General features: G+C 46.0%; 2 protein-coding genes across 2 annotated transcripts; one reads left to right on the top strand and one right to left on the bottom strand.

The window, feature by feature from the left end:
• The first annotated feature begins 31544 nt into the window (after positions 1-31544).
• CXCR3 (C-X-C motif chemokine receptor 3) lies at positions 31545-34850 on the top strand. Its single transcript, XM_059050468.2, has 2 exons — positions 31545-31613; positions 33302-34850. Exons 1-2 carry the CDS (start codon positions 31602-31604, stop codon positions 34388-34390), a joined length of 1101 nt encoding a protein of 366 aa, XP_058906451.1. The 5' UTR covers positions 31545-31601; the 3' UTR covers positions 34391-34850.
• Positions 34851-37237: 2387 nt separating this feature from the next.
• Positions 37238-60204, bottom strand: GCNA (germ cell nuclear acidic peptidase). The gene is made up of 10 exons (XM_059050452.2): positions 60158-60204; positions 52500-52546; positions 52062-52098; positions 48889-48971; positions 46152-46538; positions 44933-45008; positions 40820-40964; positions 39486-39624; positions 38278-38482; positions 37238-37974 (listed from the first exon to the last, which is right to left on the bottom strand). The coding sequence occupies exons 1-10, from the start codon at positions 60202-60204 to the stop codon at positions 37725-37727; spliced, it is 1416 nt and encodes a 471-aa protein (XP_058906435.1). The 3' UTR covers positions 37238-37724.
• Positions 60205-60948: the final 744 nt, after the last annotated feature.

Below are 60948 nucleotides of genomic sequence, written 5' to 3' on the forward strand. Positions count from 1 at the left end.
TCACCAAAACTCTGTCTCTGAGATTCGATTCAGCACTGGTGCACAGAGGCCAAGTTTTCAGCATCAGGGCTAGGGTTGGCACACTGTAATTGAGAGCCAGATCTACTGGACAGGGCTGAGTCCTGGGGACCTATGGACTCAGGAAGTCTTTAGTCACCCGGCCTGCTGGTGGATGGGGCTACGTTCTCGCCCAGCTGGCTGCTTGGCCTGAGGCATCCCAGTAGTTGTGCCTAAAGGTTGATGGGCAGGTCTGGGCACTGGTGCTAATAAGCTAGAGGGAGGATTCCAAAGTGGTGCTTGCTGGCACCCAGTGTCCACGTGGCAGAATGAGCTCCCCAAAATGGCTGCCTCCAGTGTCTATGTCCCAGGGTGAGCTACAGTTGTTCCCTGCCTCTCTGGGAGTCTCTCCAAGATCATCAGGTGGGTCTGAACCAGGCTCCTTTCAAATAACTGCTTCAGCCCTGGTTCCTGGAGTGTGTGAGATTTTGTGTGCATCCTTTAAGAGTGGAATCTCTATTTCCCACAGTCCCCTGGCTCTCCCAAAAGTAATCCATGCTGGCCTTCAAAGCCAAATGTTCTGGGGGATCATCCCTGTGAAGGACCCCTGGGCTAGGGAGCCTGATGTGGGGCTCAGACCCCTCACTCCTTGGGAAGAACCTCTGCAAGTGTAATTATCCTCCCATTTGTGTATTGCCTACCTGGGGGATATGAGTCTTACCCATCTCGTTGTGGTTCCTTCTTTATATTTTGATTGTGCCAGATATTTTCTTCTAGTCTTCCAGTCTTTCTCATCAATAGTTTCTCTGTAAATAGTGTAATTTTCGTGTGCCCATGGGAAAAGGTGAGCTCAGGGTCTTCCTACTCTGCCATCTTGGCCACTCCTCCCTGACATCAGGATATTCATATATATATATATATATATATATATATATATATATATATATATAATTTTTTAAATTTATTTTTTATTTATTTTTGGCTGCACTGGTCTTTGTTGCTGCGTGTGGGCTTTCTCTAGTTGAGGCAAGCAGGGGCTACTCTTTGTTGCAGTGCATGGGCTTCTCACTGCCATGGCTTCTCTTGTTGTGGAGCATGGGCTCTAGGGGCGCAGGCTTCAGTAGTTGTGGCACGTGGGCTCAGTAGTTGTGGCTCACTGGCTTTAGAGCACAGGCTCAGTAGTTGTGGCGCACGGGCTTAGTTGCTCCGCAGCATGTGGGATCTTCCCGGACCAGGGCTCGAACCCATGTCCCCTGCATTGGCAGGCAGATTCTTAACCACTGTACCACCAGGGAAGTCCCCATCAGGATATTCTTGATGTCAGTTTGTCCCACAACTGGTGATGTTCACTTTGACTGTTCAGGGCTCTGCTCCAAATGACTCCATTGCTATATTAACATGTCCCTTTTTTGTAGTAAACAATTTATTTCTGTGTCATTACTTTGATAGTATGAATATTCAGTTGCCTCATAATATCCTCTTACTACCTTTTAAATTTACTTCAGTGCATTTTTTGAATGTACAAAAAAGTGTATATTATATATGCAAATTGTTGAGTCTTAAGGTAAGTATACATCTCTGAAACCATCACCTCAGTCTATGCCATTAACCTACACATCACCTCCAAAATTTTCCTCCTTCCATGTTATTTATTACTGCATTTTTTTGTGATAAGAACTCTTAACCTAAGATCTACCATTTTACCAAATATGGAAACAACACAAATTTCCACTTTCATGCATTGGATCAATAAATTGTGGCATATTCATATGAAGAAATATTATTTCATCAGCAAAAATGTACAGATTTCCACTACACAGAATAGGCATGAATCTTACAAATTTAACAGAGTGAAAGAAGCAAGAAACAACACAGATATATTTAATACTTCCATTCATATAACTGTAAATAACTGGCAACATTTACTCATACCATTTAAAGACACATATATAGGATATTAAACCTTGAGGAAAAGGAAAGAAAGGGTGGTCACAAAAGTAGGAGTGTGGATATTTTCTTCGGAGAAGGAATGGGACTAAGATAAGACAGGGAAACTTCAGGAGCCTTGGCGGAAGCTGACAGTATCCTCTTCTGTGACTTGGGGGTGTACACTCAATAACCATTTATTAAACTACGCATATATATTATGACCTTTTCTCTATCTATGTTACCTTTCACTAAAAACGGAGAAAAAATAATGCTAAGGGAAATAACATCCCAGTATAATCATATTGTAATTATGTTCTAACCAGAAGTAGAACCAAAATTATTTCCTTTATTTATAACCTATCTCATTGAGATTAGTAATCTTATTTCATTTATATTAATAGTATTATTTTCAAGAACTCACAGATTTTACTAAAAATAATGATGCTTACATACTTATAATATCAATCTCAATTTTTAATAAATATTCCATATTTGGGTAGTACATTTTCATTCAGAATTTAATTGTGAATTTGTGCTGAAACCCACAGAAGTGTTGCACTTTGGTTACAATTTCTCAGAGATTTCTCCCCTCCCCATCCACTTCCTCTCAGAGGTGGAGCACCAAGAGCCTGAGAAAAAGAAACAAAGGCAAAAAAAAACAGGGCAATGTGCCTGCGTTGTAATACACATATTTGACCAGCAGATGGCGGTAGTGTTTTAAGGCTGTTTGTAGGGAAGGGCCAGACGCCATGCCTTTGGAGTTCTGTTCTTCGTGATTAGCCAATTAACCCCTGGGACTGAGGGAGTTATTTGTACCAATAAAGGTGGTGGTTTTGATGGGCTGCATCTCCTTTGCCTGTTTGACGCTTCTATCTTAACACCAACCTTCACCCCTGCTCCCCCAGCAGCAACTCTTTTCTTCCTCTTTCTCCTCAGACAGAAACTGAGACCACTGATGTGCTAGACTAGGCGTGCTCCACACACGCGCGCGCGCACGCACACACACACACACACACACACACACACACACACACACACACAGGCAGAGAAGCAGCAGGCGGTTGTGCGCAGCCCTTCAAGCCCTTCCCCTGTTCTTTGTGGGAAGCAAAGCTAAAAGAATTTTCCTGAAATGTTAGCTTCCACCCCACAGTGAGTGTCCCTGCTTTTGTTTCTAGTCTTGTGTTCCCCCAAGCGAAGGCTCCACACTGGTTTGTGGCATTGATAGGGTCAATAGGAAGAATGTAATTTTTTAAAAAATCTCACTGATTGAAAAATGAAACAAAAATTATTCTCTGGGACCAGCCCTCTGCCTAAAGATAAATAGCATTTCCATTACAAATGCTGCCCCATCCTCTAACCTCATTGTTTAGAATTCCAGCTATCATAATTCACCTCCCTTACTTAAAGATGGGCCTGCAGCAGAAATTAAGGAAGCATTTATGTTGAAACTTTAAATATTTAAAGGATCTTCTCAGATTCTGTTTTTTTTTTTTTTTTTTTTTTTTTGGCCCAGCTGTGCAGCATGCGGGATCTTAGTTTCCCGACCAGGGATTGAACCCACACCCCCCACAGTGGAAGTGCAGGGTCTTAACCACTAGACCACCAGAGAAGTCCCCTTCTCAGATTCTTGTTGGGAATTTTTCATCTAAGCTACATTTGCTTTATTGCTAATTCTATTATACCATTAGAAGACATTTTGAAAAAAAAATTATTTTGACCATAATTCTAGAACTCAAATGCCTCAACTGATCTCTCCCCCCATGGTTCCTGCCCCAGGATCATAGAAGTACAGAGTGGTAGAGTTAGAAGATCTCATGGATACGGGCTTCCCTGGTGGCGCAGTGGTTGAGAATCCGCCTGCCGATGCAGGAGACACGGGTTCGTGCCCTGGTCCGGGAAGATCCCACATGCCGCGGAGCAACTAAGCCCGTGAGCCATGGCCGCCAGGCCTGCGCGTCCGGAGCCTGTGCTCCGCAACGGGAGAGGCCACAACAGTGAGAGGCCCGCATACCACAAAAAAAAAAAAAAAAAAAGAAGATCTCATGGATAAATCTAATAGGTCTACTCCTGAGCAGTGTACAAATGAGGAATCTGAGAGTAGAGGGACAGTGCCACGTGAAGGCCACCAGACAGTTCAACTGTACCTCTTCAGTCCCTGCTTTTTCCTTTATCAGAACAGAAACACCTCCATCTCCTCACACTCAGACCTCTTGTGGACGTATGTCGAAGTTGGTGCAGTTTCTTCCCAACTTCCCGACTAGTTCGAAGCACTGAAATCTGTCCCATTTGCTGTCAGTTACAGTTAGAGGCTTGTTAACTCACATGAGCATTCCAGGTGAAGAAGTGACTATCCCCTTCACTGTGTCCACAGGATCTGTGGTGTGCTGGGGTCACCATGGATTGTTGACCTAACAGGCTTAACAGAAGTCAGAGTAAGGTAGGGCAAGCACTGGATGAGGAATCAGGAGACCTGGCTTCCTCCTAACCTGCTGAAAAGCACTTCCCCTTTCTGAATCCTGTTTCTCCATCTGTGAAAAGAGGAAGATGGCCTAGAACAGTGGTTCTCAACCTGGGGTCCAAGAACTTCCTGAACTTGTGTGCAGAATTATGGGAGACAATGTATACAGTCTTCTTGGGAGAGTGTACAGAGCTTTCATCAGATTCTCAAACAAGTCCTGCTATGGACTGAATTGTGTTGCCCCAAAATTCCTATCTTGAAGCCTTAACCCTCAGTGTGACTGAATTTGGAGATGGAGCCTTGAGAGGGTAATTAAGTTTAAATGATGTTATAAGATTGGGACCCTAATCCCACAGGACTGATATCTTTATAAGAGGAAGAGATACTAGAGATCTCTCTCTCTCTCTTTCTCCCTACACACACAAAGGAAATGTCATATGAGGAAACAGTGAGAAGGTGGCCATCTGCAATATAAGAAGAGAGCTCTCAGCAGGAATTGAATTTGCTGGCATCTTGATCTTGGACTTCTAGTATCCAGAACCATGATAAACTAAATGTCTGTTGTTTAGGCCACCCAGCCTGTGGTATTTTTTTTTGGCAACTCAAACAGACTAACACAGGTCTCATAACCCAAAAAAGATTCAGAGCCACTGGACCCACTGGTCCCCAGAAACCCATCCTGGACATTTGTTTTTAGATATTTTGAAGACTTCTTGAGTTTCTGCTCAGAACTGTGCATCTTTTTTTATTGCAACATACTTCATTTTCTAATAGTTGCATAACACAGGTTTAGATCTGTGTAAACCCAGAGACCAGAGTTTAAATCCTGATTCCACCACCTACTAGCTGTCTGACCTCGGACAAGTTATCACATGTTTGTGCCTCATATATAAAATATGGATAAGGTTAGTATCTACCTCACATGGCTGTTGTGAGAATCAAATGAGATAATGTATATAGAGGGTCTGGCACATAGTAAAGTTTCAACAGATATTAGCTCTTGTGGTTGTCTTTGTTGAACATTTAAGTTGCTATCAGGGTTTTTTGCCCTTATATTTATATATAAATATATATATATTATATATTATATATATTTATATATAAATATATATATATTTATATATTATATTATATATATTTATATATTGCTGTGAACAAACTTCCTTATACATAGAGAAATTTTTTTCTTTAAATGATTTCCTCAGGCTAAATTCCTGAGAGTGTTGTAACAGGGTCAATAGTTAGGGGTTTTTTTTCCTTATCATTTAGATATTTTTAAATCTTGTTCTTATTGAAAGATCTCATTTACACTTATTTAGGTGTAAATCTTTTGGAAATACACAGAAAAGCAAAATAAATCAGTTATTTATTTGTAACATTTCTAGAAGTTCTTTATATTTAGTATAGAACTTTTATGAGTCCTTTTTCAACTCAGAGTACTCTGTGTTGCTGGTTTTGCACGCCTATGCAATTCTTTGGTGGGACAGCATTTATAAAGAGCTACCGAGATCCCATCTGAACCCTTTCAATGGAGACGCTTTCTAAGGGGGTTTCATGTATGTACAAGCAATGACAACTACATCATAAAACTGCCAGATGGCCAAAAGACATCACTGACTATCAAAAGTATGCTGATTTCAGAGACATGAAAATGTAAAAAAAAAAAAAAAAAAAAAGCCTGTGTTAGAATCAATGAAATATGCTTACTCACCACTACTTTGAAGCTCATCTTCTTCAGATAATTTTCTTAAACTACATTTCCCAACATCCCTTGCAAGGCTGTGATCTGGTTCTCACCAATAAGGTACATCCATTGAAGGCTTTGATTTGGAAGTGACATGAGAAAACAGCTGGGCAGAGGTCATCGGTTTCCCTGGCATGGATGGCAACAGAGGCAGTGTTTCTGAGGTTAATCAGACAAATTAAGCAGCAATGTTTCTGAGAGCTTTGCCTAGAGCTTCTTCTATAGCCCTTCTAACAATTCTGCAGGGGATAAATTCCTTTCTACCCCAACTAGTTAGAGTTGCCCACGAAATCTTTTCTTTCCTTCTTCCTCGTTAACAAACGCTGATTTTGTTGGGGGCAGCAATATGTTCCAGCTAAAAAGCTACATTTCCCAGGCTTCCTCAAAGAGGGATAAGCACATGACTGAATTCTGGCCAATGAGACATAAGTGGAAGTTGGTTCATAGAGGTTTTGGGAAAATTCCTCAGGAAGCAGGGTGATCTCAGTATGTCCCACAAGGTAATGTCCCGCAGCTGGAAGCTGGAGTCGTGTGTGTCAGCTCCTCAAAGCTAGAGGGTTTTGGTTTTTTTGTTTTTTTGTTTTTTTGGCTGCGTTGGGTCTTCGTGGCTGCGTTGGGTCTTCTTTGCTGTGTGCGGGCTTTCCCTAGTTGCAGCAAGCGGAGGCTACTCCTCATTGCGGTGCATGTGCTTCTCATTGCCGTGGCTTCTCCTGTTGTGGAGCACAGGCTCTAGGTTTGCGGGCTTCAGTAGTTGTGGCTCACGGGCTCAGTAGTTGCGGCTCGCGGGCTCCAGAGTGCAGGCTCAGTAGTTGTGGCGCACGGGCGTAGCTGCTCTGCAGCATGTGGGATCTCCCCGGACCAGGGCTCGAACCCATGTCCCCTGCATTGTCAGGCAGTTTCCCAACCACTGTGCCACCAGGAAAGTCCCCAAAGCTAGAGTTTTATTTTATCATTGTTGTTAAGTGTAAGCCGAGGGTACATATTCATTTTGCAAAATAAAAATCACACCCAGAAATGCATTTGGATTATGATAAAGAAACAAAGATATGAAACCTAGACCTCCATTGTATACTGATAACTCCCACAGGATGGAGAATGCTCTTTCAGCTCTGTACACAGCATGTACATAGTGTCATTTTACCTGAACCCCATTCAACATGCATAAGGAGTCACTAGGTACAAATTGGCCAGATGCTTCTGTAGATAATGTTAGTGCAGGAACTATTTGACAAGCCAGAACCAGAATCTATCACTTTGCCTTCATTTCAGGTAGAATTTTTATTACATGACCAAAGATTTGGATTTTATTTTGTATTTGCAAGGTTTGCCACTGAATAATAATTAATGTCCATCTTATGATAAGCTCATACTTATAACTCAACAGATGTTAATTTTCTTCTTGTTTGCCCTACATTCCTTTTCTTACCCTCAGAAGTTGATTTTGTTTTTCATCATGGTCTTATTTCTTAGTGTTTTAAACTGGAATGATCCTAGTTCATGAAGCTTTAAATTATTATTATAAATTCCTTTGCAGATTGAGTGCTCTTTGTTCAACATTTGTTTCGATGTACCACTGCCTAGTCCACACTGGAATATCATTCTTTGACATTATACTCTGCTGAACCTAGCAGTGAAACCTGAGTATCATCTTTCTTACCTAAAAGTACCTAAAAGATTATACAAATATATTTTATGGCAAAGAAACATGGGTGGGGGAGTTAAATCAATTGACCGACCAATCTCCTTTTGCCCTTACCTTCTCTTCCTCTCTGCTGCCTTGAAGGCAGGTGTGAAAGCTGAAGCTCAGGCAGCCATCTTGTGAAGGCTAAATGACCATTCTAACTTTGAGCAGAAATACAAAAGGAGTCTGAATTTCTGAAAACATCATGAAGTACCATTTCAGCACTTGATTGCCCATCTTCAGACTTTAGCTTAAATGGAAAAAAAATTTTAACTTAATTTGCTTAGGCCACTGTTTTTGGAGTCCCAGTTACTGGAGCTAAATTCAGATTCTAATTGATTTAGAATTTGGTACCTTAAAGTGCAAGCTGCAAGTTACAGAATCTAAAGTTTTAGAATTGGCTGACTAGAAAGGGTTGGGCTTGGAGCCATAATGGTAAAGCTATGGCAGGCTGAAAAGTTGTCACTCTTAGGTATGTGATGGTGAAACATTTGGTCAAATTATTGTCTGTGGTACTTTAGAAAGTGGGTTCTGTGCCAACCAAAACTGTAGGTTAAGGCAGTTAGGTTATTTTTAAACTTGTATGTGCTTTTTAATCTTTCTTCATAGAAAGGTTTATCATCCAAGAGGATACAAGGAAGAGAGGCAGAGACAGAGACAGAGATGAAGGGAAGATACCCTCACCCACACAGCTGCCCACTATTGCCCTTGCACAGCCATCTCAGGTACTGGGCCCCACTTCAACAAGACTGGAAGACTTTCCCAGATAAGCAAAAGCTGAGGGAGTTCTTTACTGCTAGATCTGCTCCATGAGATGGGCTAAAGGAAGTCCTTCAAACTGAAACAAAGGGATGGTAAACAGCAATATGAAGCCATGTCAAAATATGATTCTCTGGTAAAGGCAAATACATGCACCAAACACTTTGGTAATTTGGGTGCATAAAATTAAATGACAAAACCATAAAAATAATAATAAACCTATATACATGGGTGTACAATATATAAAGATATATGTTATTAATGCCATAAAGAGGGGGTGGAGCTGTGAAGGAGTACAGTTTTTTTATATAATCGAAGTTGTTTTTATCCATTTAAAATAGAATGTTGGGCTTCCCTGGTGGCGCAGTGGTTGAGAGTCCGCCTGCCGATGCAGGGGTCACGGGATCGTGCCCTGGTCCAGGAAGATCCCACATGCTGCGGAGCAGCTGGGCCCCTGAGCCATGGCCGCTGAGCCTGCGTGTCCGGAGCCTGTGCTCCGCAACGGGAGAGGCCACGACAGTGAGAGGCCCGTGTACCACAAAACAAAAACAAAAACAAAAACAAACAAACAAAAAAAACACCAAAAAACATATTATGAAGCTGCAGTAATCAAAACTGTGTGGCACTGCCATATTGACCAATAGACCAATGGTATAGAATAGAGAGCTCAGAAATAAACCCTCACTTATCGTCAAACGATCTTTGAAGATTACTCAGTGAGGAATGGACAGTATCTTCAGCAAACAGTGCTGGGTAAATTGGATATCCACATGCAAAAAAAATGAAGTTGGACTCTTACCTTATACCATATACAAAAATTAACTAAAAATAAATCAAAGGCCTAAATGTAAGACCTAAAAATATAAAACTCCTAGAAGAAAACATAGGGGGAAAGTTTCATGACATTGGACTTGGCAACAATTTCTTGGCTATGACACCAAAAGCACAGGCAACAAAACTAAACATAGACAAATGGGAGTACACCCAAGTTAGAAAGCTTTGTGCATCAAAGGACACAATCAAAAGTGAAAAGGCAGGAATTCCCTGGCAGTCCAGTGGTTAGGACTCAGTGCTCTCACTGCCAGGGCCCTGGGTTCAATCCCTGGTCGAAGAACTAAGATCCCACAAGCTGTGTGGCACAGCCCCCCAGAAAGTGAAAAGTCGACCTACTGAGTGGGAGAAAATATTTACAAATCATACATCGGAAAAGTAATAAATATCCAGAATATATTAAAAACTCCTACAATTCAACAACAAAAAAGTGAAATAACCCAATTTTTAAATGGGCAAAGAATTTGAATCGATGTTTCTCCAAAGATGATATACAAATGACCATCAAGCATATGAAAAGATGCTCAGTGTCACTAACCATTAGGGAAATGCAAATCAAAACCACAATGAGATATCACCTCATTAGGATGGCTACCATTAAAAAAAAAAGAATATAACTAGTGTTGGAGGATGTGAAGAGAATGGAACCCTTGTGAACTGTTGTCAGGAATGCAAAATGGTGCAACCACTATGAAAAGCAGTATGGTGTTTCCTCAAAAAATTAAAAATAGAACTACCATATGATCCAGCAATCCCACTTCTGGGCATATGTCTAAAAGATTTGAACGCAGAGTCTCAAAAAGATATTTGCACACCAATGTTCATGGTTGCACTATTCACAATAGCTATGAGTTGGAAGTAACCCAAGTGTCCGTTGATGAATGAATGAATATTAAAAACTGTGGTAAATACATACAGTGGAACATTATTCAGCTTCTAAAAAGAAGCAAATCTTATTATATGCTACAACATGGATGAACTTTGGGGACATTGTGCTAAGTGAAATAAGCCAGTAACAAAAAGACAAATACTGCATGATTCCACTTATATGAGGTATATAAAGTAGTCAAATTCATAGAAACAGAAAGTAGAATGGTGGCTACCAGAGGCTGTGGAAAAGGGGAAAAAGGGGGCTGCTGTTTAAAGTATATAGTGTTTCAGATTTGCAAGGTGAAAATTTCTGGAGATGTTTCACAACACTGTGAATATATTTAACACTACTGAACTGTACACTTAAGAACTGATGGTAAATCTTACGTTTTATGTTACGTGCTTTTTACCATAATACAAAAATGACCTAACAAAGAAAATCCCAGACTGCATTATGGAGCCTGGCTTGGATGGACACAGAGACTGAAGACAGGGATTCCAGTGAGGGGGCTGTGACAATTGTCCACAGAAAAGATGTTAAGGGTTTGGACCAGGACAAATTAAATGGAATGGAGAAGAGATGAGGTTTTCAAGAGGTGGTTAGGAAGTAACACTGCCAGTAGTTTAGCAAGGGAGGAAAAAGTCAGAGGGGGCTGAGATTTTGAACTGGGTGACTGAGAGAATCATGACACCATTAACAAAAATAGGGGATTCAGGAAAAAGGAAGTGATTTGAGGGAGAAGAATTTTGTTTCAAACACATTGAATTTGAGGTGTGTTTGGCATAGCAAAGTATAGATGTTCGGTAGGCAATTGGAAGCACAAGTCTGGAACTCTGGAGAGTTCCCTCCAGAGAGGTGGGAGCTGGAGGTATTCATTGGAGAGTTTTCTGCTCAGAGATGGTGATTGAAGCCAAGGGTCAGCTACAGCCCACAGACCAAATCAAACCCACAACCTGTTTTTGTACAGCTTGTGAACTAAAAACAATTTTTACATTTTAAATGTTTATGTAAGTACCTACATAATCGCTTTGATTTTTCCCTTTGGCCCACTAAGCTGAAAATATTTATTCTCTGACCTTTAAGAAAAAGTTTGCCAGGGCTTTCCTGGTGGCGCAGTGGTTAAGAATCCGCCTGCTGGGCTTCCCTGGTGGCGCAGTGGTTGAGAGTCCGCCTGCCGATGCAGGGGACACGGGTTCGTGCCCCGGTCCGGGAAGATCCCACACGCCGCGGAGCGGCTGGGCCCGTGAGCCATGGCCGCTGAGCCTGTGCTCCGCAACGGGAGAGGCCACAACAGCGAGAGGCCCGCGTACCACAAAAAAAAAAAAAAAAAAAAAAAGGAATCCGCCTGCCAACGCAGGGGACACGGGTTCGAGCCCTGGTCCGGGAAGATCCTACATGCCACGGAGCAACTAAGCCCGTGTGCCATAACTACTGAAGCCCGCATGCCTAGAGCCCATGCTCCGCGACAAGAGAAGCCACCGCAATGAGAAGCCTGCGCACCACAATGAAGAGTAGCTCCCACTCGCCACAACTAGAGAAAGCCCGCGCGCAGCAAGAAAGACTCAACACAGCCAAACATAAATAAATAATTTTTTTAAAAAGAAAAGAAAAAGTTTGCCAATGGCCGGTTGAAATCATAAGAGTTCAGGTGCTCACCAAGAGAGTAGTGTCAAGGGAAGAGCATCATGGGTAAGGAATAGAATAAACAGAGGGAAATCCATAATAAAGCAGCTATGAAGATCAATGAAGGAGAGTGCTTCAGAAAAAGACAGCTAGGCCAGAGTGTCAAGTGCTGTATGGAGAGTGACAACTGCCATCTGAGTTTGGCAGCTAGGAGACTATTAGTGGTCATTAGGTTGACAACCAAATAGAGCGGCAGAAACAGAAGTCAGATTGTAAGGGGTTAACAAGTGAGTAGGTGATGAGCAGGTAGGGAGCTCGCATAGACTATTCTTTGAAGACGTTTAATGTTGGGAGGGACTGGCGTAGGGTGGTATCTGGCATGGAGGGTGAGAAGATGGTTTTAGAATGGAGATCCAAGTGTATTATATGCTGAAGGGGAGATGTAGAAATACAGAGGTAAATGAATGATACAGGGGATCATTATTGGAGCAAGGTCTGGAGGAGACAATATGGGGTAGGAGCCAGGGTACCCGTCAGAGGAGACTGTTGGCAAGGAAGGAGACAATTCTTCCCCAGCCATGGCAAGAGGAGATCAGGGAGAAGCAGACAGAATTTCCAGTGATGAGTCTTCTACTCCCATAGCATAGGAGTAGAAGACTCTTTCTCCTGCACATTTGGACATTTGTAAGCTACAACAGTAAGCAGTTATCCAGGGACCGGAGGTCAACCAGAGAAAGGAGTGTGGAAATGCAAGGTGGAGGTGAAAGCATGGTGATATGGTTAGCCATGGGGGTCTGGCTTGGCAGAGAGGTGACTGAGACCGGACCAAGGTGGCCTGGGAGAATTAGGCTGGCTTGAGGGGCTAGAAGCCAAAATGAAGACAGACTGACTCTGGTACAAGAAAGAGAACTGAAAGAAACAGAGGTTATACTCAGAAAAGTGGATTTTCAAGTTTAAAATCTTGAAAATGAAACTCTGGTAGAAGGCATCCTAGGTGTGATTAAATGTGTGGGAGGCTGAATAAGAGTAGAGATGGAGATTACTGAAAATGAAAGGAACAGTTACATGGTCTTATTTATTCCTCATCACATACTTAGCAAGTAGAAGATGAAGAAACTGAGGCACTGAGAGGTTAAGTAGCCAGCCCCCAAGACATGCAACTAGGAAATGGCAGAGTTGAGATTTGAATCCAGATCTGTGACTCTAATATCCAGTTGACCGTGCCATGGGAGAGGCATGATGCTTTTCTGTCACTGGGGATAGAGTAAAACAGATGGCATGGAGAGAGGAGGACAATGCCCTACAGGTGAGGGCAGAATTAAGCACGTACTTAGTTTGAACAGTGGAAATGGAATAAGGAGGGTTTCATATGTATGAACCAGGTTACTAAATTAGGGACTTAATTTTTTATACCTCTTTTTTCTGTGCCACTTTGAACTAAAGTGGTCCTTTGGAAGTTATTAGCACATGACTTCACCCCTCAGTACCTTCATGACAGTCTCTGAGGGTAGCTATTATTATTATGTCCATTTTACTGAGAAGAAACAGGCTGGAAAGCTACGATTTGCCCCTGATCACATAGAAAGTGACAGATACAGGCATGCCGTCCAGATATTGGGTTCTTTTGTTGAGCCATCAAGGTGAAAGTAGGATTTACTGCCCCCCACCATCTCACTGGTATTGAGGAAATCTCTAGCTCCAGCACCTCTAGCCTGAGGTGACTGTGACCAGAGGGAGGTGGCCTTGGAGAACGAGGAACCCCACGTGCCTGAAACCATATCCTTGGAGAGAACTACCGAGAATCTTACTAAATGTCAGAAATATAGAGATAACAGGCATCCGTGGAGGGGAAAGAATTGTTTCTAAAATAACAATCCAATATACTAATTTATGTTCCATCCTGATGCACACTGTACCGTGGGAGCCCAAGGGAGAAGCAACTACTATTGCATAGGGCATTCAAGGCCAGCTTCTGAAAGGAAGAGCTTCCCAATGGGTAAGGAGGCAATTGAGTTAGGGCAGAGCAGATAGGAGCAGCATGCACAGAGACACAGAGAAGGGCCTGTTGACCCATTTGGTGAATGAACTTTGCACCATGCTTGGAAAGTGGGGCCGCTGTTAAGGAGCCAGGTCATGGGGCCTTGTGTGGCAAGCTCGGAGCATTGGCCTGTATACAGAGGGCAATGGAGAAGACCATCGTGGAGTTTTCAACAGAGAAGCAATATGATTAGGTTTGACTTCTGAGCAGTCTTTCCATAGAGAGGCAGGACTGGGCACAGGAAAATCAGATAGGAGGCTGTCACAGTGGGCCAGGTGAGAGATGCCAGCTTGAGTCGTGGGAGGAAGGCTAGAGAAAAGGAAACCTATTTGAGAACACCTTCGTACATAGATTTTTGAGCACTTGTGCTGCTGGGGTTGCTAATTCATAGAAGATGCACCTGTTTTCTGGATACTGCCCAATTGCTCTCCAAAAAGACTAGAAAATTTTATATAGGCAATGTTCATTAGAGTACTCCAAACATTTTCCATTTTCTCAGTCTTCCTATAACGCTATTTCATATAAAATGCTCCATAGAGGAGACTGTATTCTCTGATTGTGGATAAAACCTTCATTTTAACCAAAACCTTCATTTTAAGCATGTGATTTCCCAAGCAATTGCACGGCTCCCTTCTGCCTTCGCTCCCACCACGCCCAAGCTCCTCAGCAGATTGAAAGCTGTGTTTCTTTCTTGTTATCAGCCCCAAACCATAATTGTAGGTATGCAAGAAATAGTGCCTCTTTTTAGTGTTTTTCTAAATCAACTTAATTTTGATTCTTCACCCCATCTCAGCAGAGGGTTGGGAAATTCTCCCTGAGTCATTCTTGTAGTTCCTGCCTCCCTGAGATCAAAACGAGATCTTGGAACTTTCCGCAGTGTGAGACATCTGACAGAGCCCCATCTGGTCATCGATTACCTGTAGTGTGTAAGCTGCCAACAATCCACCCATTGTCCCCTGTCCACTGCTGCTTCTGTAGAAAGCTGAGGAAATCTGCCAGACGTCTGGGAGCCCTGGTGTTTCTGGATGAACCAGGATTTCTGGGAGCACTCCACTTTGGGGAATTACCAGCTCCTCAGAGCATTACTAAGAAGCAGAGTCTAGCGACCCACAGTCCTCTCTCTCCTCCCTCTACCAGGCTATTACCTCCCCCAAGGCAGTAAAGTGCAAAGCTGGCTTCGTTTGGGTCAGATGTGGGGAGAAACGGGAAACTACAAGAAGGAAAAATACAGCCTTCAACCTATAGCACCTAAAGGGATGAGCTAATGAGCTGCTGAGTAGATTTATTAAAACTGATATAATATCAGAGTAAAGCAATCTTAGAGTTTATGGTTAAAAATAATTTGGAAATGGCAACATCCAATCTAACTTTAAAACACTTAAATAGGGCCAAAGCCCCACATTGTGTATTCATGGGGCATCTCCCAGGTGATGTTGACACTTTTGTTCCTAGGATGGAGACTCTTTTCCTCCTAGGCCTGTGTGGTGGGCAGAATGATTCCCTCACCACCAAAGATGTCCACATCCTAATCCCGGAAATTGTGAATATTATATGTCAAAGGGTAATTAAGGTTTGGAGATGGAATTACAGTTGCTATTCAGCTGGCTTTGAGATAGCAAGATTGTCTTGGACTACCTGGGTGGGCCAGAACCAGAGAGATGGCAACCTGAGAAGGACTCAGTCTGACATTGCCAGCTTTTTTTTTTCTTTTTTTCAGTACACGGGCCTCTCACTGTTGTGGCCTCTTCCGTTGCGGAGCACAGGCTCCGGACGTGCAGGCTCAGCAGCCATATGGCTCACGGGCCCAGCCGCTCCGCGGCATGCGGGATCCTCCCGGACCGGGGCACGAACCCGCGTCCCCTGCATCGGCAGGTGGACTCTCAATCACTGCGCCACCAGGGAAGCCCAGATTGCCAGCTTTGAAGATGGAGGAAGGGATCATGAACCAAGGAATGCAGGAAGTGTCTAGAAGGTGGAAAAGTCAAGGAAACTGATTCTTCCCTAGAGCTTCCAGATGGAGTGCAATCCTGCCAATACCTTGATTTTAGTCCAGTGAGACCCGTTTCAGACTTCTGACCTCTAGAAATGTAAGTTAAGCCACTAAGTTTGTAATAATCTGTTACAGCAGCAATAGGGAATGAATACAGCCTGACAGAGGAAAACAATGCTTTTTAATGTCTTGACATTGTTTCCAGGGTAACTGTTTCCATCCCAGGGCTCGAAGGTAGCACTGGGCAAGACTGGAATCATGTTTGCTCCTATACTTGGATGGTAGAGGATGAGTAGAACAGATGACCCACCTCTGGCCCTGGCCACGTGGGCCCTGAGAAATCAATATCTTCCCCTTGCCCTGCAACCCATCTAAAAGCCAAGTCTTGACTAGAGATGAGTGCTGAAAGCTGCTGCGTCTACAAATGGGTCCTCCTTCAGGCACATGGCCAAACTGCACTTCTCATCCCCATTGAAGTTATACGTGGCCATGTGGCTTGGCTTGGCCAGTGAAGCTTTAGGACACAGTGTGCAATTCTTGTTCTCATCCCATGGCTGTGGTGACCATGAGAGCGTGTGCTGAGCTGGGGCCACCATCAGTCTTGGTCCTTGAGTGACTACAGTGAGCCAAGCCCTTGCCAACCCATGTTGCATGTCTAACGTGAGTGGGAAATAAAGTTCTGCTTGGTTAACCCTCTGAAGTTTGGACATTTTTGCTGTTACCAACGCATAGCTTAGTCTAGCCTGTGCTGACAAACCTGGGTCCTGTCCGTAGCTCTCTCTCCTAGTCAATCTCTTACTCAAGTGGCCACAAGAGAGGTGGAGCCTTAGCCTTCTTCACTTCAGGCATGAACTTGTGCAGCATGGACTCTGGCCCCAGCCTCATGCCCTTTGTCTCACTTGACACTAACTGACCTCTGCTTTCCCATGGTCTACTCTGGGATACCGCATCAGTTAGGAAGCTTTTGGCTGCAAGTAAAACAAGATAGGGATTTTATTCATCTCACTTCGTAAATCCAGAGCGGTCCCGGGGATTATTCAGGAGCACAAAGACTTCATCAAGGACCCCAGACTTTTTCTATCCTTCCGGTTTGCTAAGCATGTTGACATTTGTCCTCAGGTTTGTCACATCATAACTGTAAGACGGCTGCTTCACACAGCCATGTCCAAAGACAAGAAGCTACAGGAGGAACACTCCTCACCAATTTCTCTTTTTATGACAGGGAACCCTTTCCCTGAAGCCTTCTAGCTGATTTCCCCTTACGTATCGTGGTTCAGAACTCAGCCATCATACACGACTACTCCTACCTATAAGGGAGGCTGAGAAACTGAGTCCTTGGCATTTCCAACCTCTTTTGTGGGAGAAAGGCTCTTCCCGTGGGAAAGAAGGGGAGGGGCATGGCTGTCAGGCAGACAACCAACAGAGTCTGCCAGAACAACTGTCTGCCCAAGCTTCAGCCTGCTTCTCTCCTGCGCCAACTGTGACACTTGGATTCACTGGGTTGTGGGTTTGCCCCTTCCGCTCCTTCCCACACTCCTGGTGAGACGACTGCCTGGGTTATGGCATAACCGAAACACAAAATGGAGTGTGACTTGTGGCTGAAAGACCACTTGAAGGTTTAATACCCGTCCTTAGGGAATTTTGATTCCTCTAACTTTCGTGCTTATTGGAAGGGCTGGCTTTCCTTAGAAGCAGGCAAGAAAGATAGGGTTACCTTCAGGGGTTTTCCCACATGCTTAGATGCAAAGGAGCTTTCAAAAGTGTCATGCAAAGCTTTGATGAGGTATTTGCTTTCTAAATGTCTGATAGCAGCTGGGGGGATGAAAGAAGTGAAGGCCATATAGCTTGTAAGAAACTTGCTTCTCAGACCTAGCCTGGACAGAAAATTGCAGGCAGGAACTTGTCTGTCTCTTTCTCTCTCCAGCTCCTCCTGGGGGCTTAGTGGTGATGCTTATTCAAGAATAAACGTTCCCTGTTGGAGGCCAGGGTGTCAGGAAGCCCTAGGAGGCAGGACACAGACTGGGAGAGGAGAGAGCCCAACATCTTCCTTTTGGTAAGAAACAGGCACAAATGTCACCCAAGCAGAGGAATCTAGCCATCTGGCCCCTGGGGCTTGTGCAAGGTAAAGAAAGGGCCTTCTCCGTGAGAGTCTTTACTACAGGGGCCCGTTCCAAGCTCCCAGGGAGTGTGAATAGCCAGCTCTCAGGGTAGCAAGGGTTTTTGGAAGGGTGGAGAGCAGGGCAACAGTCTCTTTGGAGCCCGCCTAGCCCAGCCAATGAATAGGATTTGGGCCAAGCCAGCATTTGAATCCTGGCCCTACCACTTATTTGCTGAATGATCCTTTCTGAACCTCACTTTCCTCTCCTGCAAAATAATAATCGCTGTTCATAGTGGCATTATTCACAATAGCCAAAGGGTGGCAACAACACAAATACCCACTGATGGATGAATGGATAAATAAAACATGGTATATCTGTGCAACGGAATAGCATTCAACCTTAAAAAGGAAGGAAGTCCTACCACATTTATAACATGAATGAACCTTGAAGACATTATGCCAAGTGAAATAAACCAGTCAAGAAAGGAAAATACTGTATAACTCCACTTACATGAGGTACCTAGAGTAGTCAAATGCATAGAAACAGAAAGTAGAGTGGTAGTTGCCAGGAGCTAGGGGGAAAGGGAATGGGAGTTAGTGTTTAATGGGTACAGTTTCAGTTGAGAAAGGTAAAAAGAGTTGTAGAGATGGATGGTGGTGATGGTTGCACAAAACTTTGAATATACTTAATGCCACTGAACTGTAGACAAAAATAATTAAGAGGGTAAACCTTAAGTTATGTGTATTTTGCCACAGTTTCTAAAAACTGCATGCCAGCTGCCAAACTAAAAGCACTTATGTTAAAATAATGTGTCTAAATTAAATGAGTCAAAACAAAGAGTCTGAGTCCACATTGACATACCATTCTTACTCCATCCCATTACTGTGGGGGGAGAAGGCTGAGAGTCAGACATAAAATGCAGTAAACAGTGTATTCTTCCTGATATTTATAATTATTCAGAATAAGTTAGAACTATAAAGTTTACAAAAGGCAGCTCCAAAGCCACCATCTTATTTTATCCTTTCAGGAGACTGAAATGACTTGGAATTTTGAGGCTAAATATGATATTCTATATGTGAAGAATCTATTGCCTATCATAAAAATGTATCTGTGATTCCTTGTCCCCAACAATGGTTAAAATGGTAAGCTTTATGTGATGTATATTTTAGCACAATTTTTTAAATGAGAAAAAATTACAGTAATGCCTGCCTGGCTCACCTTCCCAGAGAGCTAGGGGGGGTTAAGGAGATAGTGGACAGAAAAGCTCTGGATAAGACCCCATGGAGTGCTAATCAACTATACTCCAATATAAAAATTTTTAAGAAACTTTTAAGAAAAGACCCCATGGAGAAAGGAAGTATCCCTTTTTGGAAGGCACAACCTCAGAAAGGTTTAGTCCATCATCGTGAGGCCTCATACCAGGTAGCTTGAACCTCAAGAGCCAGCAGGGCTGCTGAAAGATCGCCCCCCCCGCCCACCTTGGCCTCCGCAGTCATGGCAAGATTGCCCCCTCCAGCTGGGCCAGAAGGGAGTAGAGACTGGGCCCAGACCAAGGACTTTCCCTTTTTTTTAATTAAATAAACACCACCTTCTCTTTCTTCCTGGCAAATCTTGGCAGCTCTCTGCTGGGTCCCTATGTCCGGCCAGCCCTGGCACTGTAGACTCTGGCTTGGGGCTGAGGCTCTCGAACATCGGTGGCTCCAGTGAAGATTTCTGCTTTCTATCTGCACCTCACACTTGCTGAGCATCTCCCCACCCTCCCCGCACAGAGGCAGCCAGCGTTCCCAGCACTTTCACATTCGTTATTATCTCCCTGAAAAGGTCAAGAGGATTAATTATGGATGTAAACATTATGAACCTTGTAACTACTCTTAAAGATAATGTTCACCAACAGCTGTATTTTGACATTCTCACCGCCTCGACACTATTGTCCAAGTGGTTTTCCACTCTTGCTATGCATTACAGTTACCTGGAGAGCTCTTGAAAACCACCCATATCCAGACACCCTCCCCAGCCTAATTAAATGAGAAGTACAGCAGCACTCATTACTCTCCATCAGGCGTAATTACCTCTCCATGTCTTTGTATGCAGTGGGTCCTAGTCCTTGACACACAAAAAGAATCAGCAGGAGAGCTTGGTCAATATCCAGCCCTATTCCTCCCATCCTGGGGAGGCCCTGACAATTATAGTATCCTTTCACGTTTTCAAGAAGTTGTTTCTTCCTGTACTCTACTCCCATCTCCATCCCCATCCTTTCTAAAACCCCATTTTTCTCAAGTCACCGTTTCTTAAAATAGTAGGGGAGTTGTGGGAAATAGGAGAGATAGTGACTGTGGTTGGCTGATAATGGCCCCCAAAGATCTGTCCAGTCCGAGACCCCAGAACCTGTAAATGTTATCTTGTTTGGAAACAAGGTCTTTACATATATAATTAGGTTAAAGATCTTGAGATGAGGAGACAATCCTGGATTATCTGGGTGGACCCTAAATGCCATCGCAATTGCCCTTATAAGAGAGAGATAGAGGGAGATTAGACACACAGAAGAGGGGGAGGCCATATAAAGATGGAGGCAGAGATTGGAGTGATGGTCACAAAGCCAGGGCATGTGAGCCAGCAGCAAAAAGATACAAAGAATAGATTCTCCCTTAGAGCCGCTGGAGGGAGTGTGGCCCTGCCAACAGCTTGATTTTGGACTGCTGGCCTTCAGAACTATGAGAGAATAAATTTCTGGTGTTTTAAGCCACCCAGTTTGTGGTAATTTGTTATGGCAGCCTTACGAACTGAATATGGTAACCAAATGAGTTTGGCTACTCTTGTCTTTACAGCAGGACATCCCAAAAGCTTTATGCTAATAGGCATTGTTTCCCAAGCACAGGCCCTAGAAAAGTACTCTCCTGAACATACCTTGTGCTAGGTCACATGCTTGACAGCAGCAATACCCCAAACTCACAGCGTTACAGGTCGTATGCATGAGAGAGAGTTACAGCCATAAGTATGTATCCATTGTGTATCTACCCCTTCAGAACCTACTAGCCATTCATTTATAACTCAGTAAATATTTATGAGCACCTACTATGAGTCAGAAACTATTCAAGGCACTGAGGATACAGCAATTAAGAAAAGAAAATTATATCTCTGGTAAAAAGTATATTCTAATGGAGTGGTCAGTCAGTAAATAAATAAGCAAGTAAATAGCAGGTGGTGATGAATATAAAATGAGCTAAAGGGATAGAGAGGGATGGGGGGTGACTACTTTAGAGTGGGTGTCAAAGAAGGTCAGGTATTTCACCCGGTGATTTTCCTAAATTCATTTCATGTAATCCTTTCAACAAGCATTTCATCCTTGTCATATGAGGTAGGTATTATCTCCACTTTGCAGATGAGGAAACTAAGCTTCAGGGAAGTGAAGTAATTTGCCCAAATCATACAGCTGTTGAGTGGCCAATACGAGATTGAAGGCCAGGCCTGTTGGACACCATAAAAGCCCATTTACTACCACCATGCTGCACGGTTCCTGTCTTCAGTAGGACTCCCATTGAGATGCTCCAGAGCCTGTCTTGGCCTGTCTGTACTTGTTCAGTGATTCCCAGTGGAGTGAGTGGTTCTAAGGGGAAGAAGGCTGGAGGCGAGAGATCAGATGGTAAAGGATACTTCTAGTCAGAGACTTGCCCCGCAGAATAACTTCAACCCTTTTCTATCTTTGGAAGGTAGGCAGAGGGTACTGAAACTTCCTGCTTCCTCCCCTGGGTCTTCTCACCTCTCCTTTCTGTCTGCCTCATTGGCTAGGGCCCTCAGGGCAGAACCATGGGGTCCAGATGAAGGGACTTTGTAATGCCTTCATGGCTCTGAGCTGTACCTCTGAGTCCTAGACAGTGGGCAGGACTCAGGTAGAGACCAGCCAAGCAGTGAAAACTTGGGGTATGCTTGCAACAGTGTGAGGCTCAGTTTGGCTACCATACAGGATGCACAAAGCAGAGAGGAGAATCAGGGTGGGCAGGAGGCTGGGGCCAGATCATGGAAGGCCTTGAAGGCCAGGCCAGGAGAATAGCCTCTATTCTCTGGGCTGGTGTTTGCCAAAGTGTGCCCTGCAGACAACTCACATTTGGGGATAATAATAGCGGGCACAAGAAGGGGTGTTATGTGAGAATGCGAAGTTTCCTTGTCACTAATTTGGAGTTCAGAAGCTAAACAGATCCCTTTTATGCCGAACTTCCCAGACCTGACATGAGGGCAGAGGACAAACCGAGGGGCCGCAGTGGATGCCATCCTCATGGCAAAGATGGATGGAAACCCATGAGAGGCAGACTGGGCTGGGAGTGGCCAATCAGTGCTGTGGATTCCAGCTCTGAATCACCTTCTCTCTCCCCTCCCTGCCGTTCCTGCTACCCACACTTCAGTGAACACTCTCCCTCCTTTTAACTTGTCTCCTTACGCCTACCTGCCCCAAACTCTCTCCCCTCTTCCAACTCTCCCTCACCGCACCACCCCCTTCCTCCTCAACCATCCTATTCCTCTTCACATGCAAGCACTTCTCTAGCTGTACTGTACACTATAGTAATTTATAAATCCTCTGGGTAGTTATGTGAAAGACTGCTACTCACTAGCAAATAGGCTAAAAATTCATCTGAGTTCCACAGAGGGTTTGTCCTAAGCCATTCTCCAAAAAATATAGAATTTAAAAAATATATCATTTGCTTTTTTTTTAAGACCCAGACAGGCTCGGCTTCGAGCTTTACCACACTTTTGGTTCCCATGGTAACCACCGCGCGTTCCTGACTCCCGTCCTTCACTTCCGTCCTGGCACCACCGGCTGTGAAATATGCCTGAGGAGTACCGCTGTCGCAGGGGCGGCCTTGCTTTGGTTTCCACTGCAGCCCCCCCGCACTGGCCCGGATGCTCTGGAGTCTCCGTTGGGGTTGGGGATTTGCATAATGAGCAGCGCATCCATCCCGGGCCCAGCAGCAGCTCACCTTCAGGCGCCTCTGATTCTCTTAATATCACATAATGGCCTTTTCAGACTCAAGACAGTAGAGCAGGGTGGTTAAGAGTGTGAATTTCGAAGCCAGACCACTTGGTTTGAAAGCCAGGCTCCATCACTTATCAGCCGTTTCACTGGGCGAGTTACTTGACCTGAGTGTGTTCCCGCATCTTCAAAACAGGAATAAAAATAGAACCTCTCAAAGACTTGTTAGGAGGATACGTACTGTAAAGGTGCTTCAAACGGCATGGTAAGTGCTACGTAAGCATTACTGACTAGTGTTATTGTTGTTTTCTGTCAGTCCCGTCATCGACAGACATTTTGGCTGAGTCAGCAATTAAAGTGGTATTCTGTGAGCGAGGAACTTGTGGATATCACAGGGGAAAGCATGTTTTCAATTTGGTGTGTCCTCAAGCTCCTTTTAAGTCCTGAGCCCCAGAAGCAAGGCTCAGCTTCTAGACCCAGTCCCCTCTCTAGCCGCAGAACAGAGCAGACAGCCCACCCAGCCGGGCTCTGCGTCTGGAAGGGACCTCTCACCCCATCACCCATGAAGACCTGGGCACAGGGCTCAAACTGTCGTTCAGGCCCCACAGCCAAAGGCATCAGCACTTTGACCAATTAGGCAACTCAGGACCAAGGCTTAGGCTTTCCAGTTTGGGGTGTGCAGTACCTCAATGCAAATGAAGCTGCCCCTGGCCATAGAAGACAAACTTATGGTTACCAAAGGGGAAAATGGGGTGGGGCGGGGTGGAGGGAGTTTGGTATTAGCAGATACAAACTACTATATATAAAATAAACAAGGTCCTACTGTATAGCACAGGGAAATATATTCAACATCTTGTAATAAACCATAATGGAAAAGAATAAGAATAGGTATATATGTATAACTGAACCACATTGCTGTACGCTAGAAACTAACAACATTGTAAATCAACTATACTTTTATTTATTTATAAAAAAAGAAAATAAATAAAAACTTTTAAAAATGAAGCTACCCCCAGGGGTGTGCCCAGTCCTGGGAGGATCTCAGCAGCCACAGGGAGGAGGGTAGCTAACGATTCAGATATAGCACTGACCACATGCCATGCCTTGTCTGGAGCATCTTGACATATACAGCATACTGACTCTGTTCATCCAGAGAGGGAAACCAAAGCACAGAGAGGTGAAGTAACCAGTGCAAGGTCACACAGCTAGTAAACAGCAGAGCCAGGAATCCAGTTCAGACAGCCTGAACAGCAGGCTGCTCCAGAGTCTGCATGCTGACCTGCTCTGCTGGACTGCCTGGCATGGGGCCAGTTCGGCTCTGGCCAGACGAGCCCTAGTGCCTGTGCCTGTGCAGATGACTTAGTGCCTAGTTGGAGAAATATGGGCCCAACAATAATGGAAGGCAAGGCCAGGGCCATGGCAGCACAGGACATGTGGACAAAGCCCCCCAGGCCACCACCATACCCCGCTGGGATTTGGGGAAATTCGTTTAGCTGGCTGAGGAATTTTCCAGAAGGCCAGAGAGTCCAGGCAGGAAGAGTTCAGACCAGAGTCAGAGCCATCAGCAAAGGGCCTTGTGCAGGGTCCTGGGAGGCCAGTTTAACGCACAGCTGGGTTCCCTTCGAGGTAAGCACGCAGGGAGGGACACCATCACTCAGCAGTTTCTGCTCAGTGGAGTATCTTAGCGGCAGGCAACGTGGTTTCCAGCGTGTGCCTTTTCCTCTTCGTGGGAGCCCAGCAGCAGCCAAGAACCCCTGCCCAGACTGCTGGCTCTTCAGGAAGAGCGGCCTCCCAGACAGGGACCTCACCCAACTTGGCAGGTCCACTTCCATTTGGAGACAAGAACTCCAGGCCCTCAGCTGATGACACCCTCTGAAGGACGCAAGCCCCAGTCCCTTCTCTTCAGCCAGTCTGAGGCAAGAATGGGGTCACCCTGAGAGCCTCAGGCACGGCTTGTATTCTTTGAGGGGCCCTGAGGGGCTTGGAGAAGGAGTGCTTGGGCTGCCAGTGCCTTCCACCTGGAAAGCAGGCAGCACTTCCCTTCTTGGTTCAAAAGGCAGAGGGGAAAGTTGGGAGGAACTCCAGGCCAAGAGGCTGGAGGTAGCCAGACTGTGGGAAAAGAGAAGAAGCCAGGAGTCCAGAAGCAAAGTGAGGCTGGAGGGGAGAAGGGGACGGGACTGTGTCATGGGAGGGAGCTTCCTGGGGACGAGGCCAGAGGACACAGCCAGTGAGCATTTGTTTCCAGACCACCTCGGTCCCATCTTCTTCTCACAAGACCTCTAAGCTGGTCCTGGGAATAGCGTCTGACACCAAACCCATCCTGCATGAGAAAGATCCTTTCAGTAACCTATATTCTGATATAGTTTCAAACTTACAGAAAAGTTGCAATAGTACAAAGACCTCCTTTATACCTTTTCCCGGTATCACCAGTTTGTAGCATGCTGCCCCATTGCCTTTATCCTTTGTGCATCCTCTCTCACTCTGCATATCTTTTTTCCAACTCATATGAAAGAAAGCCGCAGATGTGATAGGCTTTTACCCGTAAATTCCTCAATCATAATTTCTACAGATATTCATTAGAAAAACAGCACGGAGGTAAGGTTTTTACCTCATCTCCAGGCTATGTTCAAATTTCACCAATTGTCCCAGGTTTTTAGCTTAATTTTATTATCCTTCTGGATGGTTTTTTTTTTTAATCACATAGCTAATATGTGAATCCAATCTCCTTGTAAAACATTACAAAGAAGATCAAAGCCTTCCTTTGAACACCATCCTCTGTCCCAGTCCCTCACCTTAAAAGGCATGATAGTATAATAGGTGAGAGCAGGAGATCTCTGCCACTTGCTGGCTGTGTGGCTTTGAGCAAGTTCCTTAAACTTTCTGTGTTTCTGCCATCTGATAATAGTAACGATGTCATAGTTACTACATAGTTGTGAATATTAAATGAGTTCATCCCAGTAAAGCTCTTAGAATAGTGCCTGGTGCATAGATAAGTAATCAATAGATGTCAGCTGTTTTTATTGTCCCCTTTGACCTCACTCTGTGGGGATGACCCAAGGAAGAGCAAGAAGCAAAGGCTGGGCCTGCCAATGGCTTCCACGAGGCAGCCCAGCCGAGCAGTACAGGGGGACATCCTCCCCCTGTTAACTGAGGGAGTGATGGGGACTCAAGAATCCATCAAGGTTACGTGCACCCCAATGTTCATAGCAGCACTGTTTCCAATAGCCAAGACATGCAAGCAGCCACCAACAGATGAATGTATAAAGAAGATGTGGTACATATATACAATGGAATATTACTCAGCCATAAAAAGGAATGAAATAATGCCATTTGTAGCAACATGGATGGACCTAGAGATGATCATACTAAGTAAGTCAGACAGGGAAAGACAAATACCATATGATACCACTTATATATGGAATCTAAAATATGATACAAATGAACTTATTTACGAAACAGAAACAGACTCACAGACATAGAAAACAAACTTAGGTTCCCAAAGGGGAAAGGGGTGGGGGAGGGATAAATTTAGGAGTTTGGGATTAGCAGATACACACTGCTATATATAAAATAGATAACAATGTCCTACTGGTATAGCACAAGGAACTATATTCAATATGTTGTAATAAGCCATAACGGAAAAGAATATTTTAAAAAGTATATATATATATGAATCACTTTGCTGTGCACCAGAAACTAACACAACATTATAAATCAACTATACTTCAATTTTTTTAAAAAAAAGAATTCATCAAGGTCAGGCTTCCATGATAGAATTTTTGTGCATTGCCAGTATTGCCACCTGCACCTCTGGAGAGTCCGGACAGGCCCGAGAGCAGAGGTGGCATCCCAGGGACCTGGGGGGATGGGAACAGATGCACACCAACTGCAGAGGTGGGGAATTTTCCAAGCCAGGTCTTCAGGAGCCTGTGGTGGGAGGGAGACTTCTGGAAGCACCACAGATCCTCCTGGAGGCGTAGCAAAAGGGGTCTGGCACTAGGAGGATTTTTGCTTAGTCCTCCAGGTTCCTCATCCTGTAGATTCTGACATTTCTTCTCCCTAGTAAGTGGGGAGGAGCAGGGCAGAAGAATGGGGATGTGGTGAGGTCTACCGAAACTCCCTCTAGGGCACAATCCCCACCAGGTGAGCACCTGCCCTCACACAAGATGCCTGCTTGGGGTGGCATGGTGAGTAAAGTGTGGCTCCTGAAAGATCCAGTCCTTAGGTGGCAGCATGATTGCGGAGGTTGGGAGAGCACATAAGAAAGCAGCCTGGGTAGGAATGTTGTCACAAACCCTGCTGGCTGACTAGCCTAGGACAGGTCACTTCACCTCTCTGAACTCCATTCTACAAAATGCGTACAGCAACCTCTGGCTCCCCGGGAGGCTTAAAGTTTGAAAGAAGACTGTGTGTACAAAAGCAAGGGCTTGCCAAGTGGAAGCTATTATTATTTACTGGTTTCCAGGCACTGCTGCGGACAGGATGACAGGAAGGTCATTGTGCTTGGTGGCAGGGCTTGGGTCCTGAACTACTCTCCAGCCCACTCCATCCGCCTGCTTTCATGCATATCCTCTTTCCAACCAGACTGCCTGCTCCTGGGCTGACAAGTTCTTCCTCGCTGCCTGGCCTTGGCACCTGCTGGTCCCATGGCCTGACTTGCCTTGTCTCCCTTTGCCACCTGACAAATGGCAGCAACATCCTCCTTCCCTGGTCCCCAAAAGAATGAGCACCCCCATAGCTTGGGGGCTCAGTCCCACGGGCCTGGACTGCTGAAGCCCCAGCCCATGGCCCCAGCACTTGGAAAGGACTTGCCTCCCTGTAGGGCTCAGAGCTGCAGGGAAAAGGACAGAGGAGGGGGCAGTTCCCAGTCCCTGGGCCTCCCTGTGACTTAAGATCGCCTTCTCTTGTGAAATCCTCAGCTGGCAGAAGGAAAGCGCAGAGTCCCAGCAGTGTATGGGGCAGACGCACACCCCCTTCGTGGGGTTAGGACTCTTCATTTTGTGTAAGAAAGGCTCTATCCCAGTCTGGACCACCACCTGAGACCCACGGAAAGCTTGGGCCTCGCTGAGCCTGCCTCCCTGACAGCTGGGGGCTAGCAGCCTAGTCCAAGGGGCTTTGGGAGCAGGGCTCCCAGGGGCATTCGGAGAAGCTGCGAGAGAGGCTGTGAAACAGCAGACACTGAGAGGGTGGAGGAAGAGGAAGTGGCCCCCTTCCCTGGCTGGCCTGACAGACAGCTGTGGAGGCCCTCCTTCCTGTGAGGGACCGGGCCCAGGGCTCAGACCTTCAAGCCTCCCATCTCCCCAAACCACAGCCCAGAGGTGTGAAAGACAGAAAAAAAAAAACAGGGGGAGGGGTGGCAGAGAAGAGACAGGTGCACATTTCACACCTTGACCACAGGTGGGGCTCAGAGCAGCTTCACTCTGACTAACTTCCTTCTGAAGCTTCCCCACTGGTGTCTCAGGAGGCCAGAAGAAGAAGGGTGCAGCTACCAGAACTTAGGGTACAGGCTCCTGGCTAGGTGGGTCTTCCCCAAGGCTGGGCCTGCTTGAAAGCTGGTCTGGGAGCTGCTTGGGATAGGAGAGGGCTGAGTTAGTGGGCCAGACAAGGTTCTTGGCTCGGCACCTTCTGAGGCATGTGAGCTGTGAAAGACAGCAGTGACCAACTGCAGACCTGATCTTCTGTGGCCTTGGGAGGGGCTGGTCTGGAAAGTTACTAGAAGGGGAGGAAACTGCTGCTCGCTGGGTTCTTTACCCTGTGCCATATGTATCATTTACAGTTCACAGAGCAGCCCTGACACAGGTGGACTAGCTTTATCCCTACTTTTCAAATGAGGGAACCAAGGCAGAGAGGTAAAATGATTCGCCTAATGTGACACAGTGGGACAGCCAGAGGATTCATCCAGGACTGGCCAAACCCTCCCTCCCAGCTAAGGCATAGGGCAGCCTTCCCGAAGGATCCGTCCTCCAGCCACGTCCACAGGGCAGCACACTCCATCCCAGGGCTCCTCTGACGTGGAAGGTCTCCCAGGGACTCTGGGTTTGTGGCCAGTATCCCTCACACCCAGCATTCTCAGATGTGCTTCTACTAAGGGCTGAGCCTTGTGTGGAGACCGCACAGCCTTGGTCATCTCAGATCATCTTTTTTTTTTTACAAATTTATTTATTTATTTATTTATTTGTGGCTACATTGGGTCTTTGTTGCTGCGCGTGGGCTTTTCTCTAGTTGCGGCGAGTGGGGGCTACCCTTCGTTGTGGTGCGCGGGCTTCTCATTGCAGAGGCTTCTCTTGTTGCGGAGCACGGACTCTAGGTGCACGGGCTTCAGTTGTTGCAGTCCGTGGGCTCAGTAGTTGCGGTGCACGGGCTTAGTTGCTCCATGGCATGTGGCATCTTCCTGGACCAGGGCTCGAACCACTGGTGGCGCAGTGGTTGAGAATCCACCTGCCAATGCAGGGGATTCTCAACCACTGTGCCACCAGGGAAGCCCTCAGATCATCTTATAACACCCCTGCTGAAACCAGCTCAAATACGGTTATGTCATAGGTCACACACCTCGAACAGGGTGGAGTCAGGGCTGGAGCCAGCCAAATTCAGCATTTTCCCCATTCTTCCCACTGCATCATGGCCACACAGGCAGTGGCGGGAACAGCCCGCCCCACAGCCCAGGCTGGCCTCTCAGGATATGGCCCAATGCAGAAAGGAAAGCTCTCTGCACCTTTCCAACACTCTTAGCTGACCTCCTCTCGTTTCTCCTTTCCAGCAACCCAGGAAGGTGGGGATCTTGGTCCCCATGTGGCAAATGAGGAGACTGGGACACAGGAAGGAGACCAGAGGTCCCTAAACTTAGAAATTTCACATGTATCTGGAGGACCCACACTGGGTTGTCAACTCCTGCTAACACAAGATGCTATTGTCACCAACATTTCACAAAGAGAAGATCCCTTTACTACCAAAAAGGGGATGAAGGCCATAACTGCAGAATACAAGAACCTCCTTTAAGATGAACAAATAGAGCTTTTTGTTTTCCTCCTTTCTCTCACCTGTAGAAGCCCAGTGAATGGAAACTTTTGATGGACCAGCATCGGAAGCTGTGCTCCCGGCTCCCACCTGTCTTCCTCCACCTGCAGGCAAGTCACCTGCCAAGTCCTACCTATCCTAACTGCTGTGGCTTCTGGAATCCTCCCAGGTCCCTCCACGTGTGCTGCTCCTGACCTCCTCCAAGCCCTTAGTTCCCTCTGGCCTGGATCCTGCAGGTGACAAACTGCTTAGAGCAACGATAGTCACATCTTCTGGCCACAGGAGGCGGGGAAGGACCTCGCTGCCTCACAACTGTGTGTTTTGTCCATTAAGTTTGAGCTGAATTCCAGACCCAAGCCCGGAGGCTCAGGTGATGCATTCTGGCTGAAAACTGGATCCCAATGCTGTAGTCTCTGTCTCAGTCTCCCTCTTTCTCTCTCTCTCTGCTTTTCACCTATTAGGAGAGAGAGAAACTGCTTGAGAGAGGCAAGAGGCTGCCTTTTCCCTCTGATAATGAGAGCCGGGCAATAGGGAGATCCCCATGTAGTCTTCCCCAGCTCTAGTCCGCTTCTCCTCACTCCAGAAGCAACTGCTCTCATGGATGTGTGGTGTGTCCATTCCCTACTTTAAACTTCTAGGACAAATAGCTGTATCCAAAACAACACGGTATTGTTTTGTGTGTGTGGTTTTTCGAATTTACCTAAATGGTGTCAAACTATACACAGTATTCCCTAACTTGCCTCTTCCACCATTGGTCATTGGCTTTTCTAGATGCGTCCATGTTAAAATGTATAGCTTTTAGTTCATTTGTTTTTAACTGTGTGCATATATCATTGTTTATGCATTAGAAAGCAACTGAAGGCAGTGTGAGGAGTGGTAAAAGGAGAGTCAGACAGCTGTGGGTTCAATCCTAGCACCTACCCTTGCTTGTTATGTCTGGCGAAGGCCTTTCCCCTTTCTGGATTAGCCATGGGGATGCTGCCCACCCCCCGCCCCTACAAGGGAGTTGTGTGGTTGGAATGAGGCAGTGTCAGGGAAAACGCCTAAAGCAACACCCAGCACACAGCAAGTTCATTACTAGCAGTTCCCTTTCCTTGCCCCTGTTGCTTAGCAGGGAGGGGCAATGGTAAAGGACTAGAATTAGTGTGATGGATTGCTTTCAAATATTTTCATTTTTTAAGAAGGTTCATCTCCTTTATAGAGTTAACACGTTTAGCTATCCAGTCCACAATCGTGTGAGAGCAACTCCAGCCCAGGATGGATGAGCAGCAGTCCTTACCCCTGCCCTTGCAGCTGCCCTGCTTCTCCTTCAGACCTCTCCCCTCAAAGCACCTGCCCCTGCCCTTCCCTTGGCCCCAGGCTTCCTGGTCCCAGGCTTGTGTTCAACTCCCAGAGCAGCTTCCCCCGGCCAGCGGGATGTTGGGGTAGGAACCCCGTGGCCTTGGGTCTAGGGAGTTCTGGTATAGATAACCCCTTGGAAGAGGCTGCTGCCGAGAACCGCGTGAAACTCTGACTTCCTCTGTGTAGCACAGGTTCCCGACCACAAGCACCAAAGCAGAGGGGCAGGCAGCACACGGCCAGGCAGCCAGGGTACCAGCCCAGCCATGGTCCCCGAGGTAAGTGCCGCTGTCCAGCCAGGCCAGACCACAGCTCCAAGTGGAGAGCCTAGGACACTAGGGGAACGTCAGGGCTGGCCCACAAGCCAGGGCCACCAGAGGGTTGGGTGAATAGGTAGAGAATGCAGGGGTTGTGTAGAAGGAGCATTCTGGACCGGGAATTGGGAAACCACCTTGGTCACTGACTTGTGAAGGACCACAGGCGAGACCCCTCCCCTTTCTGGCTTTGGTGCCTCATCTGTGAAACGCATGAGGTTGAGGCTCACCCCTCATGGTCCCCAAGGCTCCCTTCAGCTCTGACTTGGAACTTTGATCCTCCATGCCAGACTGAATTGGCCCCTGGGAGGCCCTCAGCTATGGGGTGGTTTGCAGGGGAAGGGTGTAAGGAATGTTTCCAATAGAGTTTGCTGGGCAAGTCCCTGACGGGTAGCAGGCCTCAGTGTCGGGGAGGGGAAGGACAGGGGCAGAAAGCATGTGTTGGGGGGGCTGCAGTGATTTGTAGAGGGGCCCCATGGGGTGGGGGGCAGGAAGTTGGAGTCCCCAGACAAGGGCTGAGGAGGGAAGAGGAGGGCCAGTGACTGGGAGAGGGGACTGCGGATAGGCACCAGGGGACGAAGGTGGTGGAACTAGGCGTGGCCAGGACACTGAGGACCGTAAGCCATGAAGGAAGGGCAAGGAGAGAGGAGAGGGGTCCGGGAGGGCTCTGGGCACAAGATGGAAGCGCTCCCTCCGGTCCACAGTCCCTGGACCGATGGGATGACCCAGAAGGGAGAGAGAGAAGCAGCCTTCGAGAAGGGAAGTTACCAGCCCAGCACCCAGGCCAGGCATCTGGAGCTCAGAGGACGTGGTTTCAGAAGAAAGACAGGACAGTTACAGGGTACAGCCCAGGCCTCTGGGCCTGCCTTACAGAGGAGTTGCTTCGAGAAAGTCTCCTCAGACTAAATCTTGAAGAAGTGATGTGTTTTTTGTTGTTGTTGTTGTTGTTGTTGTTTGTGGTACGCGGGCCTCTCACTGTTGTGGCCTCTCCCATTGCGGAGCACAGGCTCCGGATGCGCAGGCTCAGCGGCCGTGGCTCACGGGCCCAGCCGCTCTGCGGCATGTGGGATCTTCCCAGACCGGGGCACGAACCCGTGTCCCCTGCATCGGCAGGCAGATTCTCAACCACTGCGCCACCAGGGAAGCCCCAGAAGTGATGTTTTTTAATTGACGTATAGTTGATTTACAATGTTTCAGGTGTACAGCAAAGTGATTCAGTTATGCTTACATATATATCTATTCTTTTTCAGATTATTTTCCATTATAGATAACCTACAAGATATTGAATATAGTTCCCTGTGCCATACAGTAGGCCCTTGCTGTTTATCTATTTTACATGTCGTAGTGTGTATCTGTTCATCTCAAATTCCTAATCGAAGGAGTGACTTTTTTTAACTTTAAATTGTATTTATTTATTTATTTGTAACATCTTTATTGTAGTAGAATTGCTTTACAATGGTGTGTTAGTTTCTGCTTTACAACAAAGTGAATCAGTTATACACATACATATATCCCCATATCTCTTCCCTCTTGCGTCTCCCTCCCTCCCACCCTCCCTATCCCAACCTCCCTATCCCACCCCTCTAGGTGGCCACAAACCACCGAGCTGATCTAAGGCCTTCACAGGCTCTGTGCCCTCCCTCCCTCCACAGATGAGTGAACGCCAAGAGTTCCAAGCCTCGGAGCTTGACTTCCTCCTGGAAAACTCTTCCTATGACTACGGAGAAAACGAGAGTGACTCTTGCTGTGCCTCCCCACCCTGCCTGCAGGACTTCAGCCTCAACTTCGACCGGGCCTTCCTGCCCATCCTCTACAGCCTCCTCTTCGTGCTGGGGCTGCTGGGCAATGGCGCCGTGGCGGCCGTGCTGCTGAGCCAGCGGGCGGCCCTCAGCAGCACCGACACCTTCTTGCTGCACTTGGCCGTGGCTGACGCACTGCTGGTGCTGACGCTCCCACTCTGGGCGGTGGACGCGGCCGTCGAGTGGGTCTTCGGCTCCGGCCTCTGCAAAGTGGCAGGTGCCCTCTTCAACATCAACTTCTACGCAGGGGCCCTCCTGCTGGCCTGCATCAGCTTCGACCGGTACCTGAGCATCGTGCATGCCACCCAGCTCTACCGCCGGGGGCCCCCGACCCGCGTGGCCCTCACCTGTGTGGCAGTCTGGGGGCTCTGTCTGCTCTTTGCGCTCCCGGACTTCATCTTCCTGTCCGCCCACCACGACAAGCGCCTCAACGCCACCCACTGCCAGTACAGCTTCCCGCAGGTGGGCCACACGGCCCTGCGTGTTCTGCAGCTGGTCGCTGGTTTCCTGCTGCCCCTGCTGGTCATGGCCTATTGCTATGCCCGCATCCTGGCTGTGCTGCTGGTCTCCAGGGGCCAGCGGCGGCTCAGAGCCATGAGGCTGGTGGTGGTGGTGGTGGTGGCCTTTGCCCTCTGCTGGACCCCCTACCACCTGGTGGTGCTGGTGGACACCCTCATGGACCTGGGGGCCGTGGCCCGCAACTGTGGCCGAGAAAGCAGTGTAGACGTGGCCAAGTCGGTCACGTCGGGCATGGGCTACATGCACTGCTGCCTCAACCCTCTGCTCTATGCCTTTGTGGGTGTCAAGTTCCGAGAGCGGATGTGGATGCTACTTATGCGCCTGGGCTGCCCCGACCAGAGGGGCCACCAGCGGCAGCCTACAGCTTCCCGCCGGGATTCATCCTGGTCTGAGACCACAGAGGCCTCCTACTCAGGCTTGTGAGGCTGGGATGGGGGATCCCCTTTTCCCACGCAGCCCGACTCCCCCCACATTCCAGGCTCCTCCCTCGCTCGCTCCCCAGACACACACTCCTTTGAGTCCCCGATGGCCCCAGTACCTGCCGGGTCTCCCAGGGAGCCGCCCTCCTGGCTCTGGGGGCTGCGCCATCACTGCTCCTTAGCTGCGCAGACCCCATCCCACTGCTTCAGAGGTGGCTGCCTTCAGGCCCTTCTTACCTTGGCCGCTCGGAACACCATCACCCTTCTAATTCAGTAACTAGGTAGGCCTCAGCCTTCCCCATATGCAGGGAGCATGAGGCAAACAGCATAATGGCAGCTGCCTTGGCCGGGCCTCCTGTTCTGCAGTGACTCTGGCTGTGGTTCCCGAAACCTCTGTGTCTGCTCACTTTGATTTTTATGTTTAAAACTCTGCTTCAAACTTTTCAATAAACAAGCTAATCAGGACCAGGGTGTGTCAGTGCATCATTGCAGCCAGCCCTGCCCAGACTCTGGGGATGCACTTCCTGCTTCTCCTTGTCTGGCCCCGGGTCTGTGCCAAACAATGCTGCCTCTGTCTCTGTCTCCCCTCCTCTCTGCCCTCCTGGGCACACCTGTCACTCACAGGGAAGCACCCAGGGACGTGGGTGCAGGGTAAGCAGTTAGCCAACCCACTGGCTAGACACTGTCTAGGCGTAATTTGGGGAAGGGGCCTTCAGACATAAATATGACATAGTCCCTGCACTCCAGAAGCTAAGGCCAGCAAGGAAAATGTATAGGTGACAATACCAAGCAGTCTATGCCATGAGGCAAATGTGCAGCACATGTTCAGGGCACTGTGGCTGGAGCCATTTGGGAAGCCTTCTTGAAGACAGAGAAATGAGTAAGAACTTAAGGGGCAAGTAGTATCTCCAAGGGCAAAGAAAAGGAAAGATGGTATTTCCAGGCAGATGGGAGGGCAGCAGCAAAGGCGGGAAGGCTGGAAACAGCAATGCTTATTGGAGGAATGATAAGTGGTCCCAACTGGCTAGAATTAAGGGTTCAGGTAGAGAGAGGGTGGAAAAGACTGAAAGTTAGTTTGGGATCAGGTGAGGGTATCATAGGTTACAAGGCTGTAGTGGTTATTCATGTTAGAGGCGACATAGGCTCTTACTAAGGAGATAGAAGTGGGACTGGAAAAAAAGATCAGACGACTTGGCAGTCATTAGCACATAGGCCACCTGGAGGCATGTGTGGGCTGCAGGGAGCATCTTCCCATGGCTATAACTGGGGTGGAAGTGAGTGGGGGAAGTGACCAGGGCTACTGACGTAAGGCAAGAGGGCTGGACCCTCCCTTTGCAGGGGTGGAACCACTGCACTGTCAGTTCTCCCTAATGAAATCACCGATGTGCCATGATCCAGTTTCACAGGTGAGATGGGCTTTGCTAAGATTGCAGATGTGGCTGGAGGTGGGACTGGAGAAGAGGGACCCAAGGATTTAACTGGGGGAGTGCGTACCACCCTGTGCACATACCCGATCCCATCTAGACTTGTGCTTAGGCTTCAGTTTGTGGCCACTGAAAGAACACTCTCAGCATCTGCAAAATGAAGGAAGGATGGAAGGCAGATGACAGAATAACACATCCTGCCTATAAAAAAGTATCAGTGATGCTAGACTAGTAAAGATGTTTGTGGCAGGCTGAATAACAAGTCCTCAAATGTCCACACTCTAATCCCTAGAACTTGTGAATATGTTAATGTTACCTCATGTGGCAAAAGGGAATTGAGGTTGCTAATCAGCTGACTTTAAAATAAGATTTTCCTGGATTACCTGGGTGAGCCCAGTGTTATCACAAGGGTCCTTAAAAGTGAAAGAGAGAGGGCTTCCCTGGTGGCGCAGTGGTTGAGAGTCCGCCTGCTGATGCAGGGGACGCGGGTTCGTGCCCCGGTCCTGAAGGATCCCACGTGCCGCGGAGCGGCTGGGCCCGTGAGCCATGGCCGCTGAGCCTGAGCGTCCGGAGCCTGTGCTCCGCAACGGGAGAGGCCACAACAGTGAGAGGCCCGCGTACCGCAAAGAAAAAAAAAAAAAAGAAAGTGAAAAAGAGAGGCAGAAGGGGAGAGAGTCAGAGAAAGAGATGTCACTGGCTTTGAAGATGGAGGAAGGGGGCCACAAACCAAGGAATGCAAGCAGCCCCTAGAAGCTGGAAAGAGAAGGAAATTGATTCCCCAGCCCAGGGCCTCCAGAGAGGAATGTGGCCCTGCCCACTCCTTGATTTTAGACTTATGAGGTATGCGCCAGACTTCTGACCTCCCGAGCTATAAGATAATACATTTGTGTTGTTTTAAGTCACTAAACTCGTGGTAATCTGCTTTGGCAGACCGTTTTGGCATAAATAGAAAACAAATACAACATTGATTCCAGTCTACATCCCAGACAGCTCCCAAAAAGTGAGGAGGTTGTTGAAGTGCTTATGGGCAGTCAAAAAATCCAAGAGAAACCCTAAACGGAGGCTGTTCTTCCAGACACATCCTGGAGAGCTTGAGAGGTCCGGGGTCTTAGACAAAGACCCAAGGGTTGGGGCTTCCCTGGTGGCGCAGTGGTTGGGAGTCCACCTGCCAATGCTGGGAACACGGGTTCGTGCCCTGGTCCAGGAAGATCCCACATGTCGCGGAGCGGCTGGGCCCAGGAGCCAGGGCCGCTGAGCCTGCGCGTCCGGAGCCTGTGCTCCGCAACGGGAGAGGCCACAACGGTGAGAGGCCCGCGTACCACTAAAAAAAAATAAAAATAATAAAAATTAAAAAAAAAAAAGACCCAAGGGTTTGTTCTGCTCTGGACATGGGTTGTCAATGAACAGACTTTGCTAACAAGTGAACTGCAGAAAACATTTGTTTATTTTTATTTTATGAACAGTTACATTGTTCAGGTGGCTTCATACAATGTCAACAGCAGCTAAATTCATGAAATATGTCTGTATTTCACTTCCAAGTAGGTGTAACAGGTTACATCTGACAGCAGCCCTGGTTTTGAAGTAGTATCTTTAAAACTCGTTCTCTTCTCAGCATGCCTATCGTTCTCTCAAGGTGCCACTCTCCAGAACTCATTTCTCTTCTGCATTTTTGTTCTACATGTTAAAACTACAGCATCTAAGTAAGACCCAAAGTAGATCCAAAGTGCTTTTGGGTATCAGCACAAAATGGTTAGCAACAGAACTCTTAATGAAGAACAAACATCATTAACAACAGGAAGCTTTTAAAGAAGGATTTAAATTCTAATATTCATAACTTCACAGTATCAAAGATATCTTTCTAAAACTCTTTACCAATAGATGACTCACCTCACACAAATACATTCTCAGATAACCTCAACGACCCTGGCTTTGTTTTTTGGCATTAAAATCCTTGCTGAGCTTTCTCATCACATCCCCATGACCTATCCCTGCCATCTCCTTCCTGACTATTCTGTAATTCTCCTGCACATACTTAGCAAATGGTCTCACATGGGGCTCAATGGGGGTTCCATCTTTCCGAGTTAATGGCAGAATGACCAAAGAGCCCTTGCACTTGGCACAGATGAAGCGCTCGGTGTCCAATGATCTGGTGTAGCGGCCGACCCTAAAGAGGAAAGAGACACCACACAGCAAATGAGTCAGTCACTGTACCTCCGCATCTTCCCGGAGCTGCTGCCCCTGAGCCCACAGCCAGACTTCTGTGGGATCTCAGCAAGCGGGGCACCAGGCAGTGGCCGTGGTCAGGCTGGCTCAAAGCAGAAGAGAATGGAGAAAGAAGACATGGAAAGGAGTCGAGAAGTTTTACTCCTCAAGTCAGATAGCCATGTACTTCCTGATAAAATCACTGAAGAGCCACGTGGAGGCCATAGTAAAAACGTAATTGGAAAAAGTCTGAGAAGGGTCTTACCTGAATTTGCACTTAGTACACTCATAATGAATCTTGTAGTTAATCTTGTAGTTATGGCAACGGGTGACCTCGGGCAGCTCCGGGTGCACCATATTCGATTTTTGGGCATAATACTTCCATGTGTCACCATGAGAATCACGGACGCCATCGAGCAGCCAGGAGGCTGCGTGGCATATCTCATGGATCAAAGTATCCCGGAGTCGGTCTTAGAAGAGGAATGAAAAGAAATCATGAGGCTTAAACCGATTCCCTTCTGGTCTGTTACCCAACCACCCCTAGACTCTCCACCCCACCAGACATATAAGCATATGTGGGCAGGCACGAGTGTTATCGCCCCAGGATTCTGAAGGTGAAATTTCTACCGAATTCAACCCGATTTTATTAATGGCAGAGAGCCTCAGCGGAGCAAGTGTTTTTGGAAAAGCTCCAATGTGCTCTTTTTGTAGGACACTGCTAGAAATACATCCAGCCGAGACCCGGTCACCACCCTCCAGGAGCATAAAGTGGGGTTTGGTCAGAAGAAGCTCCGTGGAGAAGTTGGGATCTGAGCTGGGCCCTTAACAATTGACTGGACTGGCAAAATTATCAAGGTCTTTCTAGGTGTGGTAGAGAAGGTGAGCCAAGGTTGGGGTCAGGAAAGCGTGTGGCCCATTTTGAAAGCCAGCATGAAGAAAGCCTGGTTGGAGCACAGGTGGAGTAGTGAGAGACAAGACTGGTCACATGGAGGGGGCCAAAGTATGATGGCCTTGAAAGCCACACTCGAGGCATTGGCAAGCCCAAGGTTTCTTAGCAAGAAGCTGCATGGAGCAGGGAGAAAAGTGAGGTGATGAGGGTCCACAATTGGGCAGAGGCAAAGACAGAGAAGGAATGATGATAATAGGAGAGTCTTCATGAACATCTGCTGATTTGCTAGATATAGGGGACCTTGAACCTCAGTTACTGGGAGGATGGAGATGCTGCCACTGGCAGCGGGGAGCTGCAGAGAGAAAGTTAGGCCCGGTAGAAATATGGACAAACTGGATTCTCGGTGGTGGTGAGACATCCAATAATAATGTCCTCTAAGCAACACACAGTAGGCCTGTCCACCCAGGAGTGACAGGGAAAGCTGTGACACAGGTGACCAGAGAACACCAGCACCCAAGAGTAACCTCCCAGGCGCCGTATCGGATGTAAGTGCGGCAGGGGAGCTGCCCAGCTCCTGCCATCACCTGCAGAATCACAGACTTTCTGAGAAATCTCAATCTTAGCATAACGCTCCCTCTTCGGGTGTCGAATCTCGCCTGTGGTGCATAAACCTGCAGTTCTCAGCATCTTTTTATTCCAGCTGATGTCAATTTTCTCCGGCAGCTGAGAACAAAAAGCAAACAAGAGCGAATCAGAAAGCGGTTCTAAGCAGACCAGAAAATATCAACTCAAGAGTTTTGCAAATCTAACATTCTGGGGAGAATAAAACGTAAGCTGAAGCCCACGTAAAGGCGAGACTGTTGTAAGCATGTGAATGCAGGATCTGTGCTCCCCTGTATGGAGACAAAAGTCAGGGGCAGCCAAGGAGAGAAGGACACTTCTATTGGGATAGGAGATGGAGCCCGTGAATGAGAGCCATGAGGCAAAACTAAAACTGCAACTCAGAACACTTAAGGTTCCACTCATCAGTCATCTGATGTAACACCACTGTCATCAGGAAGGGCACCAAAGGCTGGGAAACCTTTAGAAAGATCTAAGAACTTTCCCTGCAGGAAGTTTTGTCACCAGAGACAATAAAGTCTGGAAAACCTAATGATCGCAGGTCTCTCTGCCTCCAGATTCTCTCCAATCCAGTCCACACCACAGGTTACTGACAGAACCATTTCTTTCAGCAGGCACTCCACATTACATCCCATCCCTGGGCAGTGGTGTCTACTGATTTCAATTTAAGTTCCTCCAACCCAACTCCCAAGGCCCTCCATTAACCAGCCCTACGCTAGTTAACATGTACTGCTCACTATGTCATAGGCCCTGTTCTAGGCACTTCAGGGGCATTCACTTACCCAGGCCTAAGGGTAATTCTGTGAAGTAGGAGGTGGTAGGGACTAGGGTACTAGGACTTCCCCCATTTTACAGATGAGCAAACAGGGGCTCAGTAACTTGCCCAAGGTCCCGCAGCTCTTTCCCAGTATCCTTCAACACGAACCTGCTCTTCCAGATAGTCAAGCCTCAACACTTGCCCTCTCCCCCACCACTGTTGTTCTCTCCCCTTACCATCCTTCAAGACCCAGAAGAAGTCTCACTCCCTCCAGGCAATCCTATTTCCTGACCGCTCAGGCTCAGTGGTTTCTCCCTCTCTGCTGATCACCTGCAGTAGCAACAGTCTGGACCATATACTATAACCCACAAAACATTCTCCGTGTCTTTCACGTATGCATGTCTCAACTCCCCTCCCCATCTAAACTGACACTTCTCAAGGGCAGGAAATATACAGTTAATACATCTGCACACCTCCCAGCTCCCAAGAGAGCTGGGCATACAGCAGGTGCTCAGTAAGTGCTTATTTCATCGAGTCTACCTTTTTATCATAGACAGAGCTGTTACACAGAGCGTAGATTTTCTGAACCAGTTCATCCTTATTTTGCTTGAAATTCTTTCCAGAATACTGCTTTGATTTCTCAATGCCACGCAAGAAACATCCAGGTATTTTGCACTCAGAATTCCTGCAAAGGTAAATTCAACTGAGTTTGTAGAGGGAAAGAAATCAGTAGAAGAAATGCATACATACAGGTCATGTCAAGAGAGACTTAGAGAAGACTTGCCCTTCCTTCCAGTTCCTGCTACAAGGGCATCTCCTGTTAGGTTCCATTCATAGCCTTTTTCTCGTCACTCCCTGCACATTGTCAGAGATGTGAAGCCCATGGTTCCAACCTCAACAGGGGTGATCCCACATCTGGATCTGCAGTCTCCATCTCTCTCCTAAGATCTGTGTTTACAACTTCCCAGTGCAAATTTCCAACTTACTAACCGGAGTATGTCTCCAGCTAAGTGTGTTTAATTGTTCAACTTCTGTTATAACAGGCTGAAAACCTCAGAGACTTTTTCAATTCATTTTTCTCCCTCACCCCACATTCAACTAGGCACAAAGACAGACCACTGTCTCCTTTGCATCATCTCTTCCAGCCAGCCCCTCCTTTCCACCCTGCTGTCACCACTCTAGGTCAAGTTCCTGTCCTCCCCTCTATGCCTTGCTACTACAGCATCCTGCTGTGTTCCTCACCTCTAGGCTCTTTTTCTTCTAATCCAACCACACACACACACACACACACACACACACACACACACACACACCCCTCCAGATTAATTTTCCTAGGCCATGTTCCAATGATGTCTCTCCCTGGCCTTTCACCGACTGTCTGGCCTAACATTCAAGGCCCAGGTCAACCTGGTTCCAACCTCTGTTTCCAGCTATCAGTTCCACTCTGGCCAAACTGGGCAACTTAAATGCTCCCTGGACATGAACCAATTTGTCCATGGCCTAGAATTGCCACACCTCCACCTCTACTGAGACCCACCCTCTGTGGAGCACTTCATCATTTGCTAAGAACTTCCTTTTGCATCATATTTAATCCTCACGACCACCCTCCAAAGAAGCTACTACTATTCTTACCATCTCCACTTTGCACATGACGAAACTTAAGTTCAGAGGTTAAATGACTTACCCAAATTTCACAGATACTGAATATTTTGACCCAAATCTCACGGTCTTTCCATTAGACCACTATTGCTGCCCCATCTTTCAAGGCCTAATCCAAATGCACAAAGAATACTGCTGAGCCCATAAAAAACTCACACATGTAATATCTATTTATTTAAACTGAAATATTTTTATCTTGGCTGGAACAATCCAAAAATCCAAAGAGATGAGCCCACAGAGCTGAAAAGATAATAAACCAATAGCAAACAGAGGGAAGTGTTTCTGACCTAACAGAACCCCTGAGACCAAGATATTGCCAAGACGCTCATTAACCCTTAAGTCACAAAATAAAACCCTATGAGAGTTGCCCAGGGTGGAGATAGAGGGAAAGTACCAGAGAAGATATAGGCAGCTAAAGTGAGGGACTTTTGCCCCACAGTCTGATATGGGTGACTAATATTTCTGCCTCCAATTATTTAGTCCTGAAAGCAAATTTGCATCAGAAAAGGTAGCAGATAAAAACCTAAACCATCTGCAGACCTCAGCAGAGAGTGTGATCCCTGCATTTGTCTGTGCTCACATCAAGCAGCTTGTGGCTTAGCAAGCCTTCACTTCAGTGACAATGCTGCTTTACTGCAGACTGAGTATCTCCACATCAGAGGAACCAACAAGACCCAAGACGCAGGCATCAGACACCATGACCAGCAAGCAGCCTGCACAGGAACAATGCTGAGCACAACAGGAAGCCTACAGACTGAAACAGGAAGCAGCAAGGCAACAGAGAAGAGTCCAAACAGGCCAGCCTCCTGACATGAGGCAGAGGACAATGACACAAAGGAGCAACTTCTTCCTTCATTTGTCACACTCTTTAGCAAAGCAACCAGGGACCTACCCAAGACACATGTCCCTTAGAGGCAAAGCAGCTTAAATATGGATCTAGGAATCCAGAGAACAAGCTTTGCTGCAAGGGGACCCATCTAAGACATGACACGCCAAACCAAAGAGAAATGCAGAAACAGAGAGCCTCTCTGCTCAAGTCCAAGTTTCTCTGTTGCCCCTATGCCTGACACATCATTCTTCTTCTCCCCTTAAGATGCAATTATTGGAGATTCCTGGTTGCACAGTGGTTAAGAATCCGCCTGCCAATGCAGGGGACACGGGTTCAAGCCCAGGTCTGGGAAGATCCCACAGGCCGCGGAGCAACTAAGCTCGTGCGCCACAACTACTGAGCCTGTGCTCTAGAGCCCACGAGCCACAACTACTGAAGCCCATGCGCCTAGAGCCTGTGCTTCACAGAAAGAGAAGCCACAGCAGTGAGATGTCCGCGCACCGCAACGAAGAGTAGCCCCCGCCCACAGCAACTAGAGGAAGCCTGTGCGCAACAACGAAGACCCAACGCAGCCAAAAATAAATAAACTTCTTAAAAGGAAAACACCATATGTTGTTTTAAAAAGATGCATTTATTGCCCCAAAATACAGGTAAAAAAAGAAACGTACAGTCCTTCAAATATATCCCTTCTTTTGTAAGATAATTCAGATGTAAGTATAAATTACTCCTGAATGCAAAGAGAAATAAAGAAAAGTATGCTCACTATATCATTTTTTTTTTTTTCTGTAGTACGCGGGCCTCTCACTGTTGTGGCCTCTCCCGTTGCGGAGCACAGGCTCCGGACGCGCAGGCTCAGCGGCCATGGCTCACGGGCCCAGCCGCTCAGCGGCATGTGGGATCTTCCCGGACCGGGGCACGAACCCGTGTCCCCTGCATCGGCAGGCGGATTCTCAACCACTGCGCCACCAGGGAAGCCCTATATCATATTTTTAAGAGAAAAAGTGAGAAGTTCCTGGAATCTAAGTGAGAAAATGCATTTTTTGTGTGTGTGTGTGTGGTATGCGGACCTCTCACTGCTGTGGCTTCTCCCGTTGTGGAGCACAGGCTCCGGACATACATGCTCAGGGGCCATGGCTCACAGGCCCAGCTGCTCCATGGCGTGTGGGATCTTCCCGGACCGGGGCACGAACCCATGTCCCCTTCATCGGCAGGCGGACTCTCAACCACTGCACCACCAGGGAAGCCCGAGAAAATGCATTTTTTTTTGCTTCCTTTGAGCATTAACATGTCTTTGGTCTAAACGACCTGTTGTTTTCAGTATCAGTATAATATCTAACATATAGCTTAAAAAAGATAAAGAGACTATTTATTTCACCTTAATGTTTAAGCTTTAAAAATTTGCAATATATACAGGTAGTAAGACTAAGGTTTCATATAAAATAGATAACCAACAAGGACCTACCGTATAGCATAGGAAACTATACTCAATATTATGTAATAACCTATAATGGAAAAGACTCTGAAAAAGAATATATCTATATCTATATATGTACATACTGACCCGCTGTGCTGTAGTCCTGCAACTTACATGATATTGTAAATCAACTATACTTCAATTAAAAAAAAATTTTTTTTAAACACTAGAAAACCCTGGAAGACAATCTTGACTGCCTCCCCCCAATTCCAATGGATGGGAATACATCTGTTCTGCCTTCTCACCATTCCCACTGCCTTTGCTTTTAGTTCAGTGCAAACTAGTGGCCATGAGGCTGTATCTAGCCTGAAAAAAAGTATCTTTAGCTACACATCATTGTTTAATCTGAGTGGAAGGACAAAGGAAACCTCAAAGGCCAGAGCCCCTGTGGGGGGGGGGGGGCAAAAGGGCTCCAGTCTGCTGGAATTGCTGAGATCTGTGCAGAGCGCCCATGCCAAGCTCTGTTGGGGGAGGGGGAGGGGGCACCAAGGCTCCGCCCCCCCTTCCTCCTCTCCTCCTCCTGCCGCTTCTGTCCTCCCCATTCAGGGAGGTTAAAACTTGTGCTGCCCCCTCGCCCCAGCAGACTTCTTCATCCCCTTGAAAACCCCCACATGTGCCCAGTGGACAGCTTTGCACGTGACAACTGTGCAGTCAACTCCTGTGCCATTGACCGTGAGCAGTACATACATACCCAGGCTCGCATTTTTCAAATTTTGCTGCGCTGGGTTTCTTCTTTGAAGGCCCACGCTTCTTCTGTCTTTTAACAACTGAAAAGAGAGTAGTTCGTTTGTACCCTGAAAACTGGTACCAACCAGCAACTTGCAGCAAGATAATTTCAGGAGGAGCCCTCACAGCCAAGCTCAGAGCAGCACATATACACTCAACGCTTCTCTTGGAAGCGGGCACCCTTCTCCGTTAGTCGCATGAAAGATTTCACCTATGCGAGTAAGCGGGATAGAATTCTGTCCTAGGCACTGAGGACTATTATGAGGCTACATGAATATGCCTTTGGAGGTTAGACTGTGGGGGCGACTGAGGAACATGCAGTACCAGGAATGGTGTGGCATAGCTCACACACTCACTCTGAGGAAAATGGCCCCCATCCTAGGTGGCACCTTCATCCAATGTGCAAGCCAAATCTTTCCCCTTCTGTCTAGCACCCATACTGCCGGTTGCTCTAGCCAGAAATTCACGTATCAGGAGTTAGCGCCCTTCATTCATTTATCTAAAAAATGTATTAAACATCTAGTATGTGCCAAGTACCAGGCTAGACTCTGGGAGAGACTAAAGGATGAGTGAGGGCCCTCCCATCAAGAGGCTCACCATCAGGATTTCCCTGGAGGTCCAGTGGTTAAGACTGTGCTTCCACTGCAGGGGGCACAGGTTCAATTCCTGGTCAGGGAACTAAGATCCCGCATGCCATGTGATGTGGCCAAGAAAAAAAAAAAAAAAAGGCTCACTATCTACTGGGAGGACAGATTCAGAAACGTACTTAACACAGTTGTGTAAGTGCTTTACTGGTGACAGGGTCTAGGAACTTTGGGAACCTGGGAGGGAGGAGCACCTCGGACTTATGGCTTCCTACAGCAAGTGGCAATTGGGCTGGATCCTAAGAAAAATGGGATATCCTTAGGACAAAAAATTGCAGGGAAGAAGCACTGCCAATGGATGGAACGGCAGACACTAAGACACTGGAGCATGAGGACGACACAGGTGTTCCTCGCCCTTTCCCAGAAAGAACCTTCTCACTGGGATGGCTGCCTCCCTCGGCCACTAGGAAGCTGCTGAAACAGCAGAGGGTTAGTAGACAGAACAAGCAGACTCGACAAGACAGACGTATCCGGGGGAAAGGGCACCCACTTGTGGTGCTAGCCTTAGTGGGACAGGCATACTTGGTTTGATTGGCTTACCAGGTGTCACAGGTATGTTTCTGGTTTTATTTTTCCTTTTCCTTGGTTGTGCCACCACACGTGCAGGCTCTTCATCACTTGACAACTTTCCACATGAAATCTCTAGCCCAGCCTTAGGATCATCATTTGGTAGCTGGTAGACATTTTCCCCAAGATCCTGCTTACCAACATTAGATGATTTGTGTTGGGAGATAGCAAACTCATTCCTCTTTTTCTCATTTGAGGGCGTTTGGTCCTCATCACATAAATCATCTTCTATTAGCACAGGGCCCTCCAGATCATTACAATCATCATCATCATCATCATCATCATCATCATCATCAGTGATAAGTATTGGAGACTCCCGGGGTGGCTGCTCATCGGTATCAGACACTTCCAGAATCTCATCTGAAATTCAAGAGACACAATGACATATAAACGTACTCCCCTCCACCCCCCACACCCCCAACTCAAGTTCAGATTATTGAACACAAATTAAAGTCAGGAACTGTGATATAATAAATCCTAGGTAAGAATCAGTTATTTAGATGCTTTTCCCTCTATTACTTTTTTATTTTACTGAGAACAGTGACAGATAAAATAGCAATCCAAACCCAGAGGCAATTTTCAAATCACATTTCTCTGTAGGTGCTCAGGGGTTCCCACAGGTCCTTATTTTGAGATTATGTCCTGACTAAACTTTTGGTGCTCTTTACCTTATGAAATTATGATGATAGATGGTAGCTGGAGTTTATTTCCATCATTAGACAAATTAAAAATCGGCAACTCTATGTTAGTCACCAAAATTTCTTTTTTTAACTAGTCCATAAGTCCGAAGCTCTCAAAACCACTGATGTGAGAGTAAGGAGTTAAGTTCTGATGCCAGCAATGAGAGGCCTTGGGAACACTGAGATTGTCCCTGCCCTCACTGAGGCTCCATCCCTTCATCTGGACACAAGGGGCAACGTGTCTAAGACTCAAGCCCTCTGCAGTCGGCTCAGAGTTCAACTTCTAGGTTTCTATGATTCTGGATGTAAAAAATATAAACCACAACATGAGCAAGTTGTGAAAATATCTTTATGGTGCAAAAACTCTGTATCCTAAAATTGTAGATTTGGGATAATATATTTTGAGTCTCATCTATGATTTAAATTAATTATCCAAAAATTTCAGATATGCAATAAGGAAAGAGAAAGCAGTGGGTGTTCCTATGGTAAAAAGTCATCCTTCCTAGAAGAGTTAAAGATTTCCCACCTGCAGCTGAAATTCTAAGCAGTAGGGACACAAATGAGCTCATTTACCAAACAGAAACAGACTCACAGACCTGGAAAACAAACTTCTGTTTACCAAAGGGGAAAGGTGTTGGGGGGGAGGGATAAATTAGGAGTTTGGGATTAACGTATACACACTACTATATATAAAATAGATAAACAACAAGAACCTACTGTATAGCACAGGGAACTATATTCAATATCTTGTAATAAACTATAATGGAAAAGAATAGAAAAAAGGAATATATATATGTACGTGTGTGTATAACCAAATCGCTTTGCTGTGAAACTAACACACCTGAAACTAACACAATATTGTAAATCAACTCTACTTCAATAAAATATAAATAAATAAAAAGTAGGGACACACTGCTTACAATCTATAAAAAATGACTCTGTACATTGACAAAGGTTACAAGTGAGGTTGGAAGTATGTGTTTAAGCTCCTTGGGCCTTTTTTTCTGTAAAACTGCCTAAATTAATTACCATAACCAAAGAAATGGCATGTGGAGAATAGTAAAGAAACATACAAAGACAGTCCTGTTGAGGCATTCTTCATCCCACTACTGGGATGGATGTTACTGGTCAGAGCAGCATCCTCAAAAGACGATGGATCTTCTGATTCAAGGACTTAGTAACTGGTGGCCTATGGTGATAAATTGGCCTCTGGCTTTGTCACTCAGGCCCCTACTCTAAAGCTACCTCCCTCACCAGTATTTTTAAGGGTGCCAATACTTTAAGTAGGTGCCTGTGTCTCATGCCCTACACCAGGTACTTAGCAAACAGAGATTAATAAAATACCATCCCAAAGGCTTAAGAAGCTCCTAGTCTTCCTATGTCTCACACCCACTGAACAGGTTCTGAACTGCGAGTAAAACTGTGCCTCCCAAAAGGTGATGAGGGCCTCTGACTCCAAAGAGGCAAGGAACTGCTATGGGAAACAGGCTCTAAGAAAAACAGGACTCTAGAAAATATAAAGGGGGTAGCAAAAGGCAAAGACAAACAGCTAGACAGAGAAAACAAGCATTCCTCTGAGAAGTCACTGTCAGCTGGCCTGTAAGCCTCACACACGAGCCTCTATCAGGCTGGAAAGAATGAGCCCCTGTCTCTTACTCCTCCTTCCTCCTCTCTGTCATTCCCACACACAGAGAAAGAGGAAGAGAGCAGAAGGCAGAGGAGCAGGGCAACCTTCACCCTAACCAGGCTGAGTTCCTGACTTCCCTCTGCTCCCATGATGTAACGCTGGGTAGCTAAGAACGCTACTGAGGGCGATGTCTGGGGTCTAAGGCAGCAAGAACAGTTGCTGCTATGTTAGGAAATTGACCAGGCAGTGCAGGGAACCCAGCCATACCCACATCCTGCACATAGGAGGAAAAAACAGTGGCACTGACTATGAAATGATTCAGAATAGAACATTTGCTGACTTTCATCCTGAGATGACTGTGCATGGTGAGGCTGCACCTTCTCTAAGTTAGTAGTATACTTGCCTTTGCTATGTATTTCAGCTATCTTTGCTCTCTTTTCCTCACAGAGGTATTCATCATCAGAGTCTGAGTCGATCACCACGTAGCTGAGTGATGAGACAGGGTAAAACAAAAGAGAAGCATGAATACAACATTCTTCTTTTCATGGCATTTTCTACTTTTGCTCCAATGAGCATAATCACTTTGAAATGACTTGTTGGTTTCCCACAGTAACTTTGTTCCCTTTCTCTGGAACTACTCAATTGTTATTCCTGATTTTCCATCTTTCCTATCTTTGTGCCAAACCGTACCAAACCTTTCCATCTGTCTCAATCCTTTCAAAAGGAGGAATGTGTCAAGTACTGAGAGAGTGAAGTGGGCTGTCAGACGGTATGTGTTCAAATAATTTTGGCACAGGGGGAAATTGATTAAGGAAAGGTCTAGCTAATTGCCATTTCTCTTTATCCACGTTGAGATCCCCCTGCCACAGATATAGAGAGGCAGCCTTGGCAGGGAGATTTCTCCTGGGTGCCACTCTTTGCAGCCCGAAGCCAGCACCGCCCTCTCTAATTGACAGACTGCTCTGGCAGGAGTCCAACTCAGCAGAATCCCTGTGCCACCCAGGATGCCGGTGGTGAGCATGCCTCTGGGACCGTCGTTCTCAGCTGGCCCAGGTATTTGGGTCAGAGGTTCCAGAAGGCTGAAATTCCCCACCTTTCTGTATTTCCCAAACAGTGTACGATAAGTGTGATATACATTTATGATGAGACAGAAAACTACTTAAAACACTGCTAGAGGACTTGTCTGCACCCATTACAGGCACAAATCCATTCACCCATTTCCACCATATTTACCACTTTTAAGCTGCCAAGTTGATGGGCCTTTGCTCTCCTGTTGACCATTCATTCCATCCCTAAAATTATCTCTTTTCTTGATTTCTGGGATACTGTTTGGTTTTGGTTGTCTTCTCACCTTTTTTGCCCACTCCTTCTCACTCAATTCTCTTCCTCACTCCTTCCCAGGCTTTATCCACACCCCTTTCATGCCAATCCAATCAATTCCTAAGGATTGGGTAAACATTATCCATCCACCAGCCCAACTTTGCTTCTGACTTTTCGCTCCACAGTGTCAGCTTCTTACCTGGATATCCTGTGAGGAGGGCCGATTTTTAGTCAGTCTCCACAGGTACAGCCTCACCAACTGTTTTATTGATGGTGTCTATTTGAACCAGTCAGGCAGCCATCCTGACTAATCCCTGTCTGTATCTATTGGCTGTAAATGTTTTGAATATCAGCCCTGCCTATAGGCCCCTCAATTTCAGCATACCCAAAACTGAACTCATCACCTTCCTCCCCAAATCCACCTTTCCTACAATATCCCATATATAGAAGCCTCCTGGGACTGGACCAAGATCTGTGGGCACTCCTGGCAGACCCGTTGAAATGGATTTTCTTTACATATTTGTTCAACATCTACCTAGTGGAGGCAGGAAGAAACCAATTTTTCTACTTAAAATTTGGATACTTTTAAATTTATTATCAAACAAGGGCTCTATAATGTATACTATTGTAAACCAGAATATTTCTAAGGATCCATGACATACCATTTAAAATGTAAGGGGGGGCTTACCCTGGTGGCTCAGTAGTTGAGAGTCCGCCTGCCGATGCAGGGGACATGGGTTCATACCCCGGTCTGAGAGGATCCCACATGCCGCGGAGCGGCTGGGACCGTGAGCCATGGCCGCTGAGCCTGCGCGTCCGGAGCCTGTGCTCCACAACAGGAGAGGACACAGCAGTGAGAGGCCCGCGTACAGAAAAAAAAAAAAAGAAAAAAGTAAGGGGCAGTGATGGAAATTCTGCATCTTTGACTGTGGTGATGGTTACACTACCATATACGTTTGTCAAAACTCATCAAACTGTATACTCAAAAAGGGTTAATTTTTCTGTATGTTAAGTCATTCCTCAATAAATCTAACTTTAAAAGTATATAAAATAAAACTGATCGTTTCCAATAGATAGTTTTATACAATGCATTATTCAGTTCTAGAATTTCAGCTGACTGCAACTGCTGACTTTAAATCACTTTTACACATTGGTGTCAAACTTGGTGGCTTTCATGTTGCAAAAATAATCAACAGAGATAAATCAGAACTAGAAAAACATTTTCCCACTTGACAGCACTATTTCGCCTTGGGTGGGTTGGGGGGACAGAAATGATCAATTCATATTTCTACAGGAATTCAAGGAGTTGATGTGGAAACCACAGTTATTTTAGTTTTATTCCAGGAATTTTTTTTTCTTAGCACTTCCTATAGTTTGGCACCTGGGCAACACCCCTTCATCTAGCAGAGGGCTCCTAAATAGGAAAAGTAGTAGACAATGCTGACAGTTAGGTTAGAGCCGGATCACAGAGGACTTTAACTACTAAGCTTACCAGTTTGATTTCCCTATGATAAGCAACTTGAATAGAGAATTAATATGATCAAAGCAGTGTCTCAGATTAATCCGGAAGTGGGATACAGACTGGATCAGAGGAGGAAGAAATCAGGGTGAGGAGCCCACTTTAAAAGCTCTTGCACAGGGGCTTCCCTGGTGGTGCAGTGGTTAAGAATCCGCCTGTCAATGCAGGGGACATGGGTTCGAGCCCTGGTCAGGGAAGATCCCACATGCTGCGGAGCAACTAAGCCCATGTGCCACAACTACTGAGCCTGTGCTCTAGAGCCTGTGAGCCACAACTGTTGAAGCCTGCGCACCTAGAGCCCGTGCTCCGCAACAAGAGAAACCACCGCCATGAGAAGCTTGTGCACCGCAACAAAGTGCAGCCCACACTCGCTGCAACTACAGAAAGCCCGTGCACAGCAACGAAGACCCAATGCAGCCAAAAATAAATAAATAAAGTAAATAAATTTATTTTTTAAAAAAAGCTCCTCACAAGTACAAGAGTAAAAACTGATAAAGGCCTTAGTAGTGGAGACTGGAAGTTAAGGGATGGTTCAGACATTTTGAAGAAGAAACTGACTAATTAAACAATGGGCCAAGGATAAGAAATCTAATATTTTGAACCCAGTTGTGAGACCAAACACCCATTATGACCCTGAACATAGGATTCATAGAGAAAATGTGATGCTTATTCTTAAGTCATCTTACCAGGAACATCGTTCCTTAAAAATGTGAAATTTCACTAATTCTCCTACTCACCTGATGTTCCTTTTCTGCACGTTCATTCCAGACACAACTGAAACAGAGAAAGAAAGAGGGCATCAGAAAGCATCTGAAGCATGATCAAATCTGGTTACCCATGTCTTTAACTCCCTAAAACCAAAGTCTATAAATTAGAGCGGGTCAAAATTTATGGTGGACTCTTACATCTCCCATGAGAGAGAAGAAATAAAAGTAAGGAGGCCTTGAATGAAAAAAGTAAAGAAAGCAAATTGGAAAAGATGCACAAAGAACTTCCTCTGCTCCTCTCAGTAGGGAAATAAACTTTGCTTTGCCAATCTAGAACGAGCCCTGGAGGAGACAAACCTAGGACAGCTTACACCAAATGTCCCAAATCACATTTTAGTCATCTCTACAGAGACATGGCTAAATTATGCTTTAAATTGTAAATTACTGCTTTGAGGGGACTCTACTTACAGTAATCAAGTTCTTCATCACTGCTTGAGTCCACAGTAAGAATGCAACTACAAAATAAAATACATTATGTTTTAAAGGAAGGCTACTAACGTCATAAGCAACCAAATGTCAAACATCTCAAATGAAAAGAACCATCAATCAGAGTTTCTGAAATGCAAAAAGGTTTTATGGGCTTATGAAATGAAGATCACAATAGGGGAGAAGAAAAATTAGAAGGCACAAGCTGTTCAGTCCGTACTGCACAAAGACCAGACAAGAATGTTAGTTGAGTATCATTAGCTGTCAGTGAGAAGCCTGTTTTCTGCCAAGTGGTATATTTCTATTTAAAGATATGAAAGTGAATTCTCAGAAAGGGACCACAGGGGAAAGGACTTGAGGATACAGAGTTTACAGTTAAAAATCAAAAGGGCATAGGGCTTCCCTGGTGGCGCAGTGGTTGGGGATCCGCCTGCTGATGCAGGGGACACGGGATCGTGCACTGGTCGGGGAGGATCCCACATGCCGTGGAGCGGCTGGGCCCGTGAGCCATGGCCATTGAGCCTGTGCGTCCGGAGCCTGTGCTCTGCAATGGGAGAGGCCGCAGCAGTGAGAGGCCCGCACACCACAAAAAAAAAAAAAAAAAAAGGCAAAAGAGCAAGGGGGACACCTTTTGGGGCTTTGCTGATTGAAGAGGGTCTACTGATCAGGATTGCTACCTGAGTAAATGGACAAATGCTGAAGTCCATTTCTTGGGGAGCAAACAGAGCATGATTTCAAAGCTGCAACTGCTCCCTGCAGTGAACCTTGGTGTTGGGCCGCTTGCTTCTCTGCCTTGCAATTTGCCAGAGGCCCTAGTACTCATCCTACCCCCGCCAGCAGCAGGCTACTTGGCCTGTTGTTGTAGCTTGGCAGTATGGTCGGCCCTCCGTATCCACGGGTTCCACATTTGCTGATTCAATCAATGTCAGATAGAAAACATTCAGGAAAACAAAAAACTTGGCCAGCAAGTTCCAAAAAGCAAAACTTAAATTTTCTGTGCAATGGCAACTATTTACGGAGCATTTCCATTGTATTAGGTATTATAAGTCATCTAGAGACAACTTAAAGTATACAGGAGGGTGTGCATAGGTTATATGCAATTACTACACCATTTTATATAAGAGACGTGAGCATCCACGATTTTGGTATCCAAGAGGGGTCTTGGAACCAATCTCCCACAGATACTGAGAGAACACTGTACTATCTGAGGTGACACCAAAACACATTGCAGCTGGGGATCCTTTTTATTTTTTAATTTATTTATTTTATTTGTGACTGCGTTGGGCCTTGGTTGCTGCGCACGGGCTTCCTCTAGTTATCGCGAGCGGGGGCTACTCTTCGTTGTAGTGTGTGGGCTTCTCATTGCGGTGGCTTCTCTGTTGAGGAGCACGGGCTCTAGGCACACGGGCTTCAGTAGTTGTGGCTCACGGGCTTACCTGCTCCGCAGCATGTGAGATCTTCCTAGATCAGGGCTCGGACCCGTGTCCCCTGCATTGGCAGGCAGATTCTTAACCACTGCGCCACCAGGGAACCCCGCAGCTGGGGATCCTTTAGTTCACCAGGTAGCAGCTGACTGGAAACTGCCAGCTATCTCGACTGGACTCAAGATCCAGCTCAGAAAAGTCATACTGCGATAAGCATCACTTCCATGCTGGAGCCATGTTCCAGTTGTAGGACCTACCCATAGGTAATCTTATCATGAATTACTGAGACAACAGAGCTAACAGAGGAAACCAAAGTGCTGAAGAAAGCCTTATAATAACTATAAGGCTTTACATATATTTATATGGTTTTATACACATAAGGTTTTACATAATATTTATAAGGTTTTACATATAAAAAGTTAGCCTTACCCACTTCTTGTGGACTTTTATTTTGGCTTTGAGGTTGATTACTGGATTGCTTATATACCTTTTATATACATTCTTTCAAGACACATGCTGGCTCACCCCCTTGATTAAGTTTCCTATTCATTTATTGATCGCTGTACACTGGACTTATTCAGTAGTAGGCTTCAAGTCCCTTTTTTTTTAATCAAGAAAGAAAATTCTTGGTTTCCTAGGTATGGGTCAAAATGTGACCTTGGTTATTTGAAACCTATTATCAATATATCACACTATATATAAACTAAAACATGGTTCATACTTCATTTATCTTTTTACATATTATTGTGTTACACGCACACACACTTTTTTTTTTAGAAGTCAGGCAAAAGGAATCGGGGATTGGAAACATGACACAAAAAGTTACACAACAGAGAGTCCCACTCTTATCCTGAAAGAGAAAATATCGAATTCCAGGCTGGCTAGTAACCAACAGGAGAAGTGAAAAGGTCCGAGGACAGCACTAAGGAAGAAATAGGAGGTCAAAAAGAAGGCAGATTTTAGACACCCTTCTCAAGTAAAATTTACGACCAGGAATACAAGTCCCTAGACAGTGTTTCAAGATTCATGTCACTGATTTTTTTTTAATTTTTTAAAAATAAATTTATTTATTTGTTTTTGGCTACATTGGGTCTTAGTTGCTTAACCAGAACTCTATCATGAAAGGACTAAGAAATCATATTAGGGGACTTCCCTGCTGGCACAGTGGTTAAGAATCTGCCTGCTGATGCAGGGAACATGGGTTCGAGCCCTGGTCTGGGAAGATCCCACATGCCACAGAGCAACTAAGCCCGTGTGCCACAGCTACTGAGCCTGCGCTCTAGAGCCTGTGAGCCACAACTAAGCCCACGCGCTACAACTACTGAAGCCCACACACCTAGAGCCCGTGCTCCACAAGAGAAGCCACCTCAATGAGAAGCCCGCGCACCGCAACAAAGAGTAGCCCCTGCTCACCACAACTAGAGAAAGCCTGTGTGCAGCAAGGAAGACCTGGCATAGTCATAAATTAATTAATTAATTTTTTTTAAAAAGTGTAACATGGCTAACACAGATTTTTTTCATTTTTTCCTTTCATCCTGTTCCTTTACAGCCTTACCCATTTCAGCCAATGGCACCACCATCCAACCAGAAATGCAAACCAAAAATTTAGAAGTCATCCTTGATTTTGCTCTCTCTCTCAACTCTCATGTCCAATCCAACAGCAAGAACTTTTGGCTCTACTTCTAGAGTGTATTTCATCTAACCTAATACTTTATTACATGTACCTCTAAAAAAGGAAAAAAAACACTACCAAATGATGACATGCTATCAAATATATGATGCATTCCAATCTCAGAAATGTTAAAATGTGGGTAGTCTCTGAACTGATAATATATCCTACATTCATCCAAATCTCTCCAACTTCACTATCACCACCACCCTACTCTAAACCACCGTCACTTCTCACCTAGATTTCTGTAAATGCAACTCTTAGGCCTCAGCTGTAAAAGAACCATTTATCTCATAGGGCTATTGTGAAAATTAAACAAGATCCTACAGGATCATGTACTTCTCCCCCATCATGGCATTTATCACACTATACTGTCATTGCCTGTTTACATGCTTCTATCTCCCATTCCAGACAGTAAGCTAGGCAAGGATATGGAAGTGTATCTGTTTCATATTGTTCAGTACAAAGCCAGTACCTAATAGATATTTGTTGAATAAATGAATGAATCTCAAAAAGTGGTTCCCAGGACCGCTTTCATTATTTTCCACCCTCCCACCCACACCCCCATAGAACCTTGTTTTTAAAGGATTTTTTGTCTATTAGATCTCACTAAGTAATATTTTTCTCCACTTAAAAAATTAATTACACATATATGGCCATCTATGTGACAGTCTGAGGTACAGAGTCAGCCCAAAGTAAAAACAAACAACTAACAATATTGTCTGCATTAATTAAAATACAGTGGCCAGATCCTGAGACATAATGGTCCTGACTTGCAACAAGGGCAGGTGGAGAGACTGGCAGGTCATCGTCCAACCTCAAGAGCAATCTCCGGGCTTTCCTGGTGGTGCAGTGGTTGAGGGTCCGCCTGCCGATGCAGGGGACACGGGTTCGTGCCCCGGTCTGGGAAGATCCCACATGCCGCGGAGCGGCTGGGCCCGTGAGCCATGGCTGCTGAGCCTGCGTGTCCGGAGCCTGTGCTCCGTAACTGGAGAGGCCACAACAGAGAGAGGACCGCATACCGCCAAAAAAAAAAAAAAAGCAATCTCCAAGCAGAAGTCCAGCATCTGGGCCTTGCATCTGTAGCTTCAGGAATTCAGGTTTCTCAATTCTTCATCACATGCTAGAGGAGTGACTCCTATTAACCAAGTTTGCAAGGGGCTGACTTACAATGCAGAATATACCTGCTTACTTCTCAGGAGAACTAATGCCAACCAAGTGCCCTGGGCACTCCCTATTTGGGGCAAGTGACTAAGGGTCATTGAGAGAGCTCGGACTTTACCTTGTGCATTTTTGATCACATACACATTACTTTGATTCTTTAGTTGAATGCTGCAAATAGCATCTTTGTGCATTTAATTACTTTCATAAATTGGATTTTCCTAGGATTGATTTCCAGAAGTCAAATTACTTGGTCAAAAGTATGACCATGGGGCTTCCCTGGTGGCGCAGTGGTTGAGAGTCTGCCTGCCGATGCAGGGGACACGGGTTCGTGCCCCGGTCTGGGAAGATCCCACATGCCGCGGAGCGGCTGGGCCCGTGAGCCATGGACGCTGGGCCTGTGCGTCCGGAGCCTATGCTCCGCAACGGGAGGGGCCACAACAGTGAGAGGCCCGCATAACGCAAAAAAAAAAAAAAAAAAAAAAGTATGACCATGGGCTTCCCTGGTGGCACAGTGGTTGAGAGTCTGCCTGCTGATGCAGGGGAGCCATGGCCGCTGAGCCTGCGCTCCGCAACAGGAGAGGCCACAACAGTGAGAGGCCCGCATACCACACACACAAAAATGTATGACCAATTTTATAGCTCTTGGTAAATTTCCCTAATTGTTTCCAAAGCGTTGTACTAGTTTACAGTGTCAGGAATATTACTATAATAGGACTAAATATTTAAAATGTGCTAATTTAGGAGGTAAATCATTTTTAAATTAGCATTTCTTTTTATTACTTCTTAAGATGTATGTTTTCCAAATGTTTGCTGCATTATTTTGCTAATACTCCCCATTTTACTGACTATCATGAAATAATGTTTACCAGACAGTTTTGTGACTGATTAAAACACACTGAAAAGAAGAGTAAGGAAGAGGAACACTTTGTCCCTGTTCTTCCAACAGTCCCACTCCCCAGTGATAAACAATGTTTCTTATTTATTCTTTTAGAAAGTTCTTAAGCATAAAGCACATACCAGCACAAGTTAAGTGCACAAAGCTTTCCTTCTTATAAATGGTATTATGCTATATGGATTGTTCTACAGGTTGCAGTTTTTGACTTTATATATCTTAGTATTTCCCCTATCAGCACATATAGCTCTCATCACTTTGTTTTGGATGAACCGTAATTTATTCAAATACACCCTTAGGGCATTTAAACTCCTTCCAAATTTGTGCCATTACAAACAATGTTGCAATGAACATCCTCCTATGCATTTCTCTGTGCACTAGTAATTAATCATACATCCTTCATCCACAGAACTTAACAAAGACCAAAACAACCTGTGTATATCTGTATATGATCCAATGAGCATGAGTTACAGGGAGAAGGGACAAGGGGGAAAGGAAGGAGAAGGGGGAAAGGAGTCAAGAGAAAATAAGAGTGAACTACAAAAAGAACACGTATGATGCAAACACATTTTTACACTTATGTATATGTGAGTATATGTATACAGAAATTAAATAAAATTGTCCTAAAAATGAAAAGAAAAAAGTCCTAGTAGTGAAATTACTGGGACAAAGGACATGGGCATTTAAAATTTTGACATTGCCAGATTGCCCTCCAAAAAAATGTTGCACCAATTTATAGTGCCACCATGACTGTATGAAATTTCCCTACAAATTTGCCAACACTGGGTATTATCAAAAAATTTTTAAAATCTTTGCCAATCTGATATATGAAAAATGGTATCTCACTCATTTAAAATTCTTTCATTTCTTTAAATAAAATAAAATTAAAAGTTGAATAAATTTTAATGTCTGTGGGCCATTTGTATTTTTTTCCCTGAGAACTACCTTCTAAAACTTTTGCTCATTTTGTTTGTTCACCTTTTTTTTTTTCCCCGGTATGCAGGCCTCTCACTGTTGTGCCCTCCCCCGTTGCGGAGCACAGGCTGCAGACGCGCAGGCTCAGCGGCCATGGCTCACGGGCCCAGCCGCTCCGCAGCATGTGGGATCTTCCTGGACCGGGGCACGAACCCGTGTCCCCTGCATCGGCAGGCGGACTCTCAACCACTGCGCCACCAGGGAGGCCCCTGTTCACCTTTTTTAATTGTTGCTTTTATTTATTTAGGTTTTGGCTACACCACGTGGCTTGCGGGATCTCAGTTCCCTGATCAGGGACTGAACCCCAACCATGGCAGTGAAAGCCCAGAATCCTAACCACTAGGCCACCTGGGAACTCCCTAATTGTTGCTTTTAAAAGTTCTTTGTAGATTAAGGAAGACAGCCTTTTATCATAAGTAATATTTTTCCAGTTTGTTGTCATTTTTATGCTTTTGTTAGATATCAAATTTAGAAAGACCTTCCCCACTCCAAAATTACTTGGAAACAAAATCCAGCTATATTTTCTAGCATTTTTAATGGTTTCATTTTTCTATTTTTAAATATTTTATCCAAGTGTAATTTATTTTGGTACAAGGAGTGATGAGGTAAGAATCTAATTCTTAGGAGCTTCCCTGGTGGCGCAGTGGTTGAGAGTCCACCTGCCGATGCAGGGGACGCAGGTTCGTGCCCCGGTCCGGGAAGATCCCACGTGCCACGGAGCGGCTGGGCCCGTGAGCCATGGCCGCTGAGCCTACGCGTCCAGAGCCTGTGCTCCCCAACGGGAGAGGCCACAACAGTGAGAAGCCCGCATACTGCAAAAACAAAAAACAAACAAAAAAAAAGAATCCAATTCTTATTGTTTTCCAAATGGTCAACCAATTATCTTCGAATTATTTGTCAATGAATCCATCTGTTCCCCACTGATTTGAAATGTCATTTTTTAAATCATGAACTATATTTTCATATGTATTTGGGTCTATTTCCAGACTCTCTATTCTATGGTCTCTACTTTCTCCCATACCAGACACTTATCTATATGCTTATCTTACCTGTGAAGGAGGAAAACAGAGCAGTGTTCTGGGAGAATGAAGACTTAGAGGAGATGAGGCAACTATCCTAAAACACCTATCCCAGAGAAGAAAAATACTTCACCTGTGTACCTCAAGAGGACAGCACTGCGAACACTGGGAGTCACAAAAGGACAGATTTGAAATTCACCAGAATGAAGAACTTTCTAGAAATTACACATATTCAACACTGCATTGTGTTGCTTCATGAAGTTGTACACTCCTGGCCACTAAAAGAGCTGTTATACAGAGGATTCATGCATTGGAGAGAAGCTGGACTCCCATGATTCTAAGCTCTCTTTTCACAATTCTCATTTTATGACTAACCAAATTATATACTCTGTAGACTTTAAGTGACATAAACATATTAAACATATACTTTTTGAGAAAGTCGTTTTGCCAACAGAGTAAGACTAAACTAAGAGAAAAGAGAATTTTTCAAATCTCACCAATCATTATCCTGGATCTTCCAACGTCCATTCTCTGGTTTGGACATGTCCGCGTCTGTAGTCAGGACAAGGATATACGTTTGAAAGGAAACCAGAACCAGTTAGATGTTTCTACATTCTGCATTTACCTTTGAGAAGCTTCTCCACCCAAACTTAAAGCCAAAACTTTGCTCTATGAAATGAGAAGTATTTTGTTTATTGCCGACCTTTCTCCCACCTTGCCCCACCAAGGTTCTTCGCTGATCTGTTAGAAAGCCCAAAGCGGCCCCTGACGTTAAGCCGCCTCAACCACCGCCTGTTATAGAGATGTGCGGGGAGGACAATAGTTCATTTATCAGCCCCCGGGTCAATTTTCTCCCCACTCTAAGGCTTTTTAGCATGTACTTCTCCGTCCCCAGCCCAATGCTCTTCTGACCCCAAATGTATTCCCACACCCACCACATCGTCACCAGCCCTCCCCTCTCCCCACATCTTCATTCCCCCTACTTCTTCCTCATGCCCCAAGGAAGTCTTCCATCAGGCTTTCACACGCTCCCGCCCCCCACACACACCCCGCCACCCCTGTACCCTCCACCACCTCCCTACCCCTGCTCGTGGCCAGTTTTACACAGACCAGGCCACACCCGACACACACCTCAATCCAACTCACACTCTCCCCATCCCCCTACTCGCACGGGAAATCAGGTCACCCTCCCTCCACGCCTCCGCCCCAGGCGGAGCCTCAACCCCCCTGCTTACCATCACACTCCCCACTGTTTACCATCACACTCGCACTCCGCCTCGCCGCTCCA

Source organism: Kogia breviceps, chromosome X (assembly GCF_026419965.1).
Source record: "Kogia breviceps isolate mKogBre1 chromosome X, mKogBre1 haplotype 1, whole genome shotgun sequence".
Taxonomy (NCBI): Eukaryota; Metazoa; Chordata; class Mammalia; order Artiodactyla; family Physeteridae; genus Kogia; species Kogia breviceps.

Coding starts and splice junctions, on each gene's coding strand:
- GCNA (XM_059050452.2), bottom strand. CDS start 60,204: ATGTCCAAACCAGAGAATGGACGTTGGAAGATCCAGGATAATGATTG. Junction 52,099..52,499: donor TGATGAAGAACTTGATTACT/GTAAGTAGAGTC, acceptor TCTCTGTTTCAG/TTGTGTCTGGAATGAACGTG. Junction 38,483..39,485: donor GAAAGTCTGTGATTCTGCAG/GTGATGGCAGGA, acceptor TCCTCTTCTAAG/ACCGACTCCGGGATACTTTG.